Below are 72,089 nucleotides of genomic sequence, written 5' to 3' on the forward strand. Positions count from 1 at the left end.
CTGATTGACAAGGTACCCAAGAAATTGCACCTTGCACAACCAGAACTCACATTTGGAGTACCTTGCAAAAAGTCTTTCCCTCCTCAAAGTCTCTAGCACCTCCCTCAAGCGCTCCTCGTGCTGAAATATAACCGATCTATACCCTCACGACATCGTCCCGAAGGTAGTGAGATACTACTTAATCTCACTCATACTTGCTATAATTACTGCATCCGTAAGACCCTGCTCTACAGGGGACGACCTCAAGCTATCACTCCAAATCCTAGATATGCAAATGGCATATGACTCACTCGCAAGTAGGTAATATAATATTCCAATATATGTACCTACTAAATCGGTGCCGTAACATAACAACAACATAAACAATAATAATTGACAGGAAGGTAAAAGATGTGCACCTCCAACATCTCGTGCTGCTCGCATCCTTGCTGAAATCAACCGGAATGCTCTGCTCCGAGATGTGGGTGCCCTAGCCCGACCCTACCGTCTGTTGGTGGTTCCCGAAGTCACAGGGGCAGGAGCTGCCACCTGCCCTGCTGAACACAAACTTGGACAGTAGGCCTTCTTGTGGCCCCTCCGACCGCAATGGAAACATATTGGGTCAAGTCCTTGGGCGATGGTAGCAGTACAATCTCTGCTAAAATGGCCAGTCCGACCGTACTTGAAACAGCCAGGATCGCCACTTCTACTACTCCTACACGCACCCCCATGCGTCCTACCACACTTGCCGCATCAGTTGCAGCCCTGGAAGTCTCTTGATCTCTAACTCGGCGCTTTGGTTCTTTTACCCAAACCTGTGGGCCACTGAGCCTCATCCGGTTTCCTCTTCCTTTCCGACTCCCGATCAATCTCTCGCTCATGCGTTACCCCGTCATCCCCATCAATCTTCGAAATAACCACTATCAGATCCTGGAGCTTCTCGGTCAACCTATCAATGACCCTCTCGACGATGTCGGGTAGCTCCTGGCAAACAACCCGCAAAACCTCCGCAACAACCCAATCATGCAGAGAAAACTCCTGGGGACAGGGTGTCCCACTCACTCCTTACCCCTGATGGCAAGAGCTAAAAATAGGATCCCTAGGATCCATAAGAACTGGGCTCTAGAGGAGCCCCAAACTGCCTTGAAGTTATACCGGCCCTAAGGGCCTCAAGACAACTGTCCAAAAGCTCCTTGATTGTCCCCCTAACCGAACCGAATATCACAGGAGTCTGATCAATGATGTTGCGCATGATATTTGCAGAAATGACATCTCCCATCTGATCCTCAAATTGTTCGGCTCTAGAGCCCGAGCCAGATCCCTCCCCCGTACCTGAACTGCCAACTGGTATATCGCGCAACGTCACCATTTTGAAAACATATCTCATTAATGGTTAGATTACTCATCGCTACTGATGGATCTCACACATACTCTATAAATTTCGTGGTTTCGTCCTGGCCCCTCTTGAATCGAGTACGGATCCTCTACTTTCAAAAGCACAGGCCCATACTACCTTCCACATATATCTGTACTTTCCTCAAGAGTTACCTTAACTCCACCAACTCCCTTCTACTGCTACTGACCCCTGCTACTATCATCCTAGGCTTGCCCTATAGAAATCTCTGACTCAATCAATTCCAGTCCTCAGCTGTTGAAAGCCTCTTTATAATGCCGATTAATCATCACCTGAATATCATCACATGTGACGAGGCTCAAATAATCCTTCGAGTAAAAGACTCGTCCCTACAACGGTTAGACTCAGACAAGAGCTGCGCCATAGGGCCAAATCTAGCACTCTGAGATTATTCAACCCTGATCACATGTGATATGACGTATTCACCTAATGGCTAACTCCCATCACTCAGAGTCCCACAAAGCACAAAGCAAGCAGCATTCGGACACAGGAAACTGCTCAAGCAATTCTATCCTCATAACGAGAACTGCACTAGCATACAATGTTAAGCTCATACTATTAGGCATAACCTAAACAGGCTATCCTACAACTGTCTACTCAATACTAGCATGCAATTCTCATAAAGCTGAAACACACATAGCAGGCACATAAGGAATCCTCCTAGATCCTTAGTCCTATTCTGGCATGCAGTTCTACTGAAGCTGAAAACTGATAATCATAACATAAACTTGTATGAGTAATTTGGGAGTACTTACTTGAGCTTGGCCGATTGCATACACCACACCCTTTTCTCTTTTCAAAGTTCTTTCTTTCCAAAAATTCTTTTCGCTTTAGCTAAAACTCTTTTTCTTTTTAAGTTTCTTTTTCAAAAATTTCTTTCAAAAGTGTTTTTTTCGTTTGAAAACATCATACCATTTCCTTAGTTTAAGTTCAGACACACCTGAAAATGTGTCTGAATCCCTCAAACCAAGGCTCTGATACCAACTTGTAATGACCCAAAAATCATGACTAAAAAATCCGTTTGAATAACATTACTTAAACCATGATTGTCAAACCATAACATAAGTCTTAACATAAAATCAGAGTAATTATCATAGTGAAACATCCCAAGCTGACTAATTATGGTGTGTGCCAGTGTGAAACACGAAGCTAAGTGAGCTCCCCCGAACTACCACATACCATACAATAACATCTAAAGCACATAATGGGCCTTGCCCACTGCACGGGACCAAAGTACGGACTAACTGGGGCCTTGCCCCATGCATCAAACCGAAATCTAGAAACTGCATCGGACCGAAGCTCAGAGTAACTGGGGCCTTGCCCCCTGCATCGGACCGAAGTCCGGCTAACTGCATCGGACCAGAGTTCGGACTAACTGGAGCCTTGCCCCCTGCATCGCACTGAAGTCCGGCTAATTGCATCGAACCAGAGTCCAGACTAAATGGGGCCTTGCCCCCTGCATCGGACCGAAGTCCGGCTAACTGCATCGGACTAGAGTCCAGACTAACTGGGTGAACATAGCATAGCATAATCATAACTACTAGCATAAATACATATACTGCATACTGCGTCGGACCGAAGTCCGGAACACATAACACAAAAACATCTTGAATCACAAAGACATCAAGCACACTGAACTACTGCATCGGACCGAAGTCCAGAAACTACTACTAACTAGAAGGGTCGGCATTGTGGCCATAGACCCGTTCCTACTGGAAGAAAACTCACCTGAACTACTGAACTCTATTGATGATCCTCTGGCTTCTGTCCGATAATTCTCTAAACCACTGCTCTACTAGCTCCCCGAGCTACTAATATCAATATAACACTTAGTTCCAAACTGAACTCTAGAAGTCAAACTAAGTCAAATCTGATTAAATTCAAAGTCCTGCTCAAAGTCAACCTTCAGTTGACTCGACTCGCCGAGTTAACCCATAGACTCGCCGAGTCCTAAAACTCAGAAGCTCTCAAAATACGACTCAACTCGCCAAGTCACCCCATGACTCGTCGAGTTCAATGATCTCTAAGTCCCATCCAGTCCAACTCACTGAGTCACCACTCAACTCAGTGATCTGCATCTTAACCAGAAGAGGTTGGGGATTCTACGACCTGACTCGTCGAGTCCAAGAACAGACTCGCCGAGTCCTCGGCAATCTTCAACAAACTCGCCGAGTTGTTCTTCCAACTCATCGAGTCCATGCACATATTCATACAACTCGTCGAGTTCACCCATGTGACTCGCCGAGTTTCTCTAGTTCTCAATCCATACAGTGGCTTTTCCAGCCATGCAGGGGCTCCAATCCATAGATCCACTCTTCTACAGTCTAACCTTCACATAAAGTTGCAAACTTTATGTTAAACCAAAGAGATATAGGCCCAAAACACTCTAGGGCTAGGGTTTAAGACAAAGGGGCTTCACCAATGACTCGTTGACTACTACTTTAAGACATTCTAGACCATCACAACCCTAGATCTGAAGTAGCAACCTTAGATCTAAGCCCCAAACGCGAAATAGACCTCAATCTTGCCAAAATATCCCCACATCTCATTCAAGAATAGATCTAGATGCAAAAAGGGTGAAGGTAACAACTTATTACCTCCAAGATGACCTCCTACTGAAGAATAATGCAATTCTATGTAAACCCCCTTGATCCAAGCTTCTTGATCTTCAAGATCTCTTCACAAAACCACTTATCTAAGCTCCAAATTGCTTCTAAAGACTCTCACTCACGATTTAGGGTTTATGGATCTCAAAAGGGTAGCAAAGAGGCTAGGGAAGAGATGTAATGTTCTTTAAATAGGGTTTTTCTTGTCTAGACCAGACTCACCGAGTCCACTAGCCGACTCGCCGAGTCGGTCACTTACTTTATGCCCAGGATCCCGCTCCGACTCGTCGAGTTGCTCCCTAGACTCGACGAGTTGACTCTTGACTTAGAGCCTTTCCTTTCTTTTATTGGTCTTTCTGATTCTGGGTGTTACAACTCTCCCCCACTTAAACTAGACTTCTTCCTCGAATTCCGCTATGTCCAACTGTTCTGTAATCTCCTTTCAACACTCCAGCCAAAAGAATCCAACTCTTGCTGGCCACTTCCATTGACCTTTGATATTTGTCTAAAGTGATTAACTTGTTTTATTGTTAACCCTAACAATCCGGTATCAGAGCGATGTCTGAATATGGGAGAGTTAAGATTGACAATTTCAATAGAAAAGATTTCGGTTTCTCGAAGATGCAAATTAAAGACTACCTCTACTAGAAGAATTTACATGAACACTTGTCAGAAGATAAGTCGGTCCTTATGAAGTATGAGGATTAGGAGTTTTAGATCGACAGGCACTTGGTGTAGTGAATTTATCATTGGCAAAGAATGTTGTTTACACCATTGTTAATGAGAAGACAACTTATGGGTTGATCAAAGCGATATGTAACATGTACGAAAACCTTCAGTGGCGAATAAGGTTCACATGATTCGATAACTGATAAATCTGAAGATGAAGGAATGTGGCTCGGTGACTCATCATGTTAATGAATTTAATTTAATCTTGTCAAGGTTGACATCGATTGAGATTAAATTTGAAGATGAAGTCCAAGAATTGCTATTATTATGATCATTTCCGGAAAGTTGGCCAGGAACAGTGACATCAGTCAGCAGCTCAGCTGGAGGTGCCAAGTTGACATTTAAAGGGATATGCGACTTAATCCTTGGTGAGGATGTATGCAGGAGAAGTGATAGAGAATCTTCTAACAATATTCTTAGTATTGAGGAAAGAGGAAAGAAGGCCAATTGAGGTAATGAAGATAGAGAAATATCTAAGTCCAGGAAGATAGGTTTATCGAAGAACAACAAGGACATCACCTGTTAGAATTGCAAAGAAAATAGTAACTTCAAGAATCAATATACAAAGACTCTTGCAGACAAAGGTAAGAATGAGATGAGCATTGCATTAGAATCTGAAGGATATGCTCTTATCTATGCAGTTGAAATCTCAATTGAATCGTAGATCATGGATTCTGGTGCATCATTCCATGCTAGTAACTCCATAGAAGTAATGCAAAATTTCAAGCGGTACGAAGGGAAGGTCAGACTAGCAAATAACAAGGGCCTTGATATTATAGGTGTTAGGGATATGGTCCTCAAGACTACTTTGGGTATGAAATGGGGTTTGAAGAATGTCAAGTTCATTTTGGACTTAAAAAGAATGTTGATATTAGTGGCGAAACTTGATGATGAAGCTCACCATGTTACTTTTGGTGATCAGTAATGGAAGGTGACAAAGAGAAACTTAGTAGTTTCCAGAGGTTAGAAGCGGGGTACACTTTACATGGTGGAAGGTTAAAAAGGCATATGTTATTGAAGAAATTGGGGTATCCACTCTACGGAACCAAAGACTTGGGTATATGAGTGAGAAGGGAATGAAGATGCTTGCCTCCAAAGGAAGACTTACAGACATAAAGAACATGACAATGGATTTTTGTGATCCATTTGTTCTTGGTAAATAGAAGAATGTAACTTTCACAAATATGGGACATCCACCCAATACAGTGAAATTGGAACTTGTTCATTAAGATGTTTATGGTCTCACCTCAGTTGCTTTAGTAGGAGGATCTTGGTATTATGTTACTTTCATCGATGACTGCACAAGGAAAATTTGGGTATATTTCTTGAAGCAGAAGTCTGAAATTTTCAGTGCTTTCAAGAAATGGAAACCAATTGTGTTGAATGAAACTAACTTAAAAATCGAGTATTTATGATTCAATAATTAGGATGAATATAGTAGCAAAGAATTCATTGATTTCTATGTTGAACATGGAATCAGGATGTAGAAGACCGTTTGAGAAACACCTTAGTAAAATGGAGTATCTGAGAAGATGAACAAAACATTGAATGAAAGAGTGAAGAGCACGAGACTACATGCCGGTTTACCTAAGATATTCTGGGCAGTAATACGATTGCATACGTATTCAACAAAGGACACTCAGTCCCTATAAGGTTCAAAATTCCAGAGGAAGAACAGCAAGTTCATGAGGTTTCATTCATCCATATGAAGGTCTTATGTTGTGTATTGTATTTAATAGTTGTGTATTGTATTTAATAGGTTATGGGTTGGACAACATGGGATACTCCTTTTGGGATAAGATGTAACGTCTCAAAATCACAATAAATTTAAACTTTTTAAAACAACCCTTTACTAATAAAAATGTTTACAAAACCGTTGTTTCCAAAATATTATTTAAAATCAGAGTGTCCCGAGATCAACAACATAAAAATACAGGATGTATACGGTCACACCTTCGCCTTCCGGAAATCATCAGAAGTACCGGAAACAATAAACTAAACCGTAAGACAAAGCTTAGTGATTTCCCCCAAGGTACCACCACATAAAACATATCAAACAACAACATGCATAAATGAGACTTTAGCCTAAATGGACTGCCTCGTAGGGCCTAAAACCTATCTTGACCACTCCCAAGACTTCATCATTACTGGACCGCCTCGTAGGGCCTATAGCCTATCCGTACTGCTCATCGGGCCTTCGGCCTGACTGGACCGCCTTGCAGGGCCAACAGTCTATCCAGACTACCCTGGGTATCTTGGCCTTCAGCACAAAGTTGGATCACCTTAACCCAACCAACCATTACATGTCGACATATACATAACATACAAACATATAACTAGGCAACAGAAAACCAGCATATTTACAGATCACTACCGCATGCTAACATCCTATATACCAGGATACTCGTCGAACATATCTATACATCATAATAACATACTATCATATAAAAGGATATACAATCCACTAGGTCGTCCTTGGTGCCTTCGACCCGTAGGTACAGTGAGGAAGACTCACCTCTCAATCTGAACAATAGTTGATGAGGTCCCGACTCAGAATCTCAACTCTGACCGACCCCTATCAATACAAATGACCAATTCTCAAACACAATCCAAAATACCCTTAAGACAAACTGGGTTACCCTTGGTCAAAGTCAAAGTCAAACTGGTCCAAATCAACAAGTCAACCGAGTCAACCCAGCCGAATCAACTCAGGGCACGTACACGGGGCATACTCGAGTATTGACCACCATCGGGGAGGTTTACCACATATTCCATGTGTACTCAGATTACGTAGGATGTAGACCAAGTCTTCCTAAAAACACCTTAAGAGCTTAATTCATTAAGCACTCATGTCCAACTTCCAAATCTAAGGATAAAATACCATAGAGCGTCATAAATATTCCAACTTTGTGACTTTGCATGTCCATTAAGTGCTCAATACCCCAAATACAACATCTTAATGCATTAAGAACCTCTAAAGAATGCATGGATCAAAACTAAGCAACGCAACTACATTTTTATTACTCAAGACCCTTCCTAAGGTCTGAAAGGATGACTTATTGGGTCAAGAACATGCCATGCTCAAAAATCACCACTTTGGGGCCAAAAAGTGTCTTAAAAGAGCAAAATTCTAGATCTACAAGATGGAGTGATCAAGATGCTAACTTTTTAACTTTGGGTGGTTGCTATCAATGAATAAATCACAAATCCAAGGTGCATCCTAATTCCAAGCTCTTCACAGCACACTCTTCTCCTTCAAAAACACTTCTAAACACTCAAATGGGCTTCAAAAAAGGCAGTCTTTTACCTAGGGTTTGCTTGGGGTCATTCTAAAAAAGAGAGGTTGAAAAAGGAAGGGGACATGAGGTTATAATGACGTTTATGTAGGGCCAAAACCCTAAAAATTAGGGTTTGGACATCTTGTGCGTACATCCTGCGTACGAGGTACATGCCCATCGTACTAGGGTCCGCTTTAGTACACTCAGCGTATGCTTCGTACGCCCAACGTACTAACCCAAAGCCCAAATTACCACAATGCCAATAAGGGCCATTCATGCAATCTTTTCCAATTCTAAATGCTAAAATACAACATTATTCAAACATAGGGTCGAGATTGAAATTACCTTGAGACTGGGATGTTACAATTTGGCCCCACTTAAATCAGACTTCGTCCTCAAAGTCAGTTGTTGCAACTAACCCAGGGTAGTGATCCCGCATCTCCACCTTGGGCCACTCAGACGGTCCTCTCCAGAACCCGGTCCAAACTAAAAGTCGGCTCATTCAGGAGCATGCCTTCCCATACTATCCTTAACCCAATCTTAATGAAATCACGTACCCCAGCCAATAATGAATCCTTGTCCCACTAACTTTTACCATTGAAACAAACCATCACAATTCTCCCAAAATTCAGAAATCCAATACCTCGGCTGACTCTTAAGCAAGCTAAACTATCTCGGAACATAGTTATTACAACTTCTCTTTACAATTCTAACCAAATGGAACCCTTCTGACCCTGACTTACCTTGCCGATAGCATTGGGAACCAGGACTCCTGACCATTCACTGTTGTTTCACCCTTCATCCAAAAATAAGGCGACTTCCAACACAAGCCTCAATTAGATAACCATTAAAAACAAATACATATAACGTTGGCATATTCTGCAACTTCCCATCTATAGAACCGAACTTCTAGTGAGAACCCCAAAGTTGGGGACTTTCAAAACTACAACCACTGAAACAACTCCATCAGTATGCTTCCAGGGATCCGGAACCCATCAATCCTAAACTTCTGAACCCAAACGTCGGGATTGATATTCATCCATTTGTTGGACCTACCCCCTATCTTTGACTAAGAACACCATCAAACACACAGAAAGAAATACTCAAAACACGCTGATCACAAATTTCACCAAATCCCAAAACCGGAAGTTGTACCAAAAACCTAGATACAACCTTGATTCTCTGACACATCATTCCAACCCACTACTCCTATGAAAAAGGATGGTCAATCCACAAAATTTTTATGTTGTATCCAACCCTTATCAAGTCAGGTGTACCTCCACCTGACAATCACTCGAGATTTTTGGACAAATTCCTCATAATGGAAACCAGACTCCTAACAGACAACCCACAAGAAGATGGGTTCCACCACATCTACCATTCATTAAGCGACATCCGATGCACAACATAATATACTATTCTAAATAACTTTTCCTGACCACATGATCCAATCCAGCTGGTCACCGAGTCTCCTGGCTCCCTAGGACAATGCACTGGCATTCAACCATACCAATAAGACTAACGATCTGAGACCTAAGGGTCTTAACCAAATGACTATTGAGTCTAAGGATATTCAGCCATCAACCCACTATCTTGTAGAAAACCCATTCACCATTCCTTTCGACGCTAACCAAACACAACCCAATCCATACCATTTCATCGCGTACAATTCCTTACATAGTATTGATGGGTTTTGAGCACTATAACATCCCTATGGTGCACATACAACCCTAATGCTTTGGATCTAAGTTTTCTCAAGTTATACATGCAATTTTCATATTTCCAAAGCATGAAGCATAACTAGCATACAACTTTGATAATTGAAACACAAAAACAAGTAAGATGATTACCTCTTTGTTACAGCTTGTAGAACTTGGCCTTACAAGCGCTTACCACCTCAAATGTGATGCCTCAAATAATTCACAGACACCAAGAACAAATGGAGGATTATGAGAGAGGTTAGGAAGCTCCAAAAACGGCTAGGGTTTCTTGTTGGAATTCTCTTATGTCATTTTAGCAGCTTAGGGGTTACATTTATAGTGTACAAATCCAAGGGTCACTTGTAAAACCTAGTTCATTCATATAGGCTTTTAATCCAATAACTTTTTTGGACTAACTCTTCATGGACTATCACATAAACTTAGTCCATCAACAATCAACACGGATCATTAGCCCAAACTATATGTATCATTGATTTACGTAATCAGTCCCCGTTAATTTAATTAGTCTATTTGGATCACTAAATTAATTCTTGATCAATACCAATAATATGATTTCTCAATTAATATATTATTGAGTAAATTACACGAATAGGCCCTATGGTTTAGGGTAATTTGCACGTTTGGTCCCTAATTTATTTTTTTAACTCGGAAGGTCCCTACTGTTTGCTTTTATTACGTGTTTGGTCCCTACTGTTTGTTTTTATTACGCGTTTGGTCCCTATCTTACCTAAAAATACTATTATTTAAATAGGAAAAAATGGTGGGGTAGGTAAGATAAGGTGAATGGAGTGGGGTTGGGAATATGTTTATCTAAATAAATTAAAAAATCAAGAGTAAAATAATCTTTTTAGCTAAGATAGGGACCAAACGTGTAACAAAAACAAACAGTAGGGACCTTCCGAGTTAAAAAAATAAGTTAGGGACCAAACACGCAAATTACCCTAAACCATAGGGACCATTCGTGTAATTTACTCTATATTATTCTTATAACATATTAATGATTCACAAATAACCTATTTCTCAAATATCCATCCTATCAAATTGCTCCGGTGAAGGCAACCCAAATGGACTATGCTACAATCGAGTCAAGTACATGCCGATTATAGTTATGGGCTTAGACAGCTAATCCAACAAGTATAGGCTGCTACCAGCACAAAATCAAACGAAAACATGGTCACACCCAACCAACGAATGGGATATGTAGTTGTATTCCTACTCCAACTCAAGGGCCACAAACAAAAATAAGAACCGTACCAATGAATTCGGACTTGGTAGTCTAATTGATTAGTTGGTCTACTGGGAATTAGGGGGGTGTCTTGGGTAGATCCAAAATGTGAATTTTTGGTTAAGCTAAACAGGGAAAACGCGAAACTTTTTCTTCGACTTCTTGAGATCACCAAGCTGGAAGGTCTTCGTTTCTTCAACACATTTAAATTCCTTGTTCAATCCCAAAACAATGAATTTGATATTTCAAAAGAATTTCACAAAATCCATTTGCAAACAAAGAACTCATAATTTTGAATTCGGTTTTACAATAGCACTTAATAATCTTCATACAAACCGATCGCCCTACTGCAAATCAAAGCAGAACAAGCACCGCAGACCACCTGTTTCACCCATGTGAACTCTGGATCGATGACCCCTAAACCTTCAAAATTGAAATTGAAACCCAGTTCAAGAATGAAGATACATCGGGGATTATGTTTGTCGGAAATAGCCAGACGGCGGCGGTCGAGAGATGAGAGAAGTGTGATGGTGGTTAGTGTTCGCCGGAGTTTATCCTTCCTGCACCTACATGTTTCTGGTTTCTGTTCGCCGGAATCAACCAAGGCAACGGCAGTGGCGACATCTAGGCTTTGACGGTAAGGAGATAAATGGGTGAGAGTCGATCGCCGACAGTTCAGGCGTTTCCGGCGACTTCTTTGTATTTTAGGTTTCTTGAGTTCATAGAAAGAAAGTTTCAAAATATAAAAAAGAAATTAAAAATATTTTTAAAATATTAAAAACAGACATTAAAAGCAAAATAATCAATTCAAACCAACCAACGACCAAACCAGGATGACCATTAACGGGAAAATAATTTGTAAATGAAAGAAAGTTTCAAAAACGTTATAAAAAGATCATTAAAGTTTTACGTGTTTAAAAAAGATCAAGGTTTTATACACAAAAAAAAAAAAAAAAAAAAAAAAAAAAAAAAAAGTCATTTGTTCACATTTAACTTTAAGAGCATCAACAAAAGTGAGTTCAATGGTAAAGTTGAATGAGGTGGTAAGTCTATATGTCATTCAATGGATAAAACTTTACCATTATGAGATGCGACTTTGGTATTTAATGGATTTGGAGTTCAATGGTCATAGAACTCTTCAAAGGGAAAAAGGAAAGTTTTAATTTTTAAATATTTACTATAAATTACATTTTATAACATTCTATTGAACTTTGAAGAGTTTAATGCATTTTAAGAAAAATATGCTAGAGTTGTATGGATTGTAAAAAAAATAATGTGACAATCCATTGAACTCTATGAAGTTCAATGCATTGTGGATGCCCTAATAGTAATCAGATCTTTCATGTACACGAATGACTTGGCATATTACTTAAGGGCGGAGCTACCCTAGAATCAGGGTAGGCCCAAATCAACCCTCACATTTTCAATCTTTTTTATTTTTTGTTTTAAAAATAAGATATCATTTGGATATTTAATATATATGTTATTTTTCTCCTCATGTTAAACTTGTATTCTTCTTGGCTAGCTTTTAATTAGTTTTTATCATATATATATATATATATATATATATGGAAAACTACAATAAAGTCCCTACATATTGGCCTCATAATCGATTTAGTCCATATATATATCTTTTATTCAATTAAGTCCCAAATATCGGTAATCGTATTCAATTTAATCCTTTGACCCGGTCAACAGGTCATCCAACTTTCAAAAATTACATTTTTGGCCCAGATTTCAAAATTTCTTACAAATTTGATCCAAAATTTACACTTTTGGCCCGGATTTTAATTTTTTTTTACAAATTTGGTCCAAACTTTACCTTTTTTGCCCAAATTTTAGAATTTTATTATGAATTCATCCTAATTTTAGTTTTTTTGCAACTTTTTTTTTCAAAAAATTGTTTCTAATATGTTTTTTCTTTATAAAATCATATTTATACCAAAAAAAATGTATTTTCACATAAAAATCTTATATTTTCTATATAAAAAGTTTTTTGTATATGAAATATCTAGTTATAAAAATATGTATTTATTTAGTATATAAATATATATAAATTTGTTTTTATAAAAAAAATGTATACACACCTATCACCTTTATATATATATATATATATATATATATATATATATATATATATATATATATATATATATATATATATATATATATATATATATATATATATATATATATATGCACACAAATAGGTGTGTATCTATATTTTTTTTATAAAATCGTGTTTGTTTATATTTTTTTTATAAAAACTTGTTTGAATAATTTTTTATATAATACGTGTTCGTATACATTTTACAAAAACGTGTTTGAATAAGTTTTCATATAATACGTGTTTGTATATATTTTATAAAATCGTGTTTGTATACATTTTATAAAATGTATACAAACACATATTATATAAAAAAATATCCAAACACGTTTTTATAAAAAAATATATAAACAAACACGATATTATAAAAAAAAATATAGATAAAATAGGTGTTTGTATACATTTTTTTTTTTTGTAAAATACGTTTTTGTATACATTTTTTTTTTTATAAAAACGGATTTCTATATATTTATATACTTAATAAATACTTATTTATATAACTAAATATTTCATATACAAAAAACTTTTTGAAGAAAGTTTTTATATACGATATTTTATAAAAATAAATACTTAATATTTAGTTATAAAAATAAGTATTTATTAAGTATATAAATATATAGAAATCCGTTTTTATAAAAAAATGTATAAAACTTTTTGAAGAAAGTTTTTATATACGATATTTTATAAAAATAAATACTTAATATTTAGTTATAAAAAATTGTTCAAAAAGTTTTTTGTATATGAAATATTTAGTTATAAAAAAACTTTCTTCAAAAAGGTTTTTGTATATGAAATATTTAGTTATAAAAATAAGTATTTATTAAGTATATAAATATATAGAAATCCGTTTTTATGAAAAAAAATGTATACAAAAACGTATTTTACAAAATAAAAATGTATACAAACACCTATTTTATCTATTTTTTTTATAAAATCGTTTTTGTTTATATTTTTTTTATAAAAACATGTTTGAATATTTTTTTTATATAATACGTGTTTGTATACATTTTATAAAATGTATACAAACACGATTTTATAAAATATATACAAACACGTATTATATAAAAACTTATTTAAACACGTTTTTATAAAATGTATACGAACACGTATTATATAAAAAATTATTCAAACACGTTTTTATAAAAAAAATATAAACAAACATGATTTTATAAAAATAATATAGATACACACCTATTTGTGTGCATATATATATATATATATATATATATATATATATATATATATATATATATATATATATATATATATATATATATAAAGGTGATAGGTGTGTATACATTTTTTTTATAAAAACAAATTTATATATATTTATATACTAAATAAATACATATTTTTATAACTAGATATTTCATATACAAAAAACTTTTTAAAAAAAGTTTTATATAGAAAATATAAGATTTTTATGTGAAAATACATTTTTTTTGGTATAAATATGATTTTATAAAGAAAAAACATATTAGAAACAATTTTTTGAAAAAAAAAAGTTGCAAAAAAACTAAAATTAGGATGAATTCATAATAAAATTCTAAAATTTGGGCAAAAAAGGTAAAGTTTGGACCAAATTTGTAAAAAAAAATTAAAATCCGGGCCAAAAGTGTAAATTTTGGACCAAATTTGTAATAAATTTTGAAATCTGGGCCAAAAATGTAATTTTTGAAAGTTGGATGACCTGTTGACCGGGTCAAAGGATTAAATTGAATACGATTACCGGTATTTGGGACTTAATTGAATAAAAAAAATATATAGGGACTAAATCGATTATGAGGCCAATATGTAGGGACTTTATTGTAGTTTTCCCTATATATATATATATATATATATATATATATATATATATATATATATATATATATATATATATATATATATAGGTTCAGGTTCATTTGAGACCATTCAAATTTTGTGAGACCGTAAGACCAAATTTAAAAACAATTTTAAAATGCAAAATAAATGGAAAAATCAAAAAATTCTTTTTTTAAATATTATTTTCAGAACTTGAATTAACTAAAAAAATAAAAATAAATAAAAAAAATCTCATTTTTTTTTTTTGAAAAATACGTGAAATATTCTAAATAGAATATTACACTGACATATTCTAAAAAATAATTTTAAAATGCAAAATAAATGGAAAAATCTAAAAATTCTTTTTTTAAATATTATTTTCGGAACTTGAATTTACTAAAAAATAAATAAATAAATAAATAAAATAAAATCCTATTTTTTTTTAAAAATACGTGAAATATTTTAAATAGAATATTACACTGTACATATTCTAAAAATAATTTTAAAATGCAAAATAAATGGAAAAATCAAAAAATTCTTTTTTTAAATATTATTTTCGGAACTTGAATTAACTAAAAAAAATTTAAAAAAAAATAAAAAAGAGTGTCTCACGGTCTCACAAAATTAGGCCGTCTCACATAAACCTAACCCTATATATATATATATATATATATATATATATATATATATATATATATATATATATATATATATATATATATATATATATATATATATATATATATATATGATTGCGTTGGAATGAACACCCTTACAAACCCAAAATTCTATTTTTTCCATTCTCTCCCTTTCGCTCTGCCCTGTTCCCTATTGTACGAATCAATGAAGGAAGCCGAAGAACAAGCAACAATTACCGTTGGTAAGCATACTCTTAACTTTGAACTCTTTATAATTGAAACTGTTTCTTCTTTTCTGTTCTAAAATTTTTGCAATAGTGACTTGTGCCTTGTGTATGATAAGTTGTACATAGTACTTGACATACTGAGCATTTTCTATTATCTTTTTAGCATGGTAGTAAATAAAATAGGAGAGTTTATGAAGTGTAAATCGGGGACTATATTCATAACAATCACGTAATATGACTTGTTGAAGAGGGTATAATACTTTTATATTTAGGTACTGACACTCAAGAAACTCTAATAAGCTTTTTACTTTATACTTTTTTTTTTCGTTCTTTAATTAATAAATAAATGAGAATGATATAGTAATCATCATTAATGAATTGGACCTACGATTGGAAGCTCTACATAATAATTTAAAAGGTATGTGGCCCATGATCCTGAAATGATTAGATATTGTCCAATAATTTATTATTGCTTGTATGGCATGCATAAAAGGTTGTATATTCAGTTGGACTTTATTATTTTATGTCTGAAAATCTCAAGGAATGACCACAAAGGCACAAACACATGGGAAATCATTCAAAAACTTGTATCTAGAAGAGTAAAAATTGTTCAAACATGAATTGAAGAAGATAACGATGAAATACACTTGTAATATTAAAAATAGTTCTACCTCGTTATGCGTTTCATGACTATAGCTATGATCATCACTAAAATAGATATAAAAATATACGGATATAATATTAAATTAATTTTTTTTATCACTGAATGACTATTTTTTTCGTAAAAGATATTTGTGATTTGTTAAATCGACTCTAAAGAACTTTTTTTTTTTTTTTTTTTTTTTTTTTTTTTTTTTTTTTGTGTGTGTGTGAAAGCAACTTTATTTTAACGAAATAAACAATTTCAGGAAAAAATCACGAAATAAAAAAATTATAACTTTTGATAACATTATTATTCGTTTTTAAGTGTAAACAAAATTATGTTCAAGAAATGCCGTAATGGAATTTGGTTTTATGAGTTTCGTTTTTGACTTTTTTGGAACTAAAAAATATCCTCCAACAAGGGGCTCACCTTGCATGCCTAACTTATTAATTTTGTTACAACTTATTTTGTTTATACGTCAAAGTCAAAGAGATACCATGTTACCGGTTTCGTGATTCTTTTATATCACGAAATGGCGTCATTTTTTTTAATCATAAAAATAATTAAAATTCAGAAAATATAATGTTAAAAAAATTATTAGTTAGAGGAAACTTTTTTTTCTCAAAATCCTCGAAATATTCTTCTGATTTTGGCTTTTTTTCTTGAATTTTTAAAGGCTTTTTTTTCAAAATCCGAAATTTTTGTTCTGAATCTGGAATGTTGGTCGACAATCTAAATGTTGTTCTAGATTCAATAAAAAAAAGTGTTTTTTCTTAGTCCGGAATATTCATTCCAGATTGTTATTTTTGTTAAAGAAAAAATATTGATTATTTTTTTGGAATATACTTTAAAAACTCGTTAGATTATTTAATTACCCATAAAATAATATATTATTACCTATTTTATATATTATATTAAAACATAATAATTAGGATGCTAGAATTTTATTCCTCCCATCATCATCTTTCTATTCATGAAAATTCATACTTCTCATTCCTTGTCACATATATAATTTATTTAATACTTTTTAGAAAAATAATTAAATATTACCAATTAAAAAATACATTTCATTAAAAAAATAAAAAACTACTACATAGAGAAAATAAAAGCATAAAACGGCATTTAAAATTCGAAGGCATTATTAAAAAATTCTAAAATAATAATTAAAAGTCTAAAATAAAATTATATATTTAAAAACCATACAATGTATTAATGTATCGTTTCATGGCAGCATCAAATTTAAAATCTCTTTGGTCAAATGGTCATGCAGCATAAGAAAGAGCTACATATCATTTTCTTCTAAGAATACCGTTTTATCTTGCCTGATAGCTTTCATGAGCCGAAATTCATCATCTCAATGTCGCATTCTTTCTCTTCCTTCTCTTTTTTTGTTTTGATAGACAAGGCCAAAAATTTCAACGACAAACTCAATTAGTTCGAGAGGTTGTGAGGATGTGAATGTTGTTTTCTTTCATTTTTGTTGCCTCGGTGGTGGTAAAACAATAGGAATCACTTCAAGCTCAACATTAAAATTAGATTGCTTCGAGCTCGACATTAAAATCAGATGAAAATTATGCATTAGAAGAGGTTATGTACGCGTTGGAGTCGGATGTGTTGATCCTTTTGGATGGAAGAGGGGGATTAATGGATTATTACTGTATTTGTTGACATCTAACCATTTTAGGAGGAATTTCAAAGTATCCCAAGCCATCTCGTGTGTAAGAGCTTTGATTTTATAGAGTTTATGTTACCCACTTTGTGTTGACTTTCAGATATCGACCTTGATTTTTCCATTCACACGATTATTAACCTATCGATTGAAGATGCAATTTAAATTGTTACATTTCAACTACATATCCTTCCAGTTGGAGTCCATTTGGTGCTTTGAACGATCTGAACCCACAATTGTAGTTTAGGGTGTTTCAGAACTTGATCCCAAAAAGCTCCTTGTGTTGACTTACACCATCCTTATCTTTTGAAATGTCGATATAAGCCTTCGTCAATGCTACTTCTTCCTTATCGATCCATATTGTTTTATTTTCGACGCTCGGTATAATTTTGTGAAATGTCGGGGATGGCTTGGGGTTTGTTGTCTAATTCTTCGTTTTGGTTTTGATGGATCCGAGTGGGTTTATCACTTGGTTATTCGGGTTCTTTGTTTTGAGCGTCACGAAATTTCGATGCTTTGGGAGTGGAATATTAGAATTGGGTTTTCGGAAAGGATTGTGAATGGTAAGGGAACAAATTATAACTGATATTTTCTTGAAATAGACAAAATTAGTGATACACTCGTTGCATCTGTAGGTAGTTGTGTTGGGGTTGATATGGTGAGAAGTAAGGATAATTTGGAATTTAGTTTTCGAGAATGAAATATGGAACTTATTGAGAATTGCTTCTAGCTTCGTTGTGCCAGTTGCATATTTGGCTTGAACCGACGTTTTTGGAGTTTCCACAACTAAAATCCATTTTAAGCAGAATTATAATAGAACTGGAGAAAGTTGGAATGAAACTAGAGAGTAGTTGTGTGGTTCTTGAAGTGGGTCAGTGTGGTATTTATACTTAGGTAAAAAAGAAACACAAATTTGGTGAGAATAATTGAAATTGATTTTACACTTGTTGCATCTGTAGTTAGTTATATTAGGGTTGATAAGGTGTGAATTACGGATAATTTGGAATTTTGGTTTCGAGTGTGGAATATGAAAAATCTTAAGAACCCACTTCGTTGCATCGGTTGCATATTTGGCTTGAATCCATTTGAAGTAGTCACGACTAGAATCCATTTGAAATGGAATTTTAATGCAACCGAAGAAAGTTGGAATGGAATTGCCGAATTGGACAGAATGTGTGTGATTTTTTAAGTGGTTGAGTGTGGTATTTATAATTGGTACAAAAACAAAATTTAAAAATGATATATATATATATATATATATATATATATATATATATATATATATATATATATATATATATATATATATATATATATATATAGAGGAAAAGGGAATATACATTATAACCCCACCTAAGCTTAGGTACTAAACCTCTTGAAAAGAAATTGTTTTACTAAATAAAGATTACGGTTAATTGACTCACGATTAATATTTCAAGATGAAATTCAATATCGACACAGTAGGGTTTAGGGTTTAGGGTTTAGATTTTAGGTTTATGGTTTAGGTTTAGGGTTTAGGGTTTAAATTTAGGTTTTAGGGTTTAGTAATGTTCACTTGGGTGAAGTAATAAACGATAATTAAATAAAGAAAACAGAGATTGTCAAATGATAATGAAAGAAAAAAATGTTATGGAGGATGATATATTTACCAAGTAAAACCAAACCGGGTATATTTAGCGTGATAAAACGACATATTTTAGAGGTTTAGTACCTAAGCTTAGGTGGGGATGTAATGTATATTCCGTATATATATATATATATATATATATATATATATATATATATATATATATATATATATATATATATATATATATAGAAAAAATATGTAGAAAAAAACTTCTTACCTTCCTACCAAAAATATGTAGAAAATATATATATATATATATATATATATATATATATATATATATATATATATATATAGAGAGAGAGAGAGAGAGAGAGAGAGACTTTTTCAAAGTCATAGCCTCAATTCCTTAGAGGTAACCAATGATTCTTGTTTTTCTGTGGTACCTAAGCTCGAAATATTGTAGCCGACGGTACCGATGGATGGTGTCGTCTTGAGCCTGCCTTCAACCCGTGTCGACTCGAAGCACACTAATAATGTATAATATTATTTTATTTCTAATAATAATTTATATTATAAAATCGTGTTAAAACTAAAATTGATATTTTGAATTGGGAATATAAATTAAAATATAATAATTACAAATTTTATTCATATAACTGCATATATATATATATATATATATATATATATATATATATATATATATATATATATATATATATATATATATATATATATATATAATGTTCATGGATGCGTATAATATTATTATTATTATTTAAAAAAACAAAGGCACCGTCTTAGCAAAATAAAATAATTTTATTTTATTCCCAAATATCAAATATTAATATGATATCTGTTTAAAATGATAAATTAGATTAGAGAGATTTATAAAATAGTCTATATATAGATGAAGATATTGAAATCGTCCGTGTTGTTTATTAAAATTATGGATTTTGTTCCTAATTTTTTTTTTTTTGCACTAACACCGTGCTTATATTTATATTTTGATTTTGTTACGGTATAAATCTCTATCCGGTAGAAAATTACTATTACCCTTTATATATATATTTTTTAAAATTTTAATTTTATATATATATATATATATATCCCACTCTCATTCCCTCACCAACAACCACCACTATACAAGCCTTGCTGCAATCGACCATACCCACCACCGATAATCCTTAAAAATTCTTTCTTCCCATCAACACCACCACCTCTACCATCGACCATTGATGTTCAAATCTGTGAAAAAAAACCACTGCCCTATGAATTAAATACAAACACATTATCATCCAATTTTCTTTTTTACTTAATAACAATCAACAATTCTTCACAAAAAAACCTGGTTGCAAAATAAGAACCCTAACTACCGCTCAAAGCTGCAAAAATGCGAAAACAAATTTTCGTGGATGCTCAATGCTACAAAAAAGACACTGGGGCTCAAACCTAGGAAAAAACCAGAAACCGTAAATCTAATTTAATCTTTTATAATAAGTAAAATAAAAAATGGGGAAAATCCCCGATTTTATACAAACTGGAATAGGGATAAAATTGATTGATGATGAAGTGGGGTGTGAGGTCAATGCAACGATGACATTATTGAGTTTTATTCAAAAATTAGTTTTTAAAAATGCTAAAAACGGCAATAGAAGCTTTAAAACTTGAATAAACATAAAACATTTTTATACCTACCAAAAATCATTTTTCATTCATAGAAAGATTAAACCAACCATAGAATGAAAAGAATAACAACCTTTGTAGACTTTAATTCCTCAAATAGAGGATTGGAAGTTGTAGAAGATGTTGTAACACCTGCAGATTCGGGTTAGTTAATTAAGATATAATAAGCAATAAAAATGATTTTTTATATGATATTATTTAGGATTAATAATCTTAACCGAAGTTATAATATGTGTCAGGATTCCGTAAATATAAAGAACACTAAATCTGACTTCGTATGAAGAAGTTATGCTTCTTCGAAGTTTCGAAAATAAACCGACACGACTCTACGTATCGTAAAAAATGCAATTTTGATAAATTACTTTTTATCCTAAGTGCTCTAAATGAAATTCATAGTATTCGTTAAGCCGAGAGCGTGCATATAGAGAATATCCAAATCTGACTTGATGAGAGGAAGTTATCATTTTTCGAAGTTTCGACAGATCTGTGTCAGCACATAAATCGAAATTTAAATCAGTTGATTGTTAGCTGAAACAATCTAAAGGAGAATTGAAGATCTCGTGAATATGAACTTGTTGATAAAAAGACAGTAAAAAACAGAGTTCGTATAAAGGAATTAAGAATTTCGCAAGGACTTTAATAGTCTAAACCGGTCTAAATATGAAATTTTGTTATATCAAGAATTAGATTTTGAGATATTAATGAAAGTTTTAGAGCTTTTCTAGAGGATTTTGGGGATATAAAGAACATCAAAAACAGAGCTCGTATGCGAAAGTTATGGTTGTTCGAAAATCTGCAAAAATTTACTAGTGTTGATGACGTGGCATCACCGAAGTGTGCCACGTGGCATGTCGGGAGGCTGCCTCTTCCAAGAGACAAGATGACGTTGCACCATGAGATTTGGACACATGGCACCATGAAATGATGACATATGGCATTGTTCTAGAAGGATAATGCAGACGAAGGGGTGGATGACATGTGGCAGTCGACCAGAGGAGCCACCAAGGCGCAAAGGGTGTGACGCGCCTATGGTCACTATGTGGTGCGTACCCCCTGTTCATATATAAAGCTACAAAATTTCGAGCTCTTAATTTCTCTCTCTAGAAGCACTCGGGGAGTCCGCCCTTCTACCGACACCATTAATGTAAATACATATAGTTTCCTACTTACATGTGACAAATAATTTGGATATTAAAGAAAATTAATTTGAAGAGATGATTATGGAAGAGAAGGGCCTGGTTTCAAAGCTTTGGATATGAAGAAGACGAAAGGGGTGATAGAGAGAGAGAGAGAGAGAGAGAGAGAGAGAGAGAAGAGTAAGGTTCGAGGTAGGTATTATCTCCAGTGTCAATTTTGTTATTCATCTTTCCACCACCATCTCTAGAAGACCCACTGCAAAAGAAGAGAAGAGGAAAAGATCTTAAAACCCAATTCCATTGTTATTGTTTTAATTTTGGTTTTGATATTGATCTTATTGTTTCGATTTGTTTATATTCACATAGAATTGGTTTAAGATTTGGTTTGTGGATTTGGGTTCTTTTTTTTGGTTTACAACTTTTATTTTCATCAGAACAGTAATGGTAGGTCACGATCCGTAAGGTGAACCACACCACTACTAAGTCAAAGAGATACATGGATATAAGCTGTTGATGCATTGGATTCTATTCATACAAATAGAAACACATCAGTTTTGGTTTAGATTTTATTACTGGTTTCAAGGTTTGATTAAGAGAGAAGAACGATCGTGAAAGGTGGGTGATGACCAATTTATATGTGTGTATGTGAGAGAGAGGTCTTTTATTATTATTTTGATTATTTAAATAGATAAAGAATAGAAGAAAAATAGAAAAGAAATACACAAGAGTATTACAGTAATTTTAGTTTTTTGGAGGGACTAAAGCCATATACAAATATTATCAAAGGGACCACCAATCCAAAAAAAAAAAAGTTGAGGTTTGGACAAAAACCTAGAAAAATGCATACCACAAGACCATTTTGCAGTATGTTTTATGAGCTTCTATAGATGTGAGAAGGGGCTAAATGGAAAGTTGGAGGACAAGTATATTTAACTTCCCTTAGCATCTAAGAACCATTTTCAACCTTCAATTCCATGTGAGGAAGTTCTTAATAAATATATTTTCCTTCTTAAGGATGGATCGCATGAGTAAGATATTCAAGGTATTTGCATTTTGGGAATTATAAAATTTTACATTTTGGGAATTATAAAATTTTAACATAATTCATTTAGTACTCTTAGGAATTATATCTTCAATAAATAATACCCTTTAAGCTTCTAACAAATTAACTATTAAAGCCTAGGACCCAATTTGCAAAATAATAATAATAATAATAATAATAATAATAATAATAATAAATGGTTAATTGACCATTATCCTATTTATTTAATTTAAAAAGGTAAATATCGAATATTAGTTATATAATATATAATTCCTAGCGACATGAGATTCCTAACAACTTTTGTTAATTGACATGTTTGATCACATCTATGTGTCAGGCCTCTTAAACTTATGTATCATTTTTTTTGTAAAAGATTGCTGATCAAATCATCCATTTTGAGAAACATGTGTAATCGGTCAATAACTAGTTATAGGAATCGCGAATTCACATCGGCCATCAAAAGATAAATACAAGTGATTAGGTATCATTTATCCCACAAATATTATACAAGTGAGATGCGAGCATTTTCAAAATAGACGATATAGACTTGCATTTTAAAATGGAGATTTATATGTTTTATAATTTTAGTTTAAAAACATATGATATCATTGGTATTACATATATTAATATACCATGGTAACTTTTTATAAAATCACATTTTACTAATAGATTCTTTTAAAAATCAAATTTTATATTTTTGACATGATCAAATTTAAATATCAGTATCTTATATTTAATATTTGACGTTTGAGTGCTAAAGAACTATTTACAAACCTTTTAATAAAACTTCCCATTTTATTAATTATATAAGGTTTTGAGTTTCATAAATGTATAAAATCTCAATTTTAAACTTATAAATTTTAATTGTCAAAATCTGTCGTTATAGAAATATACATCTTATGTTTAAAAACCAGATTACTTGTGATTTAAACAATTTGTTCCTTATTAATAGTAGACGTTGGATATTGAAGTAAAATTGTTAGGCGTGTTAAACCCAACAAATAAAAGGGTACGATATACTCCAAAAGAATCCCACTATATTGTACTAAAAGGTAGTACAATGCAAGTAGAGTCGATCCACAGAGACACAAGATAATTAGTCTATACCTCTTTGTGCAACAACACCCAATACTCCTTACAAACTCGAGAATGTAAAAGTCTGTGAAAATATTTACACTAAATTCATTCAATGGAAACCAATTTAATTTTTGTTACTTAGTTCAATCTACAAAACAATTACGGATTTTGTAAAATAAATAACTTGAATGACCTAACCCTAATTCAAATGGTCAATAATAATCACAATTGGAATCAAACATTCAATTGAAGAAAAATCAATTTCACTAGATAGAAATTAAAAGCAAACATCAAGTCATATGATTGAAATCACAACCAAGAAGTCAAAACATGAAGTTGGAGGAACTAGGGTTCTAGCCAGACATGGCTAGAACAAAATCACAAGTTGCAAAGATGGAAATGATGTGTAATTACAACTTAAAATTAAGGGAAATAATGTTTCCAAATGATAACCAAATAAATCCTTGCAAAAACCTTTGAAAATCTTTCACCCAATATGTTCTGGTATCATCTGTGTGTCTCGAAATGACTCCATACTCATGATATGAAAAATAGGAAAAGCTGCCAAAAGTTAGTTTTTGGGTCGAACACGGCCCGTCTCAAAATAGAACAAATCAACACGGGTCATGTTCAATGTAGTCAATAGCCCCATATTCTAGTCAACACGGCCCATGCTCCTTTTATAGTGTAAATCCAACACGCCCCATTTACCCCTTTGACTCCAACTCCAAACTTCATTTTTCCAAATTTTCCACTCTTTGCCCGATCATCCCAAATTCTTCACCAATGCATCCCGACACCTCCCAAAGCGCGTCCCAACCTCCGGTTTACTTGAAAAAGACATGAAAGTGAGAAAATAAGGTTGTTCTAAAGACTAACATGAATATGATGAAATGCAAGAAAATGGAAGAACAATTATGCTAAATAGGTGCATGAAAAAGGACTAAAATGTGTGCAAAAAGGTGAACAAATTGCACCTAACAAATCTCCCCAACCTTAGAACTTTCTTGTCCTCAAGAAAGAGCAAGAACCGGACAAGCATGACGATTTCTCGATGGCAAAAAGAAACATAGAACAAATGGGGACAGAAAGATCCTAAAACTAAGAATGAATGCATGCAATGAAAACCATGAAAAGAAACATTTGTACAAAACATACTTAAGGAACAAAAATGAACCAAAGAAAAATTAAGAACACGAGTAATATTTTTATTTTTGTAAATATGGACATATACGATCAAACTTTACATCAATGGGGCTCCAATCATTAATACCTATGTGACCATCTTGCTACCTTCCACATATCACAAACTCCCAAAGTGAGGAAGACCACGAAATAGTGTAATCCAATAATCCAACCATAGTTTTATTTATACTTTATACCTTAATTAGCTTTTGCGAGTGAAAATAACATAGTTTGGGATATCAAGTCCTTAAGACTAGATGGTCAAGAATCGAAATCGAAGCATCCTTATGAACTCGTCACGGAGAGTCAGCTTTCATTGAAACAGTGAGCCCACCCAAAGGGCCCCAGCTCCTATGCTTTCACTTTTTCGAGAGCCACAAGCATCATATCACACAGTTATTCATTTGTTAGATTTGACTTTGAGATGACTTTTGATTTTGATTGAACTTAGATTTGTATCTTCGTTTCGAGCTTTGAATTCTTCAATCAACTTTTGAATTTCCGAAAGTTTCTTCGATTAAGAGCTTGAAGTTTTTTTTAATTTAATTTGGGTACAGGATATGATAGTTGTACCCGTTATTCCTTCTTGACTGTGTGGATCTGATACTTAAGCTCTCTGTTACCGCGAGGGTAACACATGTCAACAAATAGATCCATGTTATGTGTATCCAGAGTTATTAATAAGGATTCTTTTTAAACATTCAGAAGCAAATCATCCTAAAGTTGTTATTACTGCCCACAAAAATGTTTCACTATGCCATTTTTTTAATATCTAAAGCTGGGATCTCGAATTACAGTGTTTAGGTCCGCTAATTATGACAACTGATTCTACACTTCTGGTAACTATCCGGTCGCCTTGGGTAATTTGTTTTTCATTTGATTTCTCGTTTTCCCACTTCATGGAGCTATCATATCTAAAGAGTTTCATCATCACGTAATTTGTTTTTTTTTTTTTGAAAATAGGATGCAAAAAGCTTTGAAACTAAAGTAAAGAGGAAAAATATTTTTGGGTTTTATATTTTAAAATGCAGGGTGCAAAAGATTTTTTTTCCTTTTCGTTTTGAAAATGCATGAATGAACCTAAATGCATAGTGTATAACTCTACCCCTCCCTAAGCTCAAAGATAAGCATCGTCCCTGATGTTCGGAGAGGGCATGACAACCTATTGCAGAGGAGGAGATGGGTGGTGCCCGGTTGGGTAAGAGTCCAAACAATCACAAGTGCACACAAATTGAGTTTTTAAGAAAATATTGATGATTAAAGATATGGAAATAGTTTATCGAATCGCTCTTGGAGCCTTGTAGTTGGTGGTGAGAACCTCGTCTTCAACCTCCCAAAGCTTGCCTACATGAAGTATCAAGCCCAAAAGCACAAAAAAATTGTGAAAGTTTCGAACCTAGGGGTTCTTGGAAGAGAGAAATTGTTTTGGGGGCGAGTTATTGGTGAATGGGGTAATAAAAACCGATTTTTCGACTTAAAACACATTTTAAATGCAGCGCGAACACGGACCGTGTTATTTTAGTGTAAAATCACGCAGCCCGTGTTAGGGGTTTAAAATTCTGAAAATGGCTGAACACGACCCGTGTTCAATATAAGGCAAAAATGAACACGGGCATATATACCCCTCTGACTGCGAAAATGCTTGCCTCGCTTGAACAAGATCCGTGTTCAATATAAGGCAAAAATGAACAGGGGTCGTGTACGGTTCTGTTTGCAACTTCCCACTTTTTGAACCCAAGAATCCCCTCACATTCAAACAAAATGGTTTTGCATCCCGAGGTCCGTTTGATGATTTAAAAACATTTTTTAATGCATTTGGAACACTAAAAACCAAAAACTTCAAAGAAATGGAAATGTATTTAAAGAAAAAGACAAAAATACCCCTAGTTGCCTCCTGGTTAGGCGCCCTTATTTTAAGTCGTTGGCTTGACTTGGCCTCAGAATATGCTTCATTCTAAGTATGTAGGCCTTTCCAACACATCATCCTTCTCGCCACCTCCTTCAATGGAACCTTCAACCTTCCTTTGGCTTTCTCTTTGCGCACAAACCAAAAAGGACTTAAACCCTTAATATTAGAGATTGTCCACTCAGTCCTTTTTTAGTATTTATTCAACAGGGTTATCAACTCCTTCTCTTCCTTCTTTGATACTTTATTTGAGTTGATGACCGGTTGGGTGCCCTCCTTCTCACCATGTATATTCTTTAAAGGTCCTGGTGGGGTTTTTGATCCAGAATCTTGTGTTTGTTCCACCGGAGGAAGGGGTTTGACTTTCGTTGTAGGTGGCGTGGACTTCATTTCATCAATCCTCATATGATTCTTGTCATCAATAAACTCCAAAACCTCCAGCAACTCGTTATTTATAATAAATTCCTTTGCAAGTTCTTTGACTTTGTTCCTGTCCAGTTTTTGTGACAAAACTAACTCTAGAAATTCATTGCTAGACATGTTTAAACCTTTTTTAGTTGAGGGCTGGATCATATCCACAAGATTGACAGATTGAACCTCGGAAGGAACCTTTTTTTCTTCATGAATATTGAAGTTGATAACTTCACCATCAAATTTCATAGTTAAAGTTCCATTGTGGACGTTAACTTTTGTTTTAGAAGTTTTAAGAAAAGGTCTACCCAAAGGTATGTAACTTGAACTTGGAGAGTCACCATCTCCTATATCTAGAACATAAAAATAGATGGTAAAACAAATTCATTGACATGCACCAACACGTCTTCTAGTACACCTTTTTGGTGTACTATTGACCGGTCTGCAAGTTGGCTGATCACACTGGTTTTGCTTAATGTTCATACACCAATTGATTTAAAAATAGAATATGGTAGGAAATTTAGGGATGCACCCAGATCGAGCATAGCTCAAGGTACAAAAGATTCCCCAATTTGCAAGGCACGGTAAAGACATCGGGATCCTTGCACTTCGGAAGCATCCTCTTTTGCAAAATCGCGAATACATTTTCCCCGACTATTATAGTTTGGTTTCCTTTTATTTTCTTTTTAGATACACAAATATCTTTAAGGAACCTTGCATATGTAGGTACCTGCTTGATGGCCTCGAGGAGTGGGATGTTGATTTGAACCTTTTTGAACATTTGCATGAGTTCACTCTCCTCCCGTTCTTTCTTCATGCTCTTTAATCTTTCGGGAAATGGAGTTGGTGCGACGGTAGATTCAGTGAGGAGGGCTTCTTTTCATTTGTTTTATCTTCCTTCTTGTCTTATTTGGTTGCCTCTCCGACCACCATTTCTTCTTCCTCTTGATTAACCGACTCTTTTGTACCATTGTAACTCTTTCCACCTCTCAATGTGATGGCACACACGTTATGCCTTGGGTTCGTCTTAGTTTGGGCAGACAACTTTCCTTGAGATTCTAGTTTGCTTACGGAAGTAGCAAGCTGTGAAACTTGTTGCTCTAAGTTCTTTATGCTTGCTTTTGTTTCTTGTTGGAAAGCTTGTGTACTAGTTACCAAACTCTTCACTATATCTTCTAAGGACATACTTGATGATCCCGCTTGTTGTGGAGGGTGTTGTGGCTACCTTGGCTGAATGTTTTGTGATGGAAAAGGTGTTCTTTGTTGGTATTTATGTGGTTGATTTGGTTGATAGCTTCCCGGGTGATCTCCTCCCCAACCTTGACTGTTATTCCATCTCTGATCACCTCGTGGCTACTCATATCCTCTCTGAGTTGACCTAGAATACCCTCCCAAGGCATTTTCTTCTTTATAATCTTCATCTTGAAGTTGATGGCACATGTCGGTTGGGTGCCCCACTTGAGTGCAAATACTGCAAGGTCGGGGTGTGGGCTGCACACAGTAGTCTTTAGCCAACATCATAACCACTTTTGTAAGCTCGGGCAATTGTGATTCAGTTTGCGAAGTTTGGACTTCCTTTGCACCTCGAGATGCATCCGTGTACCATTCTTCATCATGACTTGAATGCTTAGAATGTTCAGCCATGTTCTTGATTAAGTTGTGAATTTCGGTTGGAGTCTTATCGGGTAGAGACCCACCACTTGAGGCATTAAGAAGCCTTCTTTCCATTGGAGTCATTCCTTCAATGAAGTATTGGAGGAGTTGTTATACGTTGATTCCATGCTTTGGACATCGAGCACAAAGTTTCTTGAATCTCTCCGAATATATGTGAAAGGCTTCTCTTTTATACTGTTTGATTCCAATGATTTTCCTCTGTAGGGCTTAAGCTTTCATCTCTGGGAAGTATTTCTCCAAAAAGAGACGTGCAAGATCTACCCAAGTAGTAACCGTCCCCGGTGGGAGGTCATAGAGCCAGTCTTTTGCTACATCTTGCACCGCGAAGGAGAATGCCCTTAAGCTTGATTTGATCCTTTGTGACATTGTGTTGTTTCATGCCCACACACACAACATGGAACTCGGTGAGGAACTTATTAGGATCTTCATTTTCCAGGCCTCTAAAGGTTGGGATTAAGTGGATGAGCCCAAATTTTAGTTCTAGGTCGGTGGCTGCCGGATATGTGATGCAAAGAGGTTATTGAGTAACGGCCTCGCCCATTAGTGTAAGGTCTGCTCAGGTGGTGGATTTGGAGGTGGATTCCCTCCATGGTTATCTCCCATGGAATAAGTAGTGGTTGAAGTTTCTGTAGGTGTAGGGTTTGGGATATTATAAGTAGGTGAAGAGGGTGGAGTGGTATTTTTTGGGTGAGGATGGTTGTAGTGAGAGTGAGAGAGTTTCAGTTTCGGATGTGGATACACATGAGAGGGGTATATCCTCCCAAATGATAATGACTGGAGGGGTGGATGACGAAGAAGTCCCAAAACCCGGTCGCCTCTTGCAAAGCTAAGCTTGCTTCCGTAACCTCTTTGCAGTCTTCTCTATCTCCGAGGCAACTGGCAGTGGTGTACTTGTACGAAAAGATCTTGGCATAAGTTGCTAGTAACACCATGTCCCTGACAATGGTGCCAATTTTTTAGGCTTGTCAACCCCAACATATAAAGGGGTACAATATACTCCAAAAGAATCCCACTATATTGCACTAAAAGGTAGTACAAGGCAAGTAGGGTCGATCCACAGAGACACAAGATAATTAGTCTATACCTCTTTGTGCAAGGTACTATGGCCACCAACAGTAAATAGGGGGGGGGGGGGGAGGTTTAGAATGCAATGATTAATACAAACATTTAAAAAACAAAAGTAATCAGCTAAATGAGTGAATCAAACTCAGAATTTGTAAGGACTCCAACTCTATGTATGACAACTTAGCAATGAGATTCCAAGAATACGTGATATTTGCTCAATTCCATCTAAGTTGGTACTTGAAAGTGTTAACAAGCTCTAACACTTCCCATTCACCATATTAATTAACCAAAAACAATCTCTTTGATTAACCCTAACCTTACTAACCTAATCTAAGCAAGATCTTAGTTTAGATTAAAAGATTGCATTAAGTGTGTGAAAAGATTTACACTAAATTTATTCAATGGGAATCAATTTAATGTTTGTTACTTAGTTCAATCCACAAAACAATTACGGATTTTGCAAAATGAATAACTTGAATGACCTAACCTTAATTAAAAGGGCCAATAAGAATCACAATTAGAATCAAACATTCATTTGAAGCAAAATCAATTTCACTAGATAGAAATTAAAAGCAAACATCAAGTCATATGATTGAAATCACAACCAAGAATTCAAAACATGAAGTTGGGGAAACTTGGGTTCTAGCCACACATGGCTAGAACAAAATCACAAGTTGCAAAGATGGAAATGACGTGAAATTACAACTTACAATTAAGGGAAATAATGTTTCCAAATGATTACTGATTAAATCCTTGCAAAAACCTTCAAAAATCCTTGACCCAATATGCTCTGGTATCATTTGCGTGTCTCAAAATGACCCAATTCTTGTGATATGAAGCATTGGAAAAACTGCCAAAAGACAGTTTTTGGATCGAACACGACCCGTGTCAAAATAGAACAAATCAACACGGGTCATGTTTAGCTTAGTCAATAGCCCCTATTCTAGTCAACTCGGCCCGTTCTCCTTTTATAGTGTAAATCCAACACGCCCCGTGTACCCCTTTGACTTCAATTCCAAACTTCATTTTCCAACTTTTCCGCTCTTCGCCCGATCATCCTGAATTCTTCACAAATGCATCCCGGCACCTCCCAAAGCACGTCCCAACCTTCGGTTTACTTGAAAAATACATGAAAGTGTGCAAATAAGGTTGTTCTAAAGACTAACATGAATATGATAAAATGCAAGAAAAAGGAAGAACAATTATGCTAAACAGATACATGAAAAAGGACTAAAATGTGTGCAAAAAGGTGCACAAATTGCACGTAACAAAAATATTTAACATTAGATTAATTATTTTTAAATAATATTTTTCAAATTTTAATTAGAAAAACATAATAAATATCATTGAACGGAAAAAGCAGTTATTAAAGAATTCTAAATTCTAAAATGTTTAATAAATAATAACCGGTTGAAGAAATAAAAAAAAAACTATTTTTCCAATAATTAAAGGGAGCTGATATTTTAAAACATATTTCCATACACAACAATTGATGTTTTAAAATGTTGTACAATAAAGTCTTGTAAAACATAATTTGTTGTGTACGGAGAAAAAATATTGTGTACGAATCACTTCCCATAATGAAAAGTATTGTAGTAACTAATTAATATATCTAATATCAATATTATCAATAAAATCTTCTAAAAAAACAATATGTACATTCTTGATGGTTAACTCTGGTTTCTTGAACACGCCAGGGATCTAAGGGTAATAAAAAATAAGAGGTGATATTTCATCAAGGCTTTTGATATTTCATCCAGTTTTTTATTGACCAATCAGTTAAATAAGATGATTTCATTTTTATATTTTATATAATTAATTATTTGAAATTAAAACAAAGTATAAAAGTGAAATCTTTTAATGGATAAATAAAAAATGGTACAAAAAATTTCCTAGAAAGATTTTGTACGGGTCTACCAAACAAGAGAAAAATTCAAATGCATGCATTAATGGGTAAACCTAGAAACTTGCTTGATGATTATGCTTCTAATCAAGATTTTTTTTATTAATTACTATAAATTACAGAAATCCAATCAGATGGTGGAGGAGGCTCCTCAAAAGTTGTACATTACAAGTGGTGGATACTGATAGTATTTTTCACCATGTTTGTACTCGCCGGTCAGTCAGTCGCAACAATGTTAGGAAGACTTTACTTCATCAAAGGTGGCAACAGTAAATGGATGGCAACACTAGTTCAAACAGTTGGATTCCCAATTATGTACCCCTTCATCTTCCTGTTCTCACCTTCAAAAACACCACCACAATACCATCAACAAGTCGTCAAAAGACCTTCGTTGACTACCCTTGTGATACTCTATACAACTCTTGGAATATTCATGGCTGCAGACTGCATGTTGTTTACCTTTGGACTCAATTTTTTGCCTGTTTCCACATTCTCTTTGATCTCTGCGAGTACTCTCGCTTTCAACGCCTTCTTTTCATATTTTCTTAATGGCCAGAAGTTCACTCCTTTCATCGCTAATTCACTTGTTCTGCTCACTTTTTCGTCTACGCTACTTGTGTTTCAGAGCGATTCTGAAGAGACTGGGAAAATATCGAGAAGCAAGTATATCATTGGTTTTGTTTGCACAGTCGCTGGTTCTGCAGGTAACATCTTCTTTAAACTGTTAAGAGATATATAATTGAATCGTAAACATTCTTTTTGAAAAACAAGTTTAAGCTACAACTTATAATTTGATTTTACTCTTGTGGAACTCTATATAATCTTTTGTTACATTTTAAGCATTTTTTTTGCCTTTAGTGATGGTGTGGCTATGACAGTTTCTTCAACTTGTTTATTGTGGACATATGTCGTGATTCGTGACAAACTTACTAACTTACGGAAGAATTTTTATAAAATAGTTACTACATTGCAATAGTTTTTTTTTTTTTTTTTTTTTTTTCCTAATTTGTGAAAATGATAGAATATTAAGGGACAATACCACGAACATCACTACAAACATTTCACAACGTTTTTCAACATCTGAACAATTTTTGAAACTCAAAAAAAAAAAAAAAAATACTATGCAATGAATTAAAATTGTTTCCATTCCTCATGCACAATATCTCCACATTAGCAACAACTTGAGAAATTAAATATCTTCCTGCTTTTATTCCTACAAATCATCCTATCCAATTAAATGATGACATGTGTTATATTAGTCTATTAAAATATTATTAAATGAACATTAAATATTACACATGTCACTATTTAATTGGGTAGGAGGATTTGCAGGCATAAAAAGTAGGAGGATATTTAATTTCTCATTTTTTTAATCTTCATAAACATGGAAACAAAAAGGTACATAATTTCACAAGAAAGGTACAAAAACAAAAGTCAAACTTTTCATAGAAAACTATGTATTTGGACTAGAACCATGTTAAAATTTGGTTACTATATATTTGATATAAAATTCTATATATAACCACGAAGTTAAACCATAAGGTGGTCTAATGATGATGACTTGGGAATTAAGCATCCGAAATAGAGTTTCCCCAAGTTCGAATCATATAAGCTTCAACCTTAATTAGGGTGACTTACAGCTCAAGATAAAGTTTATGTTGTCATTGTGTAGGGTGGGGTTTAATGCTTTCAATAACACAACTTGCGTTTCAAAAGATTTTGAAATCTACAAGTTACAAGGTGGTATTCGATATGACCGTGTACCAAAATATGATAGCAAGTATTGGAATTCTAATGGGACTATTTGCTAGTGGTGAATGGAAAGATATAAAATGGGAAATGAGGGGTTTTGAGTCTGGACAGGCTTCGTATATAATGAATCTTGTAGGAACAGCTGTCGCGTGGCAAGTTTTCACGCTTGGTTATGTGGGTTTGATCTTTGAGGTTTCGTCTCTTTTCTCAAATGTTATTGGTACTTTAGGTATCCCGATTGTGCCCGTTTTGGCAGTATGGTTTTTTGATGAAAAGATGAATGGAGTGAAGGTGATTTCCATGTTGTTAGCAATATGGGGGTTTGTCTCTTTTATCTATCAACATTATCTTGATGACTTGAAGGAAAAAACAAATGCTAAACTTCTAAATCTTAATCATGAAGTTAATCTTACGGGAACAAGTAGTATTAGTCAATAAACATAGGACTTTGTATTACTTAAATAAAACTTTGTATTACTAGAGTTTCCGTAATATGAGACAACCTTAGCTAGTGTAGTATGTATAAAAAACGATGTAAGTCGATTTTTGTTTTGTAAGAAATGAATATACAAGAACTTGGCTAGTAAAGTATGTATACAATATATGCAAGTCGAATTTTGTTTTGTAAGAAATGAATATATGAGACCTTACTATGTGTGTATTGTATTCATAATTCCATTTGTTATGTCCTTACTTTTTGTTTTGATATATTTCACGTTAATAGCATTAATGTAACATGTGTACATTTCTTTTTGATTTAGTCTTTCATTCAAATAGTCATAACAGATATGTAGGAGTTTATATCTCCACATTAGTTGTACTTCTCTTTGTATTTAAGCTCATGTACCTCTTGTATCAAAGATACGATTGAAGATATACAATTTCATTCAACACCTGTGTTCTTTATGGTATCAGAGCTTATAACACTTTGATTTTTTCTTTGTTATGGCATCTGCATCTCAAAGTATTCTCAATATGGCTACTACCACAACCCCTACCTTGAATTTTCAAATACCACAAATCATTATGAAACTCGATCGTACCAACTATCCACTTTGGCGCACAACCATAGTCGCAACCCTTGAAGCCTTGGATCTAGAGGATTATGTTCGGAATCCTCAACCACCGACTGAAACAATAACTGTTCCTGCTATTACAGCCGTTCCAACCATTGATTCTACTCCGGCTGTTGCTGTTGTTCCTGCCACCTCAACACCAAACCCCGATTATGTTGTCTGGAAGAAACATGATAGGTATGTCTTATTATGGCTCAAATCCAAAATGATGGATAAAGATCATGCTCTGGTTGCCCGCTCAAACGGCTCAAATCCACAATGATAGATAAAGATCTTGCTCTGGTTGCCCGCTCAAACTCTTCTTACACAGCGTGGAAAACTATCGAGACCTTGTATCAAGCTCAAACTAGGGCTTGTCGTATGCAGCTCAAAAATCAACTTCAAACTCTTACAAAAGGGTCTATAACTATGATGGAATGCATTGAAAGAAAAAGGTCGCTTGCTGATTCTTTAGCAGAGAACTTACGCCCAGTTCGTGAAGAAGACCTAATCAGCTACATTCTTGCTGGCCTGGATTCGTCTCATGGCTGTCTCATTACTGCTTTTATGATGAAGGCTGAAACTCTAACAGTTGATGATCTCATAGGTATTTTGTTACAGGAAGAATCTAGGATTGAACAGGACCATATTCGCCTTGGTTCCGTTTCACAATCCCCTACTGCTACCCTAATAGTTAATCGATCAAATCATCACTCTTCTGACTCCTTTGCTGGTCACGGATCAAGTACTCCATCAAATGCTAATCAAAGGCCAAATTCCTCTAATTCAAGTCGCAACTCTGACCAGAGGAGACGATGCCCAATTTGTCAATTGTATACTAAACCTGGTGACAAAGTTATTGATTGTTGGCAAAGGGGAAACCAAACAGATTTTCCATCTAGAAGGCCCAATCCTAAAGCAAACCAGCACCAAGCACTTTTAGCCCATCATCTATTGAACTAGCTTGGTATTTTGATACCGGTGCTACTGATCATGTTTCTCCTGACATTACCAAGCTCAACATAGCTGATTCATACACATGGGATGAAAAGCTTCAAGTAGGAAATGGTAATCACTTGTCTATTTCTCATGTTGGCTCATCTTCTTTATCTCATCTCAAATTCCCAAATGTGTTGATTATTCCTAACCTTACTAAAAATCTTCTTAGTGTTTCTAAATTGACAAAAGATAATGATGTTTACATGGAATTTTGGCCTAAATCGTGTTCTGTTAAGACATTTCGGGGACAAACAATCCTTCAAGGGGATAAACATGAAGGCTTTATCGACTAGCTCCCCCTTACACTCACAAAGATTTTACCGGTAGTCACACCTCACTTCATGGATCGCACAAGCAACTTGCACATCCACACGAACCGCTTCTTCGCCGTTTAGTTTCTACATTCAAACTTCCTGTGTCTAAAAATAAATTTGCTACTGTTTGTAAGTCGTGTCAACTAGGAAAAAGTCATAGAATTCATCTCCCTAGTTCTCAAGTGACATCCTCAAAACCATTTGAAATAGTATATTCTGATGTTTGGGGACCCTCCCCCGTTTTCTCTTTTAATGGAAGTCGTTATTTTGTCTTATTTTGTAATGACCCAAAAATCATGACCAAAAATTTCATTTTTAATTTAATAATAAAACCACAAGTGTCAACCATTCATTCAAAACATATCACATCAGAGTATCATGTGTAAAACATTATTTTGTTTAATCAGAGTAAACGTACTAAGCTGAAACTCCTTTGGTGTGTGGGCAATGCGATCACCGCAAGCTCTTCCCTCCGCTACTAGAAGCACTTGAAACCAAAATTGAAAACCGTAAGCACATAGCTTAGTAAGTTCCCCAATCTACCACATACCATATACATAACCACATACTAGGCCCCCGCCCGCCGCATCAGGATGTGCGTGGCATTGGACTAGCTCCGACATCGGTCCCCGCTCGGCATCAGGCCCCCTGGCATCGAGCCCCGCTCGGTATACATATCTATTTCTCTTAGGCCCCGCCTCCCTCTAGGCCTCGCCCGCTAAACATATATAACATATAACATAACACATAACACATAACACGTAAGCTAAACACACTCTATTGTATTTGAGTACTAAGGCCTCTCCTATCTTGGGCTCCGCCCCTGTCCTACTACTGGTGAGTCATGGAACCCCATCCAAGGTCCTGCTAATAGTGAGATACGGGCCCCCGAACATACTCACCTGTCTCATATCTTAGGCCTCGCTCATGCTCTGCTACTCATAAGATAAGGAACCCTGTCCATACTCTTCAAGTGGCGAGATATGGGACCTTGCCCACACTCACCTCCCTACCAGACACATGCGAGTATCATATAGACAACAAGTATCAACTATCATACAAGCATCCCTCGGATAACCGCCCGACATCAGACCTTGATCCGGAACCATATACTAGCATACATTGCCTAGGGCTAAACCCCGGTTCTTCCTACTCATAAAATACATGGGCCGGCATTGTGGTCGTAGACCCATTCACAGTGAGGAGACTCACCTTGCATTGTTGAAGTTCTGTTGATACCCCTCTAGTTGCTATCTAACAAATCCCCGAACTACCGATTCTTCGGCTCCCCGAACTACCAATACCAAGATAACAATTAGACCAAAACCAATAATTCTCCTTAGGGTAAAATGACCGTTTTACCCCCTAGTCCATCCTAGTCCATATCCAATAATCCTTCATAGGGTAGAATGACCATTCTACCCATAGGCTAACTTGGTTCATAACTAAGGCCTACACTGTAACATCCGAATTTTCAGGGACATTATTGTGTATTTTAATCTTGAGATTGCAGGAGAGACTCGACGAGCTAAGGGGAAACTCGCCGAGTCGAGTCGAGTTGATCGAGTGGATTTAGTAAGGTACAAAGTCCTCATCTTGCTCATTCTTTGTACTAGATCTCATTTTGGGAGTTTTAGCGCTTTGTTTCCATCCGTTGGAATCTATGAGTTGAATGAGACATGGTTTGAGGTTGGAAACCTCAGATCTGGACCTCCTAAGTGTTGGATTAGTGTCTAAGTCCATAACTATTTTGGTATGTACTTGACCCGATGGTGCATGGTCCTTTTGGGTTGCCTTCACCAAAGCAACTTGATTGGAGAAATGAATAAAGAGAGAGAGATAATATGATTTATTAATATGTTATAAGAATAATATATTAAAGGATAAATCATATTTGTTTAATTAATATTGGTCAATAATTAATTAAGAATTAGTTTTGTGATCAAATGTAATTAATTAAACTAGAGGGGCTGATTTGTAATTATGTGATAGTTACAAAATAAGGTAAGGATTATGTTATTTATATGGTGGACGAATTTAAGGTTGGAAAGCCTTAGAATTCGAGTATGATAAGGATTCAAGGATTATCTTATTGGTTGCTTAATGGATAATCAACTAGATAAGGATAATGACTGAAACCCTATCTCTACACCTATATAAACACCCCTAGGGTCATGAATTCGTGTATCCCTTCCCAAGAGGTCCTAGATACGAATTCTAACCTCTCACCTCTCTCTTTATACCTTCTCCATTTGCTTATGGTGTTTGTAAGCCATTAGAGGAGTGACACTTGTGACTCTAAGCATTCCAAAGTCAATCCAAGGTGGAGTTGTGATTGTTATTGCTATATAACAATCAAGGTATGTTCTTAAACCTAATTATATGTTAATGTCAATTTCCATATGTTAGAATTAGGGTTTATAGTCTTGGATTCAAAGCATGTACAATAGAGAAACCTAGATCCAAGCATTAGGGTTTGTATGAGCACGTAAGATGTCTTATGACCAAAACCCATCAGTGGTATTAGAGCCTAGCTTGGTTTCAATTGTATTGATGCATTGTATAACTGGAAAATCGTTTTTTGGGCTTTATGGCTGAGGAACTCGGCGAGTACCATAGTGTACTCGGCGAGTAGACCTCAACTCGGCGAGTACAGTGTGGTACTCGGCGAGTTCGAGCGTCAGATAATGCTTATCTCGGGATTTCTTGCTGTTTTTGCATTTGGATAGTTACCTTATCATGTTAGATCAATATAAATCCGATTTTATGATATATATGACTATATTCTTATCAATTAACAAGATAATTGTTTCCTTATAAGATAATTGATTAATTATTTTGAGTCAATTGATAAATTGTTTTGCAAGAAATCATTAAATAAATCAAATATGGATAATTATGTGATTAAATGTTAATTTAAAATTATTTGTTATTTGATCCTTGTTGTTATGAAAGGTTTCATATTTTCCCCTTTAGGTTTTATAGTTTAAATTTGAACCCAAAAGTTTTGAAGTTTTGAAATTTAAATAGTTAAAACCCTAATGTTTTGAAAAAGGTTTCAAAACTTGCCCTCAAGTTTTGGAATTTAAAAGTTGATAAAAAGGTTTAATTAAAAATGTTAAATTCTAAAACTCTAGTAATGTTTTGAAAAGTTCAAATCACACCCTTATGATTTTATTAATTAATTAAGGAGTATAATTAAAAGAGGTTTAATAAATCCATAAAAGTTTAGGTTAACTATTTAATTGAATTAAAAGTGTAATTGTTAAAGTTAACCATATAGTATTTTAAAAGTATAAAATACACCCTATACTATATATAACATTAAAAGTCTAACATTATATATGTGTATGAGTAAAAGTCAGTCTTACCGTTAGTAGGCCTCATTCACGAAGCTGGTCTATAAGGGGTGTTTAAGGAAATTGCCTATAAAATGGCGATTGAATGGGTATCCACTCTTACCCACCGCACTCTTGACTAGTGGAGGGTCGTTAGCCGAACGGGTAGGATAGGACGAAACCTTCCATTATAAGTATAATGAAATACCAAGTAACTAAATGTTTTTCAAATTCCCAATCTTAGTTACTTAGGCAAAAGTGAATTGATGCAATTCCATGAAATTACACTTTGTGCCCTTGCGAAGATGTTAGTGGAGCGTGTGTGGTTTACCGGCACACTAAATGGTTCTAAGCAAAGGTAGCAAAGGGTGACTCAATGTTTGTCATAGTTCGGTGGAGCGTGTGTGGTTTACCGGCACATCGAATAGGTGATTGTAACATGTGAGGGCACCATGTAGTTTGCATGGTTATTCACACCCGCTTTGTGATCCTCGGCATCCCAGTCACAAACAAGAGGGGCATATCGAGATTTAAACATGCCATTGAAAGTTCAATGAATCTCAAAGGATCTAGGAGTTGTCATAGATTTAAAACTTAAATTTCTTTTTCGTTTTTCATGGTGGAAACTAGTGAATCGTCATTCACTTACATTCAAATGTTCTGCAATTTGGGTTACGGCATCCCTCTCCCGAGTTGTAGGATATTGTGTTGGGTCCTTACCTTGGAATTTCATTTGGGTGATTTACCAAGGACTCAATCAATCAACTAACTTGAATTCGTTTTTTCTCCCGATGTCAAAGTTCGACAACTATGGTCTTCTCAAGTCCCGTGGAACAAGCATTCCACATGAAGATGATATTCCACGATTCGATCGAGGAACAAGAAATCATGCTTCACTTCCTCCTCCTCCTCCAATTATTCTCCCTAACCCACAAGATTGTAAAATTGAAAGGTTCAATATCACTCAAGCCCTTTTGGCAAGTAAACATAAAGAGGGCAAGTCGGTGTGTGCACACGTCTTAGGGATGAAGTCACACATTGATAGATTAAGAATGATGGGATCCGTTGTCGGTGAAGCAATGGCTGTTGATTGGGTTCTTCAGTCACTTCCTAACTCGTATAGTGAGTTCGTAAGAGAGTACTATATGATGAACCACGACGTGACACTTATAGATCTCACCTACATGCTTATTGCTGCTGAATCAACAATGGTTTGGCGCAATAGAAAAGCAAAGTTGATTGGTGAATCTGCCTTCAAGACCTCTATGGATATAGACAATGGCAATGAAAGACATGCAATGATCGAAAAGTTTGATCATAAGAGAAAGGAGATGTCTGAAGTAGTTCCATGTGTTGTTCCAAAGGAGTCAATTTGTTTTTATTGCCAAGAGAAGGGGCATTGGAGACGAAGTTGCCCTATTTACCTAAGAGATCTAAGAGATGGGAGAGTCAAAAGTATGACTACGCTTTAGGTAAGAATCCACTATCTAACTCCATTAAGTTCCTATATATTGATTCTTAATACATGATGTGATAAGATTGCATTTGAATGTTTTGAAGGATCGGTGAAAAGAAAGGAAGCTTGATAAGAGAGGAAGATGAATCTAATCACAAGAGATGGATCTTGATCGCATGGACTTGAAGATTGGATTTTGAGCTTAGATAGTTATGATAGAGTTGTTAGAAATTTTCTTTTTACATAGTTTTCAATAGATTTTGCATTGTAAGGACAAATGTTTTTCCGCTGGTTTTATAAATAAAATAAATTTTGTTTGACTTATTTATTTATTTGTTTGCAATGAAATCGTTATGTGAAAATTGATGTTTGCATATTTCTACAACGAATGGATATGATTCTTAGTTATGTTATTTATGGAAATGTCGAGAATTTACCAAATAGGGAGAGTTTCTCATCGCCCAAGTTTCAATTGGATAGAAACTTGGAATCATGCAACGTGGATGCACGATGAATGAGAAATTACGTATTTGGAAATTAGACTAACTCATTGACAAAGTGTCAAGTGAAGGACTAGGAGATCGAGTACACAAAGTTGTGTGTTGATCAAGTTCACCATAAGAGTGACAAAGATATTCATCATGATTTACTAAAGGCTTAGTAAATATGATTACACTTACAAGATTAAGTGTAATTTTGAATTGATTAAAGGGTTTAGATCAATAGCAAAACGAATAAGAAGAATCAAGTAGGCAGAAAGATAAGAGTTTCTCCATTCTAAGAAGAAGGGAGAGTAGCTTTTATGTGTTATGATAGGTCTTAATGATTAAGAACCATATCTCAATTAATCCTCTAAGTGAGTCTTTGTACAATTGTATGTCCAAGAAGAGGAATCAAAGATTGATGAAATGGTCAAATCAAGAAGTCAATCATACTTCGTTCCAAAACAAGTCTTAAAGTCAAGATTGTGACATTGAGTGAATAGTATTAAGAAGGTTTATAACATTCATCAATTGTGGAAAGTTGTGATGTCTTGGATAAGACAAAGACCAACTAAGACCAAAATTATGAAGTGTTTTGTTTTGATATAAGCTACACTAACTCTTGAATATTTGTTTGTCAAGAAATGTTTTGATAAGAGAATCGTATATGTCAAGGAGTCAGTGGGAGTCTTAATAGTCTTAAAAAGTTTCAAGAACAAATCAACTAAACCTTATCGATCATCACTAGCACACGAGTTGAGGTTTACAACCTATCGTGAAGACATTATTTTGTTTCTGTGCCAATCCAATCGAGTTAATTATGCATATGAGTCCTATGAGTTCTCATTTGAATGCATAAAAGGCAAGGACCTTCATCAATGGAAAGTACATTGCTAAGAAAAAGGTGAGCTGCTTAACTACTTGGAAGACGTGGTGGGCAGCTGTGCTACCATAAGGCAAGAAATCAAGATTAAGAAAGTTCGATCCATATGAGTTTGAATTTGTCGTAAACTTTGGTTTTAACAAATTCACATGGATAGGAACACATACACCGTTTAAATCTAAGTGTCATAAGATTTCCTCCTTCATGAAAATGATTGTGAGAAAATGCTTTCACTAAGAAAGATTTTAAAAGATAGTGATTGTAAAATTGCATTCTCGAATTCGATAATTTTTACGGCATCCCTTTCCATAATTTGAATTGTGAGGTTTGGCAATTAGTCTTAATCGTTAAGACACACATATGAACTATCTAAGGCAAAAGCGTATAAGTTCATGAAGCCTTGATAAAAGAGATTATCAAAGCACTAAGTATTAGAAACATGAACTTAAGAAATTCAATAAGTATTGTTTTTCTGAAAGTTAAGATGTTTATGAATACATGTCGAAGCTAGTGGAAGCATAAGTGTTATGTTTTATAATAATCATCATGATAGTGGGAGCATAAATGTTATGATTGTATGATTATTAAGGCAAGTATTGCATAGTTGGCAATATTAATTATAGAAAACAAGAGTCATACTTTGCAAAGTTGTAAGAGTTGAAAGGTTGTTTTGCTATAATTAAGGGAGAGAATATTATGCTTCATTTCAAATCTAAAGGATTAGGTTGTGGAATGTTAATAAATTTAGTCAAGGGTACATAGTGTGTTCTTAAAATTTCGATTATGATTACGGCATTCCTCTTCACAATTCGAATTTTGAGAACATAGAAAATAAAACATTATGCGTCGTGTCCCATACGCTTCGGGTATAGGATTGATTGCAAATGATTTAATGTTTGACCATTCTAAAATTTTCCAAGTGTCTAGCACATTTAGAGGGAAAAGGGACTAGAATTGGTTTTGACTAAAATAATTAAACAACTGTCAAAGGACAATCCAAAGTTCGACGAGGATTGGTCGCTTGTGAGTAGTTGGAAGTATAGTATTGGAAATTATGGAAATGTTTCCATATTGGATGGACAATATCGACATCATTACGAATAGATAAGATTCTATTAAGAAATGAGTTGTCATATGGAAAATATGGAAGCGTGTCCATATTAGGAAGTAAATATTGAAAATCTATGTCTAGATTAGAAACTTTTGTGCAAAAGGATGTTCAAAGGAATGTACTTTGAGTGAGAGACATCATATCTAAGAAATTGTCTTGTAACAATCTCCGATAGAGGACTTTGTAATATCTTTGGCAATAGTCTTTGAGACTTTGGTGCAGTGACATTACAAAAGGATCGTTGCATAAAGTGTTAGAATCTAGTATATTCTATAAGTAACAAGAATTTGATATTCTTACACTCAAGAAAATGGATTTGGAGTTGTAAAATGAGAATGATTGGAAATGTGTTCAATTTGTCTATTTCACAAAAGTAAGAACCATAGGTAAACATTGTGTGCATGCTAGGAGCATGGAACAAGTGTTGGAATTCAAGTAAGAAGTTGATTACCCGAAACGACAAATAATGAGTAATCGATATGATGATAAATAAAATGTGTTTTGTTTATACTCAAAGGTTTGAGGCCATAAAGGATTAGTATTATTCTTGTGTTTCACCTTGCATGTTTTGACTTCCAGAATAATTGAGTTTATTAAGAATAATCGAATTATTCAAACGGGCCACAGTCGTTCATATGTTGGAAGTAGATATGAATGAAGACTGTCGTGAATTGGTGTGTGGATTGTCTAAAAGAGTATTAGACATAAGCAAATGTTTGCTGCAACGTTCATGAATGCTTATGAATATGATTTGAGCATTGGATTAAACCCATGCTCACTTGGATCACTCCATGAATTGTATCACGAGTGATTAGTGAGACGATAACATCTTATATTCTTGAAACCGAGATGTGTGAGTTGTATCTTGCTAATCGGTTGCACATTGATAATATGTAAACGCACTAGTAACTTGGTGTTATAAAACATATTGTTGTGTGTGATTTGGTTAGTGAGTGCAAGCAAGCATTGTATCAAAGTTTATCCGTTCCTTTTATCCAAGGTAGGATAGAAGCGATATCTTTGGGCCCCTCGATGGTTTAGTGATGACATACGTAAATGCTCGGCCGGGCTAGGGCTAATTTGATTTGTTCAATTAGTCTGTCATCATAAATCAGAAATCGAGATATAGTACAAAGAGAATGATTTGAAATCATATCTAATACGATATCTAGAATGGAGGAATATATGATCCCTTATCTAAGGACACGCGTATCTGATATGATCAGAGTTGACAACGGCTTTGGAAAGCTACGATTGCAGATCGGGATCTGAAGTCATACGCAGAATAGTTGTTAGACTTATCCAAGTAGGAGACTGTTGGATTAGTGTCTAAGTCCATAACTATTTTGGTATGTACTTGACCCGATGGTGCATGGTCCTTTTGGGTTGCCTTCACCAAAGCAACTTGATTGGAGAAATGAATAAAGAGAGAGAGGATAATATGATTTATTAATATGTTATAAGAATAATATATTAAAGGAGAAATCATATTTGTTTAATTAATATTGGTCAATAATTAATTAAGAATTAGTTTTGTGATCAAATGTAATTAATTAAACTAGAGGGGCAGATTTGTAATTATGTGATAGTTACAAAATAAGGTAAGGATTATCTTATTTATATGGTGGACGAATTTAAGGTTGGAAAGCCTTAGAATTCGAGTATGATAAGGATTCAAGGATTATCTTATTGGTTGCTTAATGGATAATCAACTAGATAAGGATAATGACTGAAACCCTATCTCTACACCTATATAAACACCCCTAGGGTCATGAATTCGTGTATCCCTTCCCAAGAGGTCCTAGATACGAATTCTAACCTCTCACCTCTCTCTTTATACCTTCTCCATTTGCTTATGGTGTTTGTAAGCCATTAGAGGAGTGACACTTGTGACTCTAAGCATTCCAAAGTCAATCCAAGGTGGAGTTGTGATTGTTATTGCTATATAACAATCAAGGTATGTTCTTAAACCTAATTATATGTTAATGTCAATTTCCATATGTTAGAATTAGGGTTTATAGTCTTGGATTCAAAGCATGTACAATTGAGAAACCTAGATCCAAGCATTAGGGTTTGTATGAGCACATAGGATGTCTTATGACCAAAACCCATCACTAAGGTCCTTAGAGTCTAGGTGTCCCAGCTTTAGTCGTTCACATGAGGGTTGATGAGCTAAATCCTTCATGAAAGGCATATATTAGCATTTTGGAGCAATAACCTCGAGTATGAATGTAAAGATAGAAGCTTTAAGTGATTATTGAGCCTTGGGATGGTAAATCTATTGTTTGGAGTGATAGATTTGATTGAAATCGTCTGAATGAACATTTGGTCTGAATGAACTCACCGAGTCAATGAGCAGACTCAACGAGTTGGTTAGGGTTTGTCCCGAAGAGCTGAATCATGTGATAGCTTGATGAGTTGGGGGTCAGCTGAACGAGCTGAGCTGGACTGTCACGAGACTTCTAAGGAAAATAAGTGGACTCGATGAGTCGTAAGGGTGCACTCGGCGATTTGGGTCAAACATGGACTGTTGACTCGAGTTTAACTTCTGTTGACTTTGGGGCTTTGGTCAACATGAGTAGTAGAGGCCATGGAGGGGTAAAATGGTCTTTTAACCACTTCAAAGAGTTAAAGAGAGGAAGAATAGCCTTCGTTATTTAGAGTCGTGATTAGAGTATCACTTAGAAATATTCATCCCTTGTGATTAGGCGGAGGCTAGTTCGAGATTTGGGAGTAAGGTCTTTACTTGTTGCTTGTCAGGTGAGTCTTCTCACTATATAGTACCTAGAGTGGTATCTATGTACAGACTGGAGGGTCTTATGTGTATGTGTATGTTTGAGATTTATGTGCATTATGTTATATGTAAGCTATATGTTATATAGACTAGACTAGATGGTCCAACGACTCATCACGTTAGAGGGTCTTCGATCAGACCGGAGCGGAGGGTCCAACGATCCAGACCGGACTGGAGGGTCCAACAAGCTAGACCGGACCGTAGGGTCTAACGATCTATAGTTCTGGAGGGTCCTATTGAGATACATTAACTGAAGGGTCATACCGAGTTATAGCCTCAAGTGGCTTATGCGTTGTATGTGGTATTTTGGGGAACTCACTAAGCTTTGTGCTTACCGTGTATGTGTTATGTGTTTCAGGTTTCTCAGGATCATGAGACGGCACCGGCTTGATTGTACACACCAGAGAAAGAGTTATGAGGATCCTAGATTATTAATGGAGTTGTGTTTTGTAAATTGAATAAACGAGATTTTTATATAATATGCTACAAAAGTATGCGATTTTTAAATTAAATTTTTGTTTGAAAATTTACGGTGTTACAAGTTGGTATCAGAGCCTTGGTTTAAGGGATTCGGATACAACTTCGGGTGAATCTGGACTCAAACTGGGGATTTGAGAAAAGTTTTCAAAGAAGTGATTTTTCTAAAGCGAACGATAGTTTCTAAGGGAAAACGAAAAAGAGCAGTGTGTACAATCAGCTAGAACCCGAACGGTGATTTTCCAAAATTCCTTTACGTTATGTGTTATGAGATATTATGCATGCTAGAGTAGGCTAGATATTCATATTTAGGACTAGAGTGGCTTGATCTGTGATGCGATTTCGAGTAGGTGCTGAGTGAGAGTGTGACAACCCGAAATTTCCATTCTGTACGAACAATATCTATTCAATAGAAACCAGTCCAGTTTCAGTGATTTCAGACTTTTCTGAAATCAGTTTGTGTACATTAGGGTTTACGTTTCAGGAGATATCAGGAGAGTGGATGCTCCTGGATTTGTGAAACTTGAACATTCAAAGTTTCATAATGTTATAGTCCAACTTCCGGAATAAAAATATTTTCTGTCAAAATATTTCAGGACTATAAATAGATTTCTGAATTTAATTAATTCATTATTTACAATTCCAACTAGAGAAAAGCCATTTTCTCTCTGACGGATCTTTGGGTTTTCATCCCGGATTGTAAGTCTACTTTCCTAAATGTGTTTTAATACTTGTTTATGCTTTATAACATTGTTTACATGTCTAAAATACAAGATTCGGGAGCTTACAACCCAAGAACGTTCTTGGGGTGTAAACTCCAAAATGAAGCCTAAAGGCTATCTAGTCCCGTTTCCTTGTTAGGTAGCTAATTAATGACATTGTGTATAAACATTTGAGGCTAGAAATTATTCAAGAACACCAACCTTTTGGAGTTTACGGCCCAAGAGCTTCTTGGACCGTAAACACCATTTCCAAGGGCCAAAGTGTGCCCTAAATGACCCCTAAGGCTTAAGGCATTTACCCTCTAATGCTTGTAGCTAATTTGGACACCAAAACACTTCAAAATCATAAAGTTCTAGGAGTTTACGGCCAAGAAAAGCTCTTGGAACGTAAACCCCTTTTTCAAGGGTTAAAAGTGCCCTAAACACCCTTAAAGCTTTAAGACAATTACCCTTTAATACTTAGGACTTGAATGGGGAGCAAATTACATAAAAATCATCCCTTAAAGGGAGTTTATGGCCAAGGAACTTCTCTTGGGCCGTAAACTCCAAGTAAAGGCATAAATGAGTGCCTAATGTCCCCTTTAGCCTTAGACAAAAACATAGAAGCTATCCTACATGTGCAAGTGACTTAAAAGAATTAAAACCAACACCCCATAGGAGTTTACGGCTGTAAACTCTAGGGGATATGGTCCTTTGGCCGTAAACTCCCCAAAGGAGCATTCCGTGGCCTTAAACTACTTCAAGGATTATTCCAACAAGGCTAGGCTTATTCTAGGATCAATATAGCACTTTAAAACACCCAAAACCACCAAGTGTGGAGTTCACGGCCGTAAACTCAAGAAGTTTATGACCGTAAACTCCAAAGGTGGGGTTTGTTGGGTGGTGAACTCATATACAAGGTCATTGGTGCATTAAACCCTTTTGCCTTGTCCCGTATCAACTTAGATGCAACCATTAGGACCTATAACACCTATACAAAGTGTTTACATGTTCCTAAGTGTCCCAACTTATTTCATTAAGTTATTAATTGGCTAATTAGTTATATATATGCTCATTATATGATAACTAGGCTTGTGCGTGTGAACAAGTCTCCGTTTGCCACCTAGCACGGTACCCGATACATCAATCCAATCTACTCACCACAAGTGAGTTCATACCCCTTAAATCAACCTTTGAAATGTTTTAAATGTTTTAAATACTTTATGGGGGGGGGGGGATACAAGTTAAATACTTATAGTTATTGCATCAATCACATGTGATTGCATTAATCACATGTGATTAATAACTAGAAAACCAATGATTTTATCACTGTTCAAACTGTTTATCAAACTGTTTCACTTCAAAATGTTTTACAAACTCTTTTACTTATCAAATGCTTTTATTAAACTTTGTTTTACTTCTTATAAATTGCATGCCCATATATGTATAGATATATAAGTAATGTTTAAAGGGCTTAGGAAGGCCATCCGCCCTATTTCCTTTTCGCACACTGAGATGTGGTCTGGTGGGATTTCGGGTGACCATCCGAGGGTCTTTTCATTATTAGTTATATATCATATATACATGTATAGACATAAAAGTACTTCCATATTCATACTTATCAGTACATCAATAGCTAGTTACCATCGGGGTAATACAGAACATATACAACTATACTAGAAACAGAACATATACAACTATACCAGAAACAGAACATATACAACTATACTAGAAACAGTACATATACAACTATACTAGAAACAGAACATATACAACTATACTAGAAACAGGACATATACAACTATACTAGAACGAGAAACATTACATATACATGAACACGTTAACAATTGTGATCCAGTGTGTCGGAGCATGCCTTAAATGTCATGCCCCGAGTTGTAGCTAGAATTCTCTTAGAGGGAGAGCGTGAGTTTGCATATAGATCTATACTGGATTGACTATCCTACACCTTGCTGCTAGCTACAGCCGGACCTGTAGGTCTGTGGGTGCCAAACATCATTCCGTTATTACGACCATTCATTATGTCGTTGTTACCAGTCGATAGCATGGTGCAATTTATCACATTATACCTTAATATAAATCCAGTTTAAGGTAGTTAGTACAGTAGTAGTTCTTATAATACAAAACTACAGTACTACAATGATTTACCCATTACATATTTTAGTGATAACCTCACTTAAACGTTAATGTACAAACTATATTTTGTTAAATGATAGTTACACTTGGGAAATTACACACTTTTACATCAAACGAGCATACAAAATAGTTAAGCCTTGGTAGAAGGTTACTTTAATAGAAAATATAGGTTTTTCTGAGAGATTCAAACTTTTACAAACAATTACAAACCTTTACATACATTTTACAAACTTAAACTTGATACATGTTCAAACATTTTTGGATGACAAATACCGACACTAAAATACTTATGAACTCACCAGCTTAATGCTGATAAACTCTTTCAAAATAACTTGTATTCTCAGGTCATCAGTAGACAGGTACCGAGGCCAGCTTTTGAGAAGATGGAGCGCATCCAAGACTCATCTTATTATTTTGATATACATTATTTTTGGTGTCTATACTGTACAGAACACGCTTGTATTAAAATTATATATTTAATGCAATGGACGATGTTGTTTGCTTATTTACATTTACTGTGTTGTGATACTCTACATGACGTCCTCCGCCCCAGAATGTTTCCGCCGTTCTTGGTTTTGGGGTGTGACAGAGAGTATCCCGCAGGAATCCTTTAGAGATGGATTTGAGTAGAGGAGTAATCTAAGAGAGATACCTAGATGAGCATTTATGGAGCCTATGAAGAGAGTAGTCAAATACTTGTGAGGGGTAGAGTTGCAGAGTTCGGTGATATCTTTTGAGTATGAGAGAGCAAGTGGATTTATCACCTAGAGTGGGTTTTACGTGTTTATTTGATGCCTGAATGCTGGTTGCTTCGTGCTTTGTGGAATTTATGATGATGGGAGTCAACTACCAAGTAAATGTGACGATATTCAAGAGGTGGATGAATGGCATTACAAGGAGTTTCTCAGCGGCTGATGGTGTAGAAGTGTGAGAACCTAGGAAGTGACCTTAGTCAGATGAGTACGGTGTCAGAGTAGAGCATTTTGCTAGGGAGTGAGCTCGCGTGTTGGGATTGTTTATTGAGGAGGTTGAGCAGCTACTTAGGGAATTTGGGATGGTCTGTGTAGAGAGTATGGGTAGATGTGGCAGGTAGTATGGGCCCGTACTACTGAAAAAAGAGGTCCCATACTCGATGCATGGAGTATTCTGGAGGATCTAAGTAGCTGATCGAGAGGTGATGTCATGGTTCGGGTACCATGATAAGTAGTAGATCGAGAGGTGATGGTTCGAGTACCATGATAAGTAGCAGATCGAGAGGTGATGTCATGGTTTGAGTACCATGACATGTGGCTGTTAGTGCTTTTGGTTTCATCGATTATTCTGTGGTGATTATCTGGATATAGAACAGATGTGAAAGAGTATGGGGCTTGAGGGCCATGATGAACGAGTTTTATTGGAGTATCCCTTGAGAGGGAAATCGAATTACCTCCGAGGGATTTTTAGTGAGATACCAGTTGGAGTTGCAAGACTTAGGGATGAGTAGGGATGGTGCGTTATGGAGTAATTCTATCTAGGTTGGGCAACTGACTAATAGTGGGCGTGTCACTTTCCGTGACCAGAGTGGTGCTAATTCCGTTTCCTATGGGAGACGTAAGAGGTGTTGAGATTTTAGTTTCTGAGTTTAGGGGGGGTGCCCTGTGGGATTACACTAATGGTGATCTTCAATCGGAGTATATGGTAGTAGGTCTGCCGCGAGGTAAAGATATAGCTTGATCAGGTCGTCATTGGGGACTCAGATGTTCAAGGACCAGGATATACCCTGTTTGAGTATAGTAGGGCATGTGTTAGTTACAGGGTTGGATGATCAATATAGGTTTATCAGAGCGGTGGATCTTATTGCTTTTGATGGGTATCGAGAGAGGTAATGTGGGTTTTGCTCTTATCATAAGTGATGTGATGGAGTGTTAGTTGAGGAGTCAAGGATGAGGACAATGATAGTTCGCCATTTCCAGACCAAGAGTCGGTATTGATACTGGATAGTTGGGAGGTCCAGTGATGGAATGGTGTGAGATTCTGAGTGACTAGAGGCGGTCATGATGGGGAGTTTTGAGGATTTCATCTGAAATTCGGGGTAATGGGAGTTGCTTGTTATCTATCGGGGAGATCATCGAGTGTTGCGTAGCACCTTCCAAGAGTAGGTGCGATGTTACTAGTGGAAATAGTGTTTGAGATAGATTGTTGGTGTGCTAATTGGTGACGGTTCGAACCCTAAGTGCGGGAGAACCGGGTATTTTATTGAGGGAATAATAGATTTGTTCGGGAAGAGTTAAAGATCTGGATATAGAGACCTATGGTGCGGATTCATGAGTCCAGGGATATTGGTGATCGAGGCTAGGTGTAGAGCGAGATAACACATGTGGTATATGTTTGAGAAAGGATGAGTGAATTGGGAGATTCTTTGTGGCCTGTGCTTTTCGGAGTTAGCATATGTCGAGTTCGAGTGCGACTGGGTCGCTGGATTGAGGATGTAATAGCCGGGATTTGCAAGTGAAGGTATTGATTGTAAACTATACCGTCGGAAGGGCAGCCACTGATTCGTCAAACAATTTCAGTGTCGATATGAGTATCTCCGTGTGAGTAGTGATCAGTAAAGGGGGAGTTTCGGATGTTCGACATCATGTTCTAAGCCATTGACGATGCCTCTATGTTTTCACTTGGGAGATAGAATACTCTGAGATTCGAATGGTGCGGGAGGAAGATAGGTTGGGAGATTCTGAAAGAGCAATGCGGTATCCGGGTATGGTGTCGTAGGTATCAGATATGTGGTTTAGGTAAAACATCATGAGATTTTGTGATAGTGTATCGAGGTACCCGGTTATGATGTCCTTAATTCCAGATTATTTTGAGTTCTGAGTTAAGAGATGGAAAGCGGTGTAGCAAGTGTCTATGGTTCCAGCGGGAACTATTTGAGTGATTGATGTCAAAATAGATTATTTAAGAATGAGAATTGCAATGAGAAAAGGAGTTTCGTCATGATGATTGGTGTCAGGAGTAGCGCCACTTACTTTTGGATGGTGTGTGTATCTATCTATGTTGGGTCGTCGAGCGTGGGTTAATAGATGCAGTGAGTAGGGTCGACTAGAGGATGAGATCGTGGGATGTTAAGAGAAAGTACTGTAAGGCTAGAGGGAGCTGCAACGTCCATGAGTTGGTATGAGAGGGTGTTGTGATGCTACATGGAGCCGTAGTACTCACTAGTCAGAGAGAGGGTATTGTGATGCTACGGGAATCCGTAGTACTCACTAGTCAGTAAGAGGGTGTTGTGATGCTATGGGGAGCCCTAATACTCACTAGTTAGCGAGAGGGTGTTGTGATGCTACGGGGAGCCGTAGTACTCACTAGTCAGAGAGGGGGTCTTGTGATGCTATGGGGAGCCATATACTCACTAGTTAGAGAGAGGGTGTAGTGATGCTACGCGGAGCCGTAGTACTCACTAGTCAGAGAGACGGTGTTGTGATGCTACGGAGAGCCGTAGTACTCACTAGTTAGTGAGAGGGTGTTGTGAGGCTACAGGGAGCCATAGTACTCACTAGTTAGCAAGAGGGTTTTGTGATGCTATGGGGAGCCGTAGTACTCACTAGTCAGCGAACGGGTGTTGTGAGGTTACGGGGAGCCGTGGTATTCTGTAAGTCAGAGTATGGTGCAAAGGAGTTCTTAGGCTTGGGTAACCTTACCGTTTGAGTCTTCGGGAGCCTAGTTTCCGAACCTAGAGCGAGACGGGGGTCTCCGTGTCAGTTGGGAACTGATATATCCCAGGTTAAGTGGGGATTGTCATAATCAGAAGGAATTGGGGAGAAGGCGCATGCTTAAATTCGCGAATCTTGGGTCATGAGTTGAGTACCAAATTGGAATTGAGTGGTTCCAAGCCTGCTGTTGAATCAAACTCTCGAGCTTGAGTTTGGATTCGTTCGTGTGTTGAGTAGGCGAGATGAGATTTCGGTTTTGTAGATGGGTCTCATTTTAAGGGATTTTGATCTTCATCTGATTTATTTGACCGGAGTGGGTCAGTTTCGTGGGTATGAGAATACTTGCAAGGCGCATGGATCTAATGAGTAGTAGACGGCAAAGGTCGAGGTTGAGACGAATTTCGTATTTTCTTGAGGTAAAGCGAACTTCGTGACTTGTGTGTTACACTGGACCAAGATAGTTGTATTGATTAGGAAGTCATTGAGACGTTTTGGTACATGCAATGGGTAATCTTTGGAGGTTCAACTGCTGGGTCGGGAGATGACATGGTGCTCATACTTGAAAGAGATATTGAGAAGGGAGCTGAGATTTATGTTGTTTGATTTCGAGGAATGCTTCTAAACAAGCATGATCATTTTTCATGCCTGAGGTCAGGGTGTTGAGGGTTCCCTATTCAGAAGGGTTGTGGTTGTAGTACAGTGGATGGGTCCCTGGTGTGATGTGATCCTTTTCATTCCTGGGTATATGATCTGGACTTGTTTTATCGGTCCCCACTAGAGAATCAGAGTGACATTGAGTTATCGGGGTTTGTTATTTGAGGAGCGAATAATGTGGTGATATCTTGAGAGGGCGGTATGGCTATGTGTCAGGCTACTAGAGTTCCCAGAGTCTTAAGAGTCAGAAGGGGTAGCGTAGTGGCAGATGGGTCTGTCCTTTTCCAGGGAGGAGTTCCTGTTTGGATTTAGGTGTCCATGGACGAAGATAGTTGTGTGATATGAGATCCTTTCGATGGTACTGTTCAGTTATTGGATTAGATCTATTTGTTGTTGAGGAGCAATTTCGAGGGAAAAATCTAATTCAAGTGGGGGGGGGGGGGGGGAATTGTAACATCCAGATTTTCAGGGACATTATTGTGTATGTTAATCTTGAGATTAATGGAGGTACTCGACGAGCTGAGGGACCAACTCGTCGAGTCGAGTCGAGTTGATCGTGTGGATTTAATGAGTGGACTCGACGAGTCAGAGGAGGGACTCGCTGAGTAGGTACTGGGCAAAGAAACCCTAATTTTCCGGGTTTCTGACCTATTTGAAGGCCATTATGGCCTTCATTTGCGGCCACACTTTCCCTTGAGAGCATGAGGGAAACCCTTAAACCGATGTAACCTTGGCAAAGTGAGTGTGTGATCATTTTGGGCAATCTCGGTGCATTTCTATGAAGAAGAATGAAGAGCTTCATGATGGGGAACAAAGGAAGGTAGTGGATCTGTGGTATTGAGTGTTCAGCTGCTAGAATAAGGTACAAAGTCCTCATCTTGCTCATTCCTTGTACTAGATCTCATTTTGGGAGTTTTAGGGCTATGCTTCCATCCTTTTGAATCTATGAGTTGAATGAGACATGGTTTGAGGTTGGAAACCTCAGATCTGGACCTCCTAAGGTCCTTAGAGTCTAGGTGTCCCAGCTTCAGTCGTTCAAATGAGGGTTGATGAGCTAAATCCTTCATGAAAGGCATATATTAGAATTTTGGAGCAATAACCTCGAGTATGAACGTAAAGATAAAAGCTTTACGTGATTATTGAGCATTGGGATGATAGATCTATTGTTTGGAGTGATAGATTTGATTGAAATCGTCTGAATGAATATTTGGACAGAATGAACTCGCCGAGTCAATGAGCGGACTCAACGAGTTGGTTAGGGTTTGTCCCGAAGAACTGAATCATGTGATAGCTTGATGAGTTGGGGGTCAACTCGACGAGCTGAGCTGGACTGTCACGAGACTTCTAAGGAAAATAAGTGGACTCGACGAGTCGCAAGGGTGCACTCGGCGTGTCGGGTCAAACATAGACTGTTGACTTGAGTTTAACTTCTGTTGACTTTGGGGCTTTGGTCAACATGAGTAGTACCAGAAGGACTACTGGTTGAGTAAGAGTGTTGTACTCAAAGGATGGAGTGTTTGGATTTTCTTAGGATGAGATTCTCAAGGGTTGTTCCAAGCAGGCTAGGAATGTGGTGTTTAGGAATGCCGAGAGTGGAAGAGAGGTCTTGTGCTGGAGCAGACATCGAGGACGAAGTCTAGCTTAGGTGGGGGAGAGTTGTAAGACCACAAATTAAGAAGGTCATGAAAGGAAAGGAAAAACCCCATGTCCAGAGGTCTACTCGTCGAGTCCAGGGAGGAACTCGATGAGTAGGAGCGAGTTCTGTGTCGTAGATTAAGTAGCCGACTCGGCGAGTCGGGGGACTGACTCGGCGAGTCTGGCATGGGTTGGAAAACCCTAATTTAGGGACTTGTTCCTTATTTAAGCATCATATTCTTATTCCCCCAGCCTCATCTTCAGCCTCCAGACCCCAAACCCTCACCCACGAAACCCTAGTGCACCTTGTGAGTGTTTGATCCACATTTGTGTGTTTTGTGTACCCTTGAAGGGGAAGAAGGAGAAGAAGGAAGTTGGTGGTTCAAGAAAGAGGAAGTAGATCCAGAAGATACACTCCAGTGGCTGCATTTCTTGGTAATCAGGGTCCTCATCTTGGCTTTTGATTTAATAAATCTCTTTATAGTCCCTTTGATGAAGATTTTTGTCCATGAATGGGTGTTTGTCGGATTTGGACATCCCCAAGAAACATCCTTTCAGATATGAGAGTATTGTGGGCAGTTAAGGCATAAAAGCGGAAGCTTTATGCCATTAGAACTCCCCATGCAAAGTTTAAGAGGTTGTTATGATATTTTGAACAAAAGGGCCATGCATGGATGTAAAGGCATAAGCTTTCCGTGTTATTCTGACCCTAGAAGGTTAGATCTGGGTCTTGGATGCTTTGTGATTGACTGAAATCATCTAAATAGACTTGGACATAGAGTGACTCGGCGAGTCACTTATAGGACTCGGCGAGTCAGGCCGTTTCCTTGCCTAAAACCCTTCTGCTAGCAGGTATGAGTTTAGTTAGTAAGGGAGTCAGTCAATTTGGGTTCTTAGTGAACCTGAAGATCATCGTACTCAACGAGTTCAAGGAGGAACTCGGCGAGTCGAAGGCAATCTCCCTAATTTATAAAGGTGGACTCGACAAGTTCAAAGGAGATCTCGGCGAGTCAGATGAAGAAGGGTCGCAATGTGTTGAATTCATACTCAAAGAGTTCAAGGAGAACTCCACGAGTAGGATCGAAGTCTAGAAGTAACCTGTGAATTGTGGGACTCGACGAGTTGATGAGTCAACTCGGCGAGTTGAGATCTACTAGGAGCGTTGACATTGACCAAGTTGACCTGGTTTGACTTTTGAGGGTATCGTGGTCTAAGTGTTATTTTGGGTATTAATAGTTCAGGGAGCCGAAGGATCAGCAGTTCAGGAGTCGCTTGATAGCAGTCAGAAGTGTTCAGTTAGTCTTCAGTTGTGCAAGGTGAGTCTCCTCACTTTTGGTATGGAACTAAGGCACCAATTCTGGCCCATTATGTTTATCTTTATGTTTATGTATAGTACGATGACCCGGGGGTTAGCCCTAGGCACTTATTGTATATGTTTTAGGTTTCGACGGGATGTCGGGCGAGCCCAGAGGAAGGTTAGAATGCTAGAGGTCTTTGTGATTCTTGCGTGAGTAGGTATGATAGATTTAAGACCGGGGGTCCGATGTCGGGGTAAGCCCGTAGAATGTGAGGTGATAGTATGTCTCCAGGTCGGGTCCGATGTCGGGGAAATCCTGAGGAAGATTCTTATGTTGTGTGTTAGATTATTCTTGTTGTCTCTGTGATATTTGAATGTGCCTGGTAGGGAGGTGAGTATGGGCGAGGTCCCGTATCTCATCAGTTGTTGAGTATGGATGGGGTTCCATATCTCAACATTAGCAGAGTAGGGCCGAGGCTCGTGATAGGAAGGGAGTGACTGTAGGCGGGTGCCCGTATCTCACTATTAACAGGAGTATGGATGAGGTTCCACAATTTCAGTAGTAGGACGGGGGCAAGGCCCTAGTTAGGCGATGCCTTGGATCAGGGAATAGTTTGAGAGTATTTATTTATTAGTATGCTATTTGATTGTATGTATGTGTGTAGCTGGCGAGGCTCGAAGGCAGGAAGGGCCTAAGAGAGACATATATGTATACCGAGTGGGGCTCGATGCTAGGTGGGACATGATGACAGGCAGCGCCTGATGCCTGGCGAGGCCCGATGTCAGGCAAGACCCGATGCAGCGGGCGGGGACCCAGTATGTGATTATGTGTTCATGGTTATGTGTATATGGTATGTTGTAGGATGGGGAACGCACTAAGCTTTGTGTTTACGGTTTTCAATTTTGGTTACAGGTACTTCCTGTAGCGGGGGGAAGACCTCGAGGTGATCGCATGGCACACACACCAAATGAGTTTTACCCTGGGATGTTTACTATGATAAAACAAGCAATTTTTTGAAATGATACCCTGCTGTTCTATATAATCCTTTAGTCATGGTTGAAATGAATTAATCCTTATGGTTTTATTAATGTTTTAAAAAGAAATCATATAGCGAAGGAGTTTTGGGTTGTTACACACTTCTTCTCGCAAAATCTGAGAAACCTCCACGGAAATCACCTCCCGTATTTGATCAACGGACAATACCGGCGTATCCCTGGCCACTCGCACGAGCCCTCGGAGCCTCGACCTTCACCGGCGACAATCAATCGCACGCAAACCAGCAGGAGTGGAACTGTGGGCTGATCCCTGAATAAGATGAGGGCAATCGGCCTTCTGATGGCTGGTCTGATTGCAGTGAAATCAGACTACAAATCACTTGGGGAAATATTTGGCCATATGCCCCTCTTTTCCACATTTGTAGCAAATCCCCGCCTGACAAGATCCCTCATGAATCTTGCCACACTTTCCACAAGTACGGCCCTTCTGGCCTCCTAATCTCAAATCAATGGGCTTAGCCTGCTTCGCTGCTGGTTGCGACTGTGTCGGTCTTCGATCTCTCCCCTAAGACTCTGCCTCCTCTCTAGCCTGATTCTCCAGGTCGATCTCCCTCCTCCTGACATTTTCCTGAAGCTTGGTAAATGTCTGATACGACGACTTCGCCACAAACTCTTGAATATCCTTCCTCGGAATGCTTAAATACTAGCTCATTCATGCCTGCTCAGTAGACACGTGCTCAGGGCAGTACAACGCTCTCTCGTGAAACATCCGTGTAATCTTAGTCACCGACTATGTCTTCTTCTTGAGAGACGGAAACTCCTGGGCCAACCATTCCCTCTCCACAGGGGAACATACTCATCTCGGAACATCAATGTAAACCTCTCTCAAGTCACTGCAATATGCTCTGCAGGAATAAAACTAGCTGTCACAAACTTACACCAGTTCTTTTCTCCCAAGCGAAGTTGGTTCAATGCGAACCGAACCCTCATATACTCTGGGCAAGAACATGTATAAAAACATCCCTCAATATCATAGATCTACCTCATAGCAGCAATCGGATCCTACATCCCCTCAAACTTAGGTAGCTTCATATTCCTAAACTCCCGAAACAACAACGAGTCACCTCCCTGTGGCCTGGTAGCAGCGACTGTTGCGGTGGCTGTAGCAGCAGCCGCCTCAGAGACAACAACATATCGCTCATCAAATGTCTTGATCGCAGCGGTCTTAATAGACCCAAACCTCTCATGAATCGCCTCTCGAATGGATGCAGCCACCTCATCATGAATCATCCTACGAATCTCACCATAGCTAGTCCCACAACTCTCGGGGTTGTGGCTTGTACCCACCATGATATCTCTGAAATACAACAAAAACTCATCAGAGACTCACTCGAGCATACTCACACTCGACCACTCGTCCATACTTTTTCCTTAGCATACTAAGGATTCTTAATTGGATTGCATACATATATGGTGCTTTTAGTAGTATGGCGAGGTTCCAGATCAGGGTCAGCTTTGTGCTCCGCTGCCAGGGTAAGGCAGAGTCTACAACAGGGTTGTGTGGGCTTTTTGGCGTATGTGATGGATATGCGGGTTGCCACAAAGAGGTCAAGTTATATCGCCGAGGTTCCGATAGTGTGCGAGTTTCCTGATGTTTTTCCCGAGGAGTTGGCGGGTGTGCCTCCCGAGAGGGAGGTGGAGTTCCGAATTGATTTAGTTCCAGGCATGGCGTATATTGCCAAGGCACCTTATCATCTTGTGCCACCAGATATGCAAGAGTTATCCTCACAGCTCTAAGAGCTGCTGGGGAAGGTTTTTATCAGACCGAGTAGCTCACCATAGGGAGCGCCGATCCTTTTTTTTTCAAAAAAAGGACACTTCACACTAGATTTGTATTGATTACCAGGAGTTGAACAAGCTCACGGTCAATAACCGTTATCCACTTCCGAGGATCGACGATTTATTCGATCAGTTGTAGGGGCATCTTGGTTTTCCAAGATTGATTTGAGATCTGGATATCACCAGATGAGAGTATGCGAGCAGGATATTCAGAAGACGACCTTTAGAAATCGTTATGGGCATTACGAGTTTGTGGTGATGCCTTTCGGGTTCACCAATGCACCGAAAGCGTTCATGGATCTCATAAACCGGGTGTACAATCCTATGTTAGACCGGTTGGTGATCGTGTTTATCAATGATATCTAGGTGTATTCAAGGTTCGGAGAGCAGCATGAGGAGCATCCGTGGGAGGTTCTTGGGGTATTGAGGTCGGAGAGGTTGTATGCCAAATTCTCCAAGTGTGATTTCTGGATAAGAGAGGTCGAGTGCCTGAGACACCACATTAATTAGAATGGGATATTGGTTGATCTGGCTAAGATTGAGGCAATTATGCGATGGGAGGTGCCGAGATCTCCATCCGAAATAAGGAGTTTTTTGGGATTGGCCAGCTACTATCAGAAATTTATCAAGGATTTATCAAAGATTGTGTTTCCTCTCACTAGATTGACCCGGAAGGGAGTTACTTTTGTTTGGGGGCCTTAGCAGCAGGCATCATTCGACACTCTTTGCCAGAGATTTTGCGAAGCTCCAATGTTAGCCCTTCCGGAGGGAGTGGACGACTTCGTCGTCTATTATGATGCTTCTATTTTAGGGATGGGTGCAGTGTTGATGCAGATGGGTCATGTGATAGCTTATGCGTCGAGGAAATTGAAGCCTCATGAGATGAGGTATCTTACCCATGATTTGGAATTAGTGGCAGTGGTGTTCGCCCTCAAGATTTGGCGCCACTATCTTTATGGTTTTCGGTTTACCATATACACAGACCATAAGAGCCTTAAGTGCTTGATGGATCAACCAAACATGAATATGAGACAGAGGAGATGGTTGGATGTAGTGAAAGACTACGCCTGTGAGATCTTATATCACCCAGGCATGGCTAATGTGGTAGCCGATGCCTTGAGTCGTAGATTTGAGAACGCTCCGATCTGGGATATGTGTATGAGGATGGCCGTGATGACTCCGATATTAGATACCATCTGAGAGGCTCAGGTGGAGGCTGTGAGACCGGAGAACCGCAAGAGAGAGCATGTGATTGGGCAGGTTTCTTAGTTTTTGACAGACAGTCATGGGCTTATGACCTTCCATGGGCGGATTTGGTGCCCTATACAGGTGGAGCTTGCCGTGTGTTGATGGAAGAGGCGCATAGATCGAGATTCTCGATCCATCCTGGGGCCACTAAGATGTATTTAGACCTGAAGAGAGACAATTGGTGGCCCTATATGAAGGGGATGTGGCATGGGTTGTAAAAAGGTGCTTGACCTGTCGTCAGGTTAAGGCGGAGCACCAATGTCCACACGGTCCCTTGCAGCCTATAGAGATTCCCTAGTGGCAGTGGGAATAGATTTCTATGCACTTTATCACCAAGTTACCGAGAGCTGCGCGTGGGGTTGACGCGATATGGGTGATTGTGGACCAGTTGACGAAGAGTGCTAACTTCCTTGCTATCAGTGAGAGCTCTTATGCAAAGAGACTGGCCGAGATTTATGTGAGAGAGGCGGTAGCATTGCATGGAGTGCTGACCTCGAAAGTGTGAGATCGAGACATGTGTTTTACTTCCAGGTTCTTAAAGAAATTGCATGAGGAGTTGGGCACAAGTCTACATTTTAGTACCGCATACCATCCACAGACAGATAGGCAGAGCGAGCGGACTATTCAGACGCTTGAGCATATGTTGCGAGCATGTATGATGGACTTTGAAGGAAGTTGGGACACTTATTTTCCCTTGGTTGAGTTTTCTTACAGCAACAGCCACCATTCCAACATTGGTATGCCTCCCTTTGAGCTTCTATACGGGAGGAGGTGTCGGACTCCCATTTGTTAGGGAGAAGTAGGGCAGAGAGTGATGTGCGGCACTGAGATAGTGCTAACAATAAATGAGTAGATTCAACAGGTCGGACAATGGTTACTGACTGCCTAGAGTCGTCAGAAGAGTTATGCATACAGGCGACGATCCGAGCTACAGTTTCAGGTTGGATATTTTGTCCTCCTGAAGGTATCCCCATGGAAAGGGGTGATCTAATTCAGGAAACGGGGCAAGCTGGGGCACCGATACAATGGTCCTTTCAGAGTGATCTCAAGAGTAGGTAGGGTAGCCTACCGGTTAGAGCTACCAGTAGAGTTGAGTCAAATTGATAACACCTTCCACGTGTCCCAATTTAGGAAGTGTGTAGCCAATGAGATGGCAGTGGTACCATTAGAGGAAATTTAGGTTGATGCGAGCCTGAATTATATTGAGAGACTGATTGTGATTTTGGATCGGAAGGTGAAGGTTCTGAGGATCAAGGAGGTGTCTATGATTTAGGTCATGTGGTAACATCAGAAGGTGTCCGAGTGCACTTGGGAGCTAGAGTCCATGATGTGCGAGTAGTATCCAGAGTTATTTTATGAGCCTGACTTCGAGGGCGAAGTCTGATTCTAGTGGGGGAGAATTGTAACATCCAAAGTCCAGGTTTACCTTATAAACCTTTGTTCTTTTTGTACTAGTCAAGTTTAACCCTTATAGAGAAAAATTTGGCAAATGAGTATGTGGAGCATACGCGAGTGTGAGCTCAGCGTACTCATGTTCGTGCTTTTGACGCGGAAGCCACCCAGTATGCTGAGCATACTAGAGGGTACATTGGGCGTACTAGGTCCAGAGCGAAAACCCTAATTTAGGGTGTGTCCCTATATAAAGGATATGCTGGGCTCATTCCTGGCCACCATCTTTAGACAAACAACTCTCTAAAACCCTAATCCTTGTTCTTGAGCTTGTGAGTGTCTATTTGAGATCCTGTAAGTGAATTTGTGTGTTCTTGGAGTGAAGAAGGAGTTTTGGAAAAGAAGGAGTGAGAGTCCAGGCCTGAGTTGGGAGCATCATCTAGAGGTATAAAGCTCCAAGTTTTCTCACTCTTTTGATTTTTCCATCATAGTAGAGTATTTTAGGGTTTTGTCCCAAAAGCTGAAGACTTTATCAGATATTTGAGCTACATAGATTAAGATCAACCCCTTTGAGTGTACTTAGTGGTGTAGTGTTATAAAAATCAAGACTTAGATGTTGGAATCAAGCCATGCATGAGTTATCTGATTCTTACGAGGTGAGTCTTCTCACTATATTTACCATGAGTGACATCTTTATGTGATCGAGGTGTCTTACATGCTTACCTATGGATTGTGATATTTTTCATTATGTCTTTGTGGTTTATGCTGAGTATTATTATTACGAGCTTATTCAGTTAGGACCGTAGGGTCCACCCAAGTTGTGGGACCGGAGGGTCTCCACTGAGACACATTGACTGGACGGTCGTATTGAGTTAGCATCGAGTGGCTAATATGATGTGTGCAGTATATTGGGGAAATCACTAAGCTTCGTGCTTACCGTGTTATGTGTTATGTGTTTCAGGTACTTCTCATGATCGCGGGAAGGCACCAGCTTGATTGTACACACATTTGCGTTGGAGATATGTTTTTGGAGGATCCTAGTTTTGTGTTAAACAATTTGAATTATGTGTTGATAAATTGATACTTGTGACTTGTGGGGAAATGTGATATGTGTTTTATTATGTTTTAAAATGAAAATTTTGGTTTGAAAATTTACGGTGTTATAGGCCTCAGATACCAAGTTGTAACACCAATAAAAATCATGCCAAATTTAAACTTCTTAAAACATTTCAAACCATTAAACATTACAATGTTTGTTTTCAAAATGGTATAATATTAGAGTATCTCAGAAACATAACACAAATATGAGGAGCTGTACGATCATGCCTTTGCCTTTCCACGATCATCTGATGTACCTGAAACCTAAATTGAAACTGTAAGCCCAAAACTGAGTGAGTTCACCCAAAATACCCATACACACAACAATAATCATAATCATAAATAGCCTACTATGGGTGCGGACCCTGAACTCTCAACCATCCAGTTGGAATGCCAACATAGTATGGGTCCAATCATCCTCGGGATGGAATACCCCAGGCCCACAACCAACAAGTTGGAGTGCCCACATACTATGAGTCCAATCATTCTCGGGATGGAATACTCATGGCCCACAACCACCAGGTTGGAATTCCCAGGTCTTTTGGCTTTCACACAAAGCAGATAAGCCTCAACCACCAATCAAACATGTGCACATATATCAGCTAAACACATAACAGTCCATAGGCAGACAAACCAATCTAACAGATCATAGCAACATACCACATCATATCTACCATGATACTGATCTAACGGATCATAATGGCATATAACATCCTATATACCAGGATACTAATCTAACAGATCATAACAATAATTGAGCATGTAACACATCAGGATAGCAGTCCAAAAGGGTCGACCTTGGTGCCTTAGACCCTTGAGTATAGTAAGGAAAACTCACCCCGTAAATGACGATCTGAACTAATGAACTGAACTCCCGAATCGGTGACTCCCCAAAAACCCCAAACTATCCAATAATGAATATTAGGTCAATAAATAGGGCAATCTATTTATTGAGGGCAATCTAACATGCCCGAAGACTCAGGAAACCTCTTGTTAAGCGCAAGAGGGAAAAATGATCGGGTAGCACCCGAATGAAACAACACCTGAATTGGGATACCGTTCTCATGGAACGATCCTAAACAAAACATATAGCATAGTACATCAATATCACAAGCGACATATAAAAAAAGTTAGAGAGAAGAAACCATACCTATCAGCACATCGGGTGCGGTGCGTGCCTCCTTGGCTATCAACTGGAAAGCTCGGATCCTCCCCACTAGAGCCTCTGACCTGACCTTTCGGCCCTCCGTAACCCATATAGTCATTGGAGTTGGCGCCACCAATGGTGCTGCTGCTGCTGCTATCAACGTGGGACAGTTGACCTTTTTATGGCTCATCTGAATGGAAGCAAATCAGGTCTGACATCTGAATAGTGGGGGCAGGAGAAGTACAATCGCTGCCAAAAGTCCCGGTGTTGCCGCACTTATAGCAGCCTGATCCATACCCAGTGCAACAAACTCCCTCGTGTGACCTACTGAATTTCCCACAACAGTCTCGGCCCTGTTGGCCCTTCGACCTAGCATCGAACCCCTTGGGTTTCTTCCCTGAAACCCCAGCAACATGTCATGTATCCACTTTCCTCTTACTGAGGTGCTATAAATCAATATCCCCCTCCCTCTCCCTAGCAATCATGGAATCTAAAGTTGGGCAAGCAGAATAGCTTACATGCTCCCAAATGTCAGCCCTCAACATATCATGATAGTGGGTCTTCCACATCTATTCATCCCCTGCATACTGAGGTACCAACAAGGCCCTCTGCCGGAACTTGGCGGTGATCTTTGCCACAGACTCAGTAGTCTACCTCATATCAAGAAAATCCCTAGCCAGCTGCTAAAGATCCACAGCTGGCGCAAACTCAGCCTTGAACCTGGTCACAAAATCTAACCAAGTTATAGCCTTCATGGTTGCGGTCCCTAGTGAATCACCCACTAACTCCCACCAATCTTTGGCTCGATCCTTCAAACAACCCGCACGAAAGCGGACCTTCGACCCTTCCATGTAGAAGCTCATCAACTGTGTAGACTCGATGTCTGTAATCCATCTCCTGGCTATAATGAGGTCCTTCACCCCTTGAAAGTCTGGCGCCCCACTCCCCCTAAAGTCCTTGAAGGACAGTGTACGCGAACCCAACTGGCTAGATGCCAAGTCACTCCTGAATGCCTAGAGGTGATCCTCCATCATCTTAATAATCCCCTCCTTGATCGAACCAAAAATGAATGGGGTCACCTCAAGGATACCCCTGATCCGGATCCCGCGCACGAGCCTGATTCTGATCTTGATCCGGATCCTAAACCTCCTGCTCCATGTCGCATAATCGCCATACTGAAATAAAATACATAAACATCAGGGTCATACATACTCTCGATATATCTCACATACTCTCCAAGTTTCATGGTTCTATCTCAGCCCTCCTTGATTCGAGTACAGATCCTCTGCTTCCAATAGTACGAACCCATACTACCATCCACTTCTATCCATACTTTCCTCAAGGATTGCTTTAACTTCACCAACTCCCTTATACTAATACTGATTTCCAAGCTTATCTCATCCTAGTCTTGTCTTAGGGCACTCTCCTACCTACTCTCCGCCATCACATGCACAAGGTGTCCCTACCATCTTTCCCTAACTAGCTTGCGGATACTATTACATAATCGTTTACTAGTTAGTTAAAGCTAGATGGAACTCCTATCATCACAAATCAAGTAGCATTCATGCATTGAGTAACCATTACCAAGCATATCCTAAGTAGGCTACCATACTGCTGACTAACCAGCCTTAACATGTAGCTCAATAACTCATACAACAGGCATATAAGACATCCTTCCTAGATCCTTAGCCCTAATCTAGAATGCAGTTCTCATAAACACATATAACAAGTATACAAAGCATCCTTCGTATATCCTTAGCCCTAGTCTACCATGCAGTTCTCATAATCATATCATATAACATAACATAACATGTATGGGTATCTTGGGGAAAGCTTACTTGAGCTCGGCCGGTCGCACACATCAAACACCTTGTTCATTCCCAAACTCCTTATTTTTAATTTTTAGAGAGATATTTTTCTTCTAAAAATCCATCAAGCCCTTGTTTTGAGTTCAGACACCCCGATGGTGTGCCCGAATCCCTCAAACCAAGGATCTGATACCAACTTGTAACATCCCAAAATCAAGACCGAACTTTTTTTGTTTCAAAGTATATTACTTGTAAAATAGTTAACAAAAAACAAAATTGAAATCCTTTCAAACATAAATTCACAAATCACAAATCTCAAAACCATATTAACAAATAGTATAATATCAAAGTACAATCCCAGGTTTTTCAAATTTGGAATATCATGCGTGAATGTCTCATGCACTGTTACCTCACCGACTCCTTCCCCCTAGATGAAGAGGTACTTGAAACCAAAACTAAAAACCAAAAGCACAAAGCTTAGTGAGTTCCCCCATCATACCCATACCAAATAATGCATAATCTTCGGTATCTTTCAACCGGTAACTATCAGGCATAGCTAGGAGCTAGGCTCCTCCACGATATCTTTCATCCTGTAACCGAGAACTAACCTCCCCTTTGGTATCTTTCAACCAGTAACTAGGAGCTACCTTCCCCTTCAGTATCTTTCAACTGGTAACCGGGGACTATTTCACCCCTACTACTGGTCACACGTATCAAGCACAGTAAACTTATCAAGCACAATAATCATATCAGGCACGACAATCATATCTCATATCAACACTAGATAATTATCACAAAGAAAATCATTTATCCAACACTCATACTTGTGGGCCGCAATTGTGGCCGTAGGTCCACTTCTATAGGAAAAAACTCACCTCAAAGTCGTGTAGTGTCTGCACTGATCTTAGTATGAAAACCAACTTTCCTTGAATCCTCAATCCCTACACAACAAATTTTCTAACTTATCAATTCATACTCGTAACCGTTACGAGTAAAGGTCAAAACCTTGGTCAATGGTCAATCATCTAGTCAAAGTCAACATTTGGTTGACTCGACTCGCCGAGTTGGTCGGCCAACTCGCCAAGAGCTCGCCGATTCCGCCTTTAACAACACATTTGACTATCTTCAACCGACTCGGCAAGTTTATCCTTGAACTCATCGAGGTCATCTCCATCCATATGAAGATGTTCAGTCTATGATTCGCCGAGTTCTCTTTGAACTCGTTGAGTCCATCTTCATGTGGTTGGGACATTGTCTTGAACTCCCCGAGTCCTATGATTTCTAGGTCCAAAAAAACCCTAGCAGGTTGAGTGTTCCTTCCACTCAACCAAAACTATTTCTAGAAGACGTTTGGGGTGGGTGGGGGTGGGGGGGAATGCATCCCGACTCGCCGAGTCACCCAAGTGATTCGTTGATTCCCTCCTAGTCCAAAACTATACAATTAATAATAATGGGTCTTAATGCATCAAAACCATAGAGCTGACTTCCTAGGGTCCATTTCATACATAAAGCTATGAACTTGATGTCCATACATGGGGTTTTTGGCTCCCAAATCCATAAAAAGAAGTCTACAAGATGCATGTGGTGCTTATGGCAACAAAGTTGGCACCTTTATGCCATATGGACTCGCAATAGTTCCAGATTTGAAGTGCAACACCCAGCGCACATAGAAAATCTGATTATGGCTTCACTATGCTCATAAAAAGGGTAAAAATAGCCCCAAACCAAAATCTAAGAAATTGAGTAAAACCTTTGGATCGTCTTGCTTTTACTTGAACTCCCAAGCTTCCTTCCTCCTTTCCAACTTCAAAAACTCATAAAAGGCATAAGATCACTTAAACAAGGTTAGGGTTTCAATCTAGGGCTTCTCTAAGTTGGGAGGGGTGATGGAGGCTGGTTTGGGATGAGATAAAGTGTTTAAATAGGGTGAAAACCCTAAATATTAGGGTTTTGTCCAGATAGCTCCTACTCGTCAAGTCGGTCCCCGACTCATCGAGTAGATCACCAAAACCCCCGCATAATGACGAGTGTACTTGACGAGTTGGGCCTCCAACTCGCCGAGTCCCAAAGTAGAATACCAAAATAGTTGAAATTAATTACGTACCAGGAACTGGGTGTCACACTGCTCCAGCTTCCACCTGATTGATTTTGAGGGAATCATTTCAATGACGGTAGTGGCGTAAGGTTATTTTAGGTGCCTCTAAAATTATGTTGCCTAGTGTGTTTTTCCTTGAAGGGATGAAGAAGACGACAAGAGAAAGAATGTTTTTCAAATGAAGCGCTAAACATGAGTGTGTTTGTGTGTGTGTGTGTGTGTGAGAGAGAGAGAGAGAGAGAGAAGGGTTAATCGATGGAGATTGGTGGATAGGGTAGGATTTTTTTATCATTTTTTAAGTATTTAAATACCGAAATTAATAAAGAAAATAGAAAAAACAAATAAAAAGGATAAAAGAGTCATTTCAATTTGTTTAGGGACCAAATCCACAAAAATATTGTGATTTTGGACCGGTGGTGCAAGTTGGGAACTTTTTTGGACTCCATCCCCTTTTGTAGTTTAGTTTCAAATAATGATATTTGTAGTATAATAAATAAATATCTGCAAATTGTAATTAATTTATCATATCTTGAAGATTGGCAACATATATGTCCATCTGGAAAGGGGAGATCACGAGAGTATTTTTCCATCTGCCATTACAAAAGATGGATGCTCCTATAACGATCACGTATTTTTTAAAGATTATCACAGGATTTTATTATTTTTTTGTTAAAAAGTTTGTGATGATTTTGTATGTGTCTTCAACTATTTACAGAAGATGCAAATGTTCTTAGAAGAATCGTTGAAGATCCAAGAATGATACAAATGTTTGATGATTTGAGGGATAAAGCTAAATCTACAATATCGGAAGCAAGGGAGGATGAAGCTATTTTGGGAAATATTCCAGATGAATTTCTTGATCTGATCCATGTTAATAATATATTTTTACATATTTTTCAATTTATAAAAGAAGGGAAAAAAAACAAGAGTACGTTACCAACACAAATATAAATGTTGGAATCTACTTGTGTTTCCGTCGATGGTGATGACATCTCACCACCAACATAAAAAAACAAAAACAAAAACAAAAAAATCAAAGAAACTCCCTCTTAGCAGAATTTGACTTGGAATCTGAGTAAGAGTCTGTATCCGTTAAGATATACATTCGTTAAGCCTAAAAGGCTATTGACGTTGGAAAAGTTAAAATTGTAATACTTGCATTCCATTTGGTACAGGCTACAGGAAATAACTTCGTTTCATACAACTCAAAAATATAGGTGGTATTGGTATAGGTATGTATGGTAACATCAACATGGCATGGTATAAAAGTTGTTTAGACTGTACATATTTCTTTGGTTTTTTAGTGTGTTTTTCTTTCTTTTCCTTTTCTTTTGGCAGTTCTATTTCTCTAATTTGTAAAAAATCCCCTCCCTCCCTTCTCCTCAACTTTCTAAATCTTTTCATTTATATATAATTGAATACCAAAACTTCATCTTTTCCATATTTGAATCATTTTCATCTTTACTTCAAGTTATTTGCATAAATTGGTAAAAAAATGTTTAGGATTGCTGCATGAGTTAAGAAAAAAAAACAAAAAGTTGTTTCCTAAATTGGTAAAAAAAAATAACAAAAAAAAAAAAAAAAAACTCTGAAAATTTTGCTTTGTATTTCTTCGTTGTTATAATCGGGTAGTTTTTTTCGTTCTAGTAATCTACTTGTGTTTCTTCGTTTTATAGAATCATACTTTGACAAATTACCCAATTATAGCAATGCCATCCATGTATAAAATAAGTTTCACTAAAGTACATTGCCCAAATAAGAAAAAAATGAACTTTTTCGAAGTTGTTTCTTATTTACTTAATGGAATTGTACTATATTTAATTAATTAATAATCAATCTATAAGACACTTATATATTTATTTACATGTGTAGGTTGGTGTTATAAGGCACAGAAAGAAGTAACATAATATGGTAGGCAAAAGTGTTTCCCTAGTTCAAGTTTTCATGTAAATAATTCTTTTGAGGGGCCTATGTTTGAGAGAAATAGTTGCAATCTATTGCATTTGAGTTAGATAAATGCCTCTTAACATATTCCTTAATTAGAAATGGTGTTTTAGAAGGGGAATTGATATAATATAATGAAAAAGTTAACTTATTCCATTTATTTACTATTGGAATGATTATTTGCATATGAAATACTATGTATTATGAAATGGGTTGTCTTTTTTTATGTATGATATATTATTTTGTATTATGAGTGAGTGATTGTCATTTAATTTGAAAATTAGTAAATGTCTAAATAATATTTTTTTTAAACATTTAAAATTATAACATATAAAAATATATATCATCTTGCTTTTATGACAAGAGCTTTAATGACACGCAATGCATGTCGTAAATGTGTACCATAAATGCATGTCATAAGCTTATGACACATAAATGTGTATCGTCTTCCATTATGACATGGGCTTTAATGAAACATATTTGCTTGTCATCTATATCACTTTATAACACACAATGTGTGTCATTAAGGACTTGTTTTCTAGTAGTGCTTGTTATGTCCTATAAATATAAGGGATGCTAGTGTTGCATTAGGTGTCTAAGCCCATAACTATTTTGGTATGTACTTGACCCCATTTTGAGCATGGTCCTTTTGGGTTGCCTTCACCATAGCAACTGATAGAATGAATTAAGTAGAAAGATTATTAATTATGATTTATTAATATATTATATGAATAATATATTAAAAGAGAAATCATATTTTTTAATTAATATTAGTCAGGAATTAATTAATAATTAATTTTGTGGCTAAAAGAGATTAATTAAATAAAGGGGAGTGATATTGCAATTATATAATAGTTGCAATTGGGCTATGGATTCCTAATGGAAACGGCATTGGACGAAATCAGTGGGAAGACCATATGAATTTCATCCAAGGCTTTCTAGAGGGACTCCATGGGTTCCTTAAGGTTTAAGCAGAGAATTAGGTTTTGACCTGAAACCCTAGTTGCCCACACAAGTATAAAAAGACCCCTTAGGCTCCT

At 37.2% G+C, this 72,089-nt stretch overlaps 2 protein-coding genes across 2 annotated transcripts; both read left to right on the forward strand.

The window, feature by feature from the left end:
* Positions 1-15,622: 15,622 nt before the first annotated feature.
* LOC145041759 (putative purine permease 10) lies at positions 15,623-35,081 on the forward strand. Its single transcript, XM_078989932.1, has 3 exons — positions 15,623-15,742; positions 32,820-33,401; positions 34,370-35,081. The coding sequence occupies exons 1-3, from the start codon at positions 15,625-15,627 to the stop codon at positions 34,885-34,887; spliced, it is 1,218 nt and encodes a 405-aa protein (XP_078846058.1). The 5' UTR covers positions 15,623-15,624; the 3' UTR covers positions 34,888-35,081.
* A 702-nt stretch (positions 35,082-35,783) lies between these two features.
* On the forward strand, positions 35,784-36,467 carry LOC145009833 (uncharacterized). Its single transcript, XM_078968464.1, has one exon. It carries the CDS (start codon positions 35,784-35,786, stop codon positions 36,465-36,467), a length of 684 nt encoding a protein of 227 aa, XP_078824590.1.
* The last annotated feature ends 35,622 nt before the right edge of the window (positions 36,468-72,089 follow it).

The sequence above is a fragment of the Lactuca saligna genome, chromosome 1, assembly GCF_052625555.1.
Source record: "Lactuca saligna cultivar CGN05327 chromosome 1, ASM5262555v1, whole genome shotgun sequence".
In the NCBI taxonomy this organism is placed as follows: Eukaryota; Viridiplantae; Streptophyta; class Magnoliopsida; order Asterales; family Asteraceae; genus Lactuca; species Lactuca saligna.

Excerpts from the sequence above, each read along its gene's own strand:
- LOC145041759 (XM_078989932.1), top strand. The coding sequence starts at position 15,625 with ATGAACACCCTTACAAACCCAAAATTCTATTTTTTCCATTCTCTCCCT. Across the intron at positions 15,743-32,819 it reads ACAAGCAACAATTACCGTTG|AAATCCAATCAGATGGTGGA; the intron begins GTAAGCATACTC and ends TATAAATTACAG. Across the intron at positions 33,402-34,369 it reads CACAGTCGCTGGTTCTGCAG|GGTGGGGTTTAATGCTTTCA; the intron begins GTAACATCTTCT and ends GTCATTGTGTAG.
- LOC145009833 (XM_078968464.1), top strand. The coding sequence starts at position 35,784 with ATGATAGATAAAGATCTTGCTCTGGTTGCCCGCTCAAACTCTTCTTAC.